The 67,753-nt window shown below is 48.7% G+C and overlaps 3 protein-coding genes and 1 pseudogene across 4 annotated transcripts; 2 read left to right on the top strand and 2 right to left on the bottom strand.

The window, feature by feature from the left end:
• Positions 1-4,490: 4,490 nt before the first annotated feature.
• Positions 4,491-9,987, bottom strand: LOC140422131 (uncharacterized). The gene is made up of 2 exons (XM_072507130.1): positions 9,934-9,987; positions 4,491-9,396 (listed from the first exon to the last, which is right to left on the bottom strand). The coding sequence occupies exon 2, from the start codon at positions 9,050-9,052 to the stop codon at positions 8,042-8,044; it is 1,011 nt and encodes a 336-aa protein (XP_072363231.1). The 5' UTR covers positions 9,053-9,396; positions 9,934-9,987; the 3' UTR covers positions 4,491-8,041.
• Positions 9,988-20,409: 10,422 nt separating this feature from the next.
• LOC140420114 (uncharacterized) lies at positions 20,410-34,503 on the top strand. 2 transcript variants are annotated; one of them, XR_011946192.1, is made up of 3 exons: positions 20,410-20,501; positions 22,914-24,853; positions 32,701-34,503. XR_011946192.1 is itself a non-coding variant. In XM_072504130.1 (2 exons), exon 2 carries the CDS (start codon positions 23,260-23,262, stop codon positions 24,184-24,186), a length of 927 nt encoding a protein of 308 aa, XP_072360231.1. In that variant the 5' UTR covers positions 20,410-20,501; positions 22,914-23,259; the 3' UTR covers positions 24,187-26,801. The 2 variants fall into 2 exon arrangements, 1 of the variants encoding a protein (XP_072360231.1); XM_072504130.1 differs by lacking the exon at positions 32,701-34,503 and having other exon boundaries at positions 22,914-26,801.
• A 2,396-nt stretch (positions 34,504-36,899) lies between these two features.
• On the bottom strand, positions 36,900-43,374 carry LOC140420113 (josephin-2 pseudogene; annotated as a pseudogene).
• Positions 43,375-43,553: 179 nt separating this feature from the next.
• Positions 43,554-58,719, top strand: LOC140420112 (uncharacterized). Its single transcript, XM_072504129.1, has 2 exons — positions 43,554-43,810; positions 56,143-58,719. Exon 2 carries the CDS (start codon positions 56,474-56,476, stop codon positions 57,701-57,703), a length of 1,230 nt encoding a protein of 409 aa, XP_072360230.1. The 5' UTR covers positions 43,554-43,810; positions 56,143-56,473; the 3' UTR covers positions 57,704-58,719.
• Positions 58,720-67,753: the final 9,034 nt, after the last annotated feature.

Genomic DNA, 67,753 nt, shown 5'->3' with positions numbered 1-67,753 from the left:
CGCATTATTTCTGGCATCCCCTCCGCTGGATCCGCCACATATAGTAGCAGATCATCCGCATATAAAGATACCCGGTGTTCTTCTCCTCCCCTAAGTATTCCCCTCCATCCCTTGGAACCTCTCAGCGCTATCGCCAGGGGCTCAATCGCCAGTGCAAACAGTAATGGGGACAGAGGACATCCCTGCCTTGTCCCTCTGTGGAGCCGAAAATATGCCGATCCCCGTCCATTCGTGACCACACTCGCCACTGGGGCCCTATACAACAGCTGCACCCATCTAACATACCCCTCTCCGAACCCAAATCTCCTCAACACCTCCCACAGATAATCCCACTCCACTCTATCAAATGCTTTCTCGGCATCCATCGCCACTACTATCTCCGTTTCACCCTCTGGTGGGGCCATCATCATTACGCCTAACAACCTCCGTATGTTCGTGTTCAGCTGTCTCCCCTTCACAAACCCAGTTTGGTCTTCATGAACCACCCCCGGGACACATTCCTCTATTCTCATTGCCATTACCTTGGCCAAGACCTTGGCATCTACATTGAGGAGGGAGATTGGTCTGTAGGACCCGCATTGTAGCGGATCCTTTTCCTTCTTTAAAAGAAGCGATATCGTTGCTTCTGACATAGTCGGGGGCAGTTGTCCCCTTTCCTTTGCCTCGTTGAAGGTCCTCGTCAGTAGCGGGGCGAGCAAGTCCAAATATTTTCTGTAAAATTCAACTGGGAATCCGTCCGGTCCCGGGGCCTTTCCCGTCTGCATGTTCCTAATTCCTTTCACCACTTCTTCTACCGTGATCTGTGCTCCCAATCCCATCCTTTCCTGCTCTTCCACCTTGGGAATTTCCAGCCGATCCAAAAACTCCATCATTCTCTCCCTCCCATCCGGGGGTTGAGCTTCATACAATTTTTTATAAAATGTCTTGAACACTTCATTCACTCTCTCCGCTCCCCGCTCCGTCTCTCCATCTTCGTCTCTCACCCCCCCTATTTCCCTCGCTGCTCCCCTTTTCCTCAATTGGTGTGCCAGCAATCTGCTCGCCTTCTCTCCATATTCATACTGTACACCCTGCGCCTTCCTCCATTGTGCCTCTGCAGTGCCTGTGGTCAGCAAGTCAAATTCCACATGCAGCCTTTGCCTTTCCCTATACAGTCCCTCCTCCGGTGCTTCCGCATACTGTCTGTCCACCCTCAAAAGTTCTTGCAACAACCGCTCCCGTTCCTTACTCTCCTGCTTCCCTTTATGTGTCCTTATTGATATCAGCTCCCCCCTAACCACCGCCTTCAACGCCTCCCAGACCACTCCCACCTGAACCTCCCCATTGTCATTGAGTTCCAAGTACTTTTCAATGCATCCCCTCACCCTTAAGCACACCCCCTCATCCGCCATTAGTCCCATATCCATTCTCCAGGGTGGACGCCCTCTTGTTTCCTCCCCTATCTCCAAGTCTACCCAGTGTGGGGCATGATCCGAAATGGCTATAGCCGTATATTCCGTTCCCCTCACCCTCGGGATCAATGCCCTACCCAACACAAAAAAGTCTATGCGTGAATAGACTTTATGGACATAGGAGAAAAACGAGAACTCCTTACTCCTAGGTCTACTGAATCTCCACGGGTCCACCCCTCCCATCTGCTCCATAAAATCCTTAAGCACCTTGGCTGCTGCCGGCCTCCTACCAGTCCTGGACTTCGACCTATCCAGCCTTGGTTCCAACACCGTGTTAAAGTCTCCCCCCATTATCAGCTTTCCGGTCTCTAGGTCTGGGATGCGTCCTAGCATTCGCCTCATAAAATTGGCATCGTCCCAATTCGGGGCATACACGTTTACCAACACCACCATCTCTCCCTGTAATTTGCCACTCACCATCACGTATCTGCCCCCGTTATCCGCCACTATAGTCTTTGCCTCGAACATTACCCGCTTCCCCACTAATATAGCCACCCCCCTGTTTTTCGCATCCAGCCCCGAATGGAACACCTGCCCTACCCATCCTTTGCGCAACCTAACCTGATCTATCAGTTTCAGGTGCGTTTCCTGTAACATGACCACATCTGCTTTAAGTTTCTTAAGGTGTGCGAGTACTCGTGCCCTCTTTATCGGCCCGTTAAGCCCCCTCACGTTCCACGTGATCAGCCGAGTTGGGGGGCTTCCCCCCCCCCCCCCCCCCCCCTTGCCGGTTAGCCATCATCTTTTTCCAGCTTCTCGCCCAGTTCCCACGCGGCTGTATTTCTCCCAGACGGTGCCCCCCCGCCCATCCTTTCCCGCACCCACTCCCCCCTTTCCCCAGCAGCAGCAACCCAGTAATTCCCCCCTCCCCCCCCCCCCCCGCTAGACCCCCCGCTAGCGTAATTACTCCCCCCATGTTGCTCCCAGAAGTCAGCAAACTCTGGCTGACCTCGGCTTCCCCCCGTGATCACGGCTCGCCCCGTGCGGTGCCCCCTCCTTCCTGCTTCTCTATTCCCGCCATAATTATCATAGCGCGGGAACCAAGCCCGCGCCTCTCCCTCGGCCCCGCCTCCCATGGCCAACGCCCCATCTCCTCTCCCTCCCCACCTCCCCCCATCACCACCTGTGGGAGAAAGAAAAGTTACCATACCGCAGGATTAATCATACAATACAATCCCTCTTCGCCCCCCCCCCCCCACTCGTCCCACCACTTTGTCCAAACGTTCATTTTCGTAGTCCAATCATTCCAATTTTTCTTCTACAATAAAAGTCTACGCTTCATCCGCCGTCTCAAAGTAGTGGTGCCTCCCTTGATATGTGACCCACAGTCTTGCCGGTTGCAGCATTCCAAACTTTATCTTTTTTTTGTGAAGTACCGCTTTGGCCCGATTAAAGCTCGCCCTCCTTCTCGCCACCTCCGCACTCCAATCTTGATAGACGCGGATCACCGCGTTCTCCCATTTACTACACCGAGTTTTCTTCGCCCATCTAAGGACCATTTCTCTATCCTTAAAACGGAGAAATCTCACCACTATGGCTCTGGGAGCTTCTCCTGCTCTCGGTCCTCGCACCATAACTCGGTATGCTCCCTCCACCTCCAACGGACCCGTCGGGGCCTCCACTCCCATTAACGAGTGCAGCATCGTGCTCACATATGCCCCGACGTCCGCCCCCTCCACACCTTCAGGAAGGCCAAGAATCCTCAAGTTGTTCCTCCTTGCGTTATTTTCCAGTGCCTCCAACCTCTCCACAGATCGTTTCTGGTGTGCCTCCTGTATCTCCGACTTCACCACCAGGCCCTGTATATCGTTTTCATTCTCAGCTGCTTTCGCCTTCACGACCCGAAGCTCCTGCTCCTGGGTCTTTTGTTCCTCTTTCAGCCCTTCAATCGCCTGTAATATCGGGGCCAACAACTCTTTCTTCATTTCCTTTTTTATCTCCTCCACGCAGCGTTTCAAAAACTCTTGTTGTTCAGGGCCCCATATGAAACTGCCACCTTCCGACGCCATCTTGGTTTCTGCTTGCCTTCCTTGCCGTTGTTCCAAAGGATCCGCTGCAATCCGGCCACTTTCCTCTCCTTTTTCCATCCGTGTCCAGGGGGAACACCCTTCTGGTTTACCGCACGGTGTTTTCAGCCGTTAAAATTGCCGTTGGGGCTCCTATCAAGAGCCCAAAAGTCCGTTTCACAGGGAGCTGCCGAAACGTGCGACTCAGCTGGTCATCGCCGCACCCGGAAGTCAATTTGATAGATTCTTGATTGACGAGGGAGTGAAAGGGTGGAGGAAGGAAAGTGGAGTTAAGACCACAATCAGATCAGCCCTGATCTTATTGAATGGTGGAGTGGGCTCGAGGGGCCGAATGGCCTGCTCCTGCCCCGATGTCTGAGCAGTAATATCAAAGTGCAGCAGCATTACCATTACACTCTGGGTAGAAGCACCATCTCCAGGTAAATGCTCCCTGTTCTGCCCCAGATGCCATGGTCCCAGTCAGTGGAATATGTAAAACCTCAACAAATCTCTGTGCTCGGGGAATCCCTTCTTATACTTTATTACATCACAAAGTCTATGGAGACTGATTTAACCCAATCATTGCCGAGCTAACATTTGAACGGACCAATTACAAAACCTGTCATTGAACCATCTGTACCCGCCCAAGCCACGCCAAACTCTCAATTGTCTTCCCCACGCTCCGTCCCCGGTACAGGGAGTCAGCATTCCCATGCCAAGCAGTGAAAACATGGTGGCCTTGACACCCAGGTGTTGTCTAGGATTCCAGGCACTCTTGTTTTCTCTGTCCTCTGGGAGCTGTTTATCTCCCTGTTCCCACACAGCAAGTCGACTTTTCTCAGCTCTGCTCGATTTCTGCTGGAGTTTGGTCCCTTTTACACCTTTCGGATCAATAAAACATTTGGTCAGTGAAGACCCAAACCACAATTTCCCATCCTGTCATCTGTCGACCATCCTTACCCAGAGCGTAATCACAACAGGAATAAAAACAGAAGAAGTGTTCCAATCAAATTCAAAATAAATCCACAGCCAGTCATAGAATTTAATTTAATGTTCACTAATTAACAAGAAAACCCAAAGCACGGAGTCCCCCAGGATTCTTACAGTCCACACCTAGAGGGGGAGGAGAACTCTCTCTCCGACCCCTCACTCAATTTCACTCCGTTGTCTTCCAGTTCTGTTCTAGCCCCGCCTGGGGTAACGTCTACTCGACCTTTTCTCCTGAAGGAACGCCGTGAGTTCTAAGTTGCTGGTACATAAGGACAGATGCTTTAAGCAACAGATCAAACATGGATGTAAAATATTCTCCAGCTCCCTCTTTACCCCCGTCCAACTTGTAGACAGTTCTTACTCAGTATTATTTCTCCCAAGTTCATTGTTGGCCCAATCGAATTTTTAAATAAAACAATACATATAGTTACGGGATGTGGGCTTTGCTGGCTCGACCCAGCATTTATTGACCATCCCTAGTTGCCTTAGAGAAGGTTGTGGTGAGCTGCCTTCTTGAACCACTGCAGTCCATGTGGTATTGGTACATCCACTATGCTATTAGCGACTGAAGGAACAGTGATACATTTACAAATCAGGATGGTGTGTGGAGAGGAACATCCAGGTGGTGGTGTTCCTGTCTGTCTGCTGTCCAAGATGTTGATAGTGGGGTATTTAGCAATGGTAATGCCATTGAATGTCAAGGGGAGGTGGTTAGATTCTCTCATGAGGGAGGTGGTCATTGCCTGGCATTTGTGCGGCTCAAAGATACTTGCAGGACTGCAGAGCTCAGATCTGATCCATTGGTTGTTGGATCGTTTAGCTCTGTCTATTGATTGCTGCTTTTGATGTTTGGCACACAAATAGTCTGGTTTCATTCAAATATCACTCCTGCCTCGCAGTGCCAGCAACCCGGATTCAATTCCAGCCTTGGGTGACTATCTGTGTGGAGTTTGCACATTCTCCCCGTGTTTGCATGAGTTTCCTCCATCGCTCTAGAGTCCTCCCACAGTCCAAAGATATACTTGTTAAGTGGGTTTATGGGGATATGGCGGGGGAATAGACTGAGGTAGCTGCTCTTGGTACGGTTGGTGCAGCCTCAATGGGCCGAATGGTCCCCTTCTGCACTGTAGAATTCCATTCTATGGAATAAACATCCTTGCAGATTCTTACAGCTTTGTGCTGGGCCATTTAAGAGTCAACCACATTGCTGTGGATCTGGAGTCACTTGTAGACCAGACCAGGTAAGGAGGCAGATTTCCTTCCCGAAAGGGAATTTGTAAACCAGATGGGTTTTTTCTACCAACAATGGACAAGATCATTAGACTTTTAGTTCGCGTTTTTAATATATGTATTTTATTCCAAACACAATCAATTATACAAATAAACAACAATCAAATACCATTGGCTTTCAAACGATTTATAATTTTCCCTCTTTTCTTCCCTAAACTACCCCAACATCCCTTTCCCAACTGACCACCCCCCCTTCCCCGGGCAACAAACAGATCCTCAAATACAGACAGAAAGACCCTCCGTCTTACGTAGAACCCTCTTCACCCTCGGAGAACGTACTTCGTCTTCTCCAACTGTAGAAATTCCATCAAATCCCCCAACCATGCCGATACTTTCGGTGGGGTGACTGACCTCCATCCCAGTGAGATTCGCCGCAGGGCAATCAGAGTGGTGAAGACCCCCTTACCCTCCTTCAGCTCTGGCAGATCCGAAACACCAGAAAGCCCCACCAAAGATCACGGCGCCATCGTCACCTCCACAATTCCGGCAGGGTCTCGGAAATCAATGGCCAGAATCCCCCAACTTTGGGCACACCCAAAACATGTGAACATGATTGACAGGCCCACTCCTGTATCTCTCACATCTGTCCTCAACCTCAGGGAAGAACCCATCCATACGAGCCCGAGTCATAACATGCAAAAAACATAATATTTACAAAACTTGTATATACACGTCGAGACAGAACAGATCCCACCATTAGTCCTCCTCCAACCCAAGCTCCTTGACATAGTCATCCGCTTCTTCTGACATCGTAAAATAGTGTCCTTTGCCCTTGTGAAAGTCACCCAGAGTTTGTCCAGGGACAACACCCATTGGCCGAAAGAGCGCCGCCTGGGCCCTGTTAAAACCCACCTTCCATTTGGCCAGGTCGGCCCCAATGTCCTGGTAGATCCGGATCAGATTCCCGTCCTAGTTACAGTCTCACGTCATCTTCACCCACCTCAGAATCCTCTCCTTCTCCTGGAACTTGTGCATCCGGCCGATCACTGCCCACGGTGGCTCACCAGCTCTCGGCCTCCATTGTAATGATTGGGGGGACCGATCCACCTCCGGGGCCTTATCGAAGACCCCCTCCTCAACCAGCTTCGTGAACATTTTCAATACATAGCCCGTGGCACTTGTTCCCTCCACCTCTTTCTCAGGCCTACAATTCACAGATTCTGTCGCCTGGACTGATTCTCCTGGCCGTCCACCTTCGCCCTCAGCACCTTGCAGGCCTCTCCCAGCATCACCATCTCTGCCTCCAGCAACACGATCTAACACTGCGATCCAACACCGTCCTTTCCACCTCTCGGATCATCGCACCTTGTGACTCCAGGCGATCCTCCACCCGCTCCAAAGCCCCACGAAGAGGGGCTACTGCTTCCTCAATCACCCTGGACCAGTCCTTTTGCATTTCTTTCCGATGCTGCCGAAACACCCTCCAACTCCGTCATACTCTCAGTTGCTGCACCACACAGATCCTCCATCTCAAGCCAAGGCTTTACTCGACCTTTGCCGGGTGTTGTAACCTGCTGATATTCCACTTTGGAGGAGAAACCAACTCCCTCCACTTATTCTGCACTTTTTACAAACAAGTCCCCATTAACCGGGCAGAAAGGGCCAGAAACCCAAGCTTCCAAGCAGGAGCCACCTTGTGTGCGGCCGATAAACTCATGGCCTCCACTGGAAGTCATTTCAGAACATTTTTGTCATTTAATCTCACCAATCCCTGACTTTCCCTTTTGTTCTGTCTGACCCTCCCCCTTTCTCACCAGCATCAAACCCATCACATTTCTCCCCCTCTGTTTAGTTCTGAGGTAGAGTTACAAAGAACAAAGAAATGTACAGCACAGGAACAGGCCCTTCGGCCCTCCAAGCCCGTGCCGACCATGCTGCCCGACTAAACTACAATCTTCTACACTTCTTGGGTCCGTATCCCTCTATTCCCATCCTATTCATGTATTTTACACCTCTCGGATCATTGCACCTTGTGGCACATTGGACGTGAAACATTAACTCTGTTTCTCTCTCACAGATGCTGCCAGACCTGCTGCGTTTTTCCAGTTCTTTCTGTATTTATTTTAGATCGACCTGTAATGGGGGGAAAAAAATGTCCTTCATCAGCTTTTGTGGATCACTTCAGTGGAAATGTGCTCTCCCAAGCTCAAAGCGTATCAGCCCACTGGAGGCAAAGTCGTGAGACCGGCCAGTCCAGCAGAAAGAAACTCTCCGACCCTCCCACTTCACCAAGTGTCAGAATGAACATGGTTCAGTCCTGGATGTGATGAACAGCAGCAATAACAGCAGAATCCAACCCCTTCATCACTCGTGAACTTGTTGGTGTCTCAGCAGAAGTGTTGACCGCGTGAATCCCTTCCTACACACGGTGCAGATGAATGGCCTCTCCCCAGTGTGAAGACGCTGGTGTGCCTGCAACGTGGCTAAAAGAGTGAATCCCTTCCCACATTCAGAGCAGGTGAATGGCCTCTCCCCAGTGTGAACTCGCTGGTGTGCTTGCAGATTGGGTAACTGAGTGAATCCCTTCCCACAGTCAGAGCAGGTGAACGGCCTCTCCCCAGTGTGAATTCGCTGGTGTGCCTGCAGGTGGGATAACCGGGTGAATCCTGTCCCACAGTCAGAGCAGGTGAATGGCCTCTCCCCAGTGTGAATTCGCTGGTGTGTCTGTAGGTGGGATAACCGAGTGAATCCCTTCCCACAATCAGAGCAGGTGAACGGCCTCTTCCCAGTGTGAATTCGCTCGTGTCTCCGCAGGTTGCTTATTTGAGTGAATCCCTTTCCACACTGACAGCAGGTGAATGGCCTCTCTCCGGTGTGCAGGATCTGGTGTGTCAGCAGATGGGATGAGTTTTGAAACCTCTTTGTGCAGTGAGAACAGCTGAACAGTCTCTGCCTGGTGTGAATGCACTGATGGTTCATCAGTTTGTGAGACCTTTTGAAGCTGCTCCCACAGTCAGAGCATTTAAAGGGTCTCTCATTGCTGTGAGTGACAGTGTGGCCCAGCAGATTTGATACCTGAGTAAATCCCTTCCCACACTCACTGTGGGTGAATGGTCCCTCCCCAGTGTGAACCTGTTGGTGTGTACGCAGTTCAGATGAAGTACTGAACCCCTCCCCACATGTGGAGCAGGTGAATGGCTTCGCCCCGACATGGACTGGCTGGTGTGTCTTCAGGTGGGATAACTTAGTGAATTCCTTCCCACACTGAGAGCAGGTGAACGGCCTCTCCCCAGTGTGACTGCGTCGATGGGTTTCCAGTACAGATGGGAATCTGAATCCCTTCCCACAGTCCCCACATTTCCATGGTTTCTCCATGGTGCTGGTGTCCTTGTGTCTCTCCAGGTTGGACAATCAGTTGAAGGCTCACACAGAACTCGTGTACGGTCTCTCCCTGCTGTTTATTTTCAGTTTGTGTAACTGGTTAAAGCTCTTTCCAGTCAGTGCTCTGGAACACTCTCACTCAGGTGTGTGTGTCTCGGCGATTTTCCAGTCACACTGATGGTTAAAACGATCTGAAGGAGGCAGAATAGACAAACCTTTTTCCTTCTCGATTCAAAGGCCGATGATATTCAGGTCCCAGTGAATTGAGTGAATCTGTCAAATCGAGACGTGAGGTTTGGTTTGAGATTTCTGTCTGTAATTCTTCCTCTTCTGATATCCTGTGAAAGGAGTTTACAAAAACCATCATTATCAGTACAGGATCGGAATTCAGAATAGACATTTCTAGTTTCTATGGAACATTCTGTCCTCTCTTATTTCCCAAAAGCTGTAAATCTCCGTCCCACACACTCTCCCTCCATTCTCACTCTGCTGTATCTAATATTCACCCTCCCAATTCTCCTGAAGGTGCTGATTGACAGATCCAAGCTCACTGCTTACAATCGTGGACAGAGAGCCCTGGAAATCTTCATGCAGACTGCCAGCCTAACGGAAATATGTAACAGGACTAAAATTGTGTTTAATGTAAAGGATTGTATCAGTTGGTTAAGATACAGGAGGTAGTGATTGATCATGATCTGGAACTTTCTGCCTATGAAGGTTCTCAAGCAGAGATGATCAATAATTTCTAACTGAATTGGATGGACGCTGCAGGGTTACTTTTGTCAATATTAAAGATTATTATTGTCCTCCTGTAACCAAAGACTATCCTCCTCACTATTTACCACCACCAATTTTCGCACAATCCGTGCACTCACCGAGAGACCTGGGCCAACCTTTCCAGAGTCTGCACCCTCCTTGGAGTCACTTCCTTTCCCTTCAGAACGAGAGTCCTTCCGGTCCTACAAATGCTCCCATTGGTCAACACCTCAGCAGAAAGGTCAGGGGGTTGGTTCTCCCTGCACATGCGCAGCTGTCCATCGCCCCCCCCAGGGACATGCGCAGTCCGGGCAACCCGCCCGGTGAATAGAGTGGTTTCTTTACGCGGGGGATTGTGGGTGCTGGGGCCGCCATTATTCATCCGGACTCCAGTCTCCAAACCCCTTGTACTGGGATGAAATGGGGGGGGGGGGGGGGCGCGGGGCGGAGGGACAGGAGAGAAGAGCGGGGGGGAAGAGAGAGAGAGAGAGAGAAGAAGAAGAAGAAGTCCCACTCTGAGACAGTACATATGGGTAGTCAGTGGATTTTAATGTGCCACCCCCTTCGCAAAACAGTTTGTTAAGGTGTGAAGATTTAGACACCTGGGTGAAATATTGGGGAGGGCAATAGATTAGTGTGAAACAGAACTCGAGAGTCAGCGCCTTCAGGGGATGAGATTTTGGAGAAAAGCAGGATAGTGGGATGAATTAGTGTTGCAATGAATGGGAAGGAGAGAATATGTGGGGGAATGAGATGTAGAATTTCTGAGAGAGCAGTATTTTGTGTCACATCCCGATCTTCGTCAACCTTCCTGAAACTTTGTTTTACAATGTTCCTGGAAAATCCTTGGCATTTCTTATTAAGTCAAATGTGCTAACCAATAGGGCGGCACGGTAGCACAGTGGTTAACCCTGCTGCCTATGGCACTGAGGACCTTGGTTCGATCCCAGCCCCGGTTGACTGTTTGTGTGTAGTTTGCATATTCTCCCTGTGTCTGCGTGGGTTTCACCCCCACAATCCAAAGATGTGCCGGTTAGGTGAATTGGCCACATTAAATTGCCCCTTAATTGGAAAAAAATAATTAGGTACTCTAATTTTTTATTTAAATATGCTGTCCAAATGAAAATTAATGCTTTATTGAAGATGGCCACTTGAACTGCTCGACAACTCCCAAATACCAAGTACCTGTTCATGAACAATCTGATTATCTATCTAATTTATACAGACGTATTATACAGACGCAAGAAGTATTACGGGTAAGGCAGATGAACTTAGAGCTTGGATTAGTACTTGGAACTATGATGTTGTTGCCATTACAGAGACATGGTTGAGGGAAGGGCAGGATTGGCAGCTAAATGTTCCAGGATTTAGATGTTTCAGGCGGGATAGAGGGGGATGTAAAAGGGGAGGCGGAGTTGCGCTACTGGTTCGGGAGAATATCACAGCTGTACTGCGGGAGGACACCTCAGAGGGCAGTGAGGCTATATGGGTAGAGATCAGGAATAAGAAAGGGTGCAGTCACAATGTTGGGGGTTTACTACAGGCTTCCCACCAGCCAGCGGGAGATAGAGGAGCAGATAGGTAGACAGATTTTGGAAAAGAGTAAAAACAACAGGGTTGTGGTGATGGGAGACTTCAACTTCCCCAATATTGACTGGGACTCACTTAGTGCCAGGGGCTTAGACGGGGCGGAGTTTGTAAGGAGCATCCAGGAGGGCTTCTTAAAATAATATGTAGACAGTCCAACTAGGGAAGGGGCGGTACTGGACCTGGTATTGGGGAATGAGCCCGGCCAGGTGGTAGATGTTTCAGTAGGGGAGCATTTCGGTAACAGTGACCACAATTCAGTAAGTTTTAAAGTACTGGTGGACAAGGATAAGAGTGGTCCTAGGATGAATGTGCTAAATTGGGGGAAGGCTAATTATAACAATATTAGGCGGGAACTGAAGAACATAGATTGGGGGCGGATGTTTGAGGGCAAATCAACATCTGACATGTGGGAGGCTTTCAAGTGGCAGTTGAAAGGAATTCAGGACCGGCATGTTCCTGTGAGGAAGAAGGATAAATACGGCAATTTTCGGGAACCTTGGATGACGAGAGATATTGTAGGCCTCGTCAAAAAGAAAAAGGAGGCATTTGTCAGGGCTAAAAGGCTGGGAACAGACGAAGCCTGCGTGGAATATAAGGAAAGTAGGAAGGAACTTAAGCAAGGAGTCAGGAGGGCTAGAAGGGGTCACGAAAAGTCATTGGCAAATAGGGTTAAGGAAAATCCCAAGGCTTTTTACACGTACATAAAAAGCAAGAGGGTAGCCAGGGAAAGTGTTGGCCCACTGAAGGATAGGCAAGGGAATCTATGTGTGGAACCAGAGGAAATGGGCGAGGTACTAAATTAATACTTTGCATCAGTATTCACCAAAGAGAAGAAATTGGTAGATGTTGAGTCTGGAGAAGGGTGTGTAGATAACCTGGGTCACATTGAGATCCAAAAAGACGAGGTGTTGGGTGTCTTAAAAAAATATTAAGGTAAATAAGTCCCCAGGGCCTGATGGGATCTACCCCAGAATACTGAAGGAGGCTGGAGAGGAAATTGCTGAGGCCTTGACAGAAATCTTTGGATCCTCGCTGTCTTCAGGGGATGTCCCGGAGGACTGGAGAATAGCCAATGTTGTTCCTCTGTTTAAGAAGGGTAGCAAGGATAATCCCGGGAACTACAGGCCGGTGAGCCTTACTTCAGTGGTAGGGAAATTACTGGAGAGAATTCTTCGAGACAGGATCTACTCCCATTTGGAAGCAAATGGACGTATTAGTGAGAGGCAGCACGGTTTTGTGAAGGGAAGGTCGTGTCTCACTAACTTGATAGAGTTTTTCGAGGAGGTCACTAAGGTGATTGATGCAGGTAGGGCAGTGGATGTTGTCTATATGGACTTCAGTAAGGCCTTTGACAAGGTCCCTCATGGTAGACTAGTACAAAAGGTGAAGTCACACGGGATCAGGGGTGAGCTGGCAAGGTGGATACAGAACTGGCTAGGCCATAGAAGGCAGAGAGTAGCAATGGAAGGATGCTTTTCTAATTGGAGGGCTGTGACCAGTGGTGTTCCACAGGGATCAGTGCTGGGACCTTTGCTCTTTGTAGTATATATAAATGATTTGGAGGAAAATGTAACTGGTCTGATTAGTAAGTTTGCAGACGACACAAAGGTTGGTGGAATTGCGGATAGCGATGAGGACTGTCGGAGGATACAGCAGGATTTAGATTGTTTGGAGACTTGGGCGGAGAGATGGCAGATGGAGTTTAATCCGGACAAATGTGAGGCAATGCATTTTGGAAGGTCTAATGCAGGTAGGGAATATACAGTGAATGGTAGAACCCTCAAGTGTATTGAAAGTCAAAGAGATCTAGGAGTACAGGTCCACAGGTCATTGAAAGGGGCAACACAGGTGGAGAAGGTAGTCAAGAAGGCATACGGCATGCTTGCCTTCATTGGCCGGGGCATTGAGTATAAGAATTGGCAAGTCATGTTGCAGCTGTATAGAACCTTAGTTAGGCCACACTTGGAGTATAGTGTTCAATTCTGGTTGCCACACTACCAGAAGGATGTGGAGGCTTTAGAGAGGGTGCAGAAGAGATTTACCAGAATGTTGCCTGGTATGGAGGGCATTAGCTATGAGGAGCGGTTGAATAAACTCGGTTTGTTCTCACTGGAACGAAGGAGGTTGAGGGGAGACCTGATAGAGGTATACAAAATTATGAGCGGCATAGACAGAGTGGATAGTCAGAGGCTTTTCCCCAGGGTAGAGGGGTCAATTACTAGGTTTAAGGTGAGAGGGGCAAGGTTTAGAGTAGATGTACGAGGCAAGTTTTTTTACGCAGTGGGTAGTGGGTGCCTGGAACTCGCTACCGGAGGAGGTGGTGGAAGCAGGGACGATAGTGACATTTAAGGGGCATCTTGACAAATACATGAATAGGATGGGAATAGAGGGATACGGACCCAGGAAGTGTAGAAGATTGTAGTTTAGTCGGGCAGCATGGTCGGCACGGGCGTGGAGGGCCGAAGGGCCTGTTCCTGTGCTGTACATTTCTTTGTTCTTTGTTTGTTCTAGACCAGCCCACCCATTCTCAGTGAATCATCTATTCTCAATGTTCACAATGAATAGGCTTGGTCACTTTTCTCTTTTCAAAATACAGGGTCGAGGGGCTAATTGAGGTCATTAAAATTATCAAAGGTTTTGATAAACAGAGGGTGTTTCCCACTTGTAGGGATAAGAGCAAAACTGAATTCAGGAGAAACCTCTATCCAGAGAGTAGTGAGAATGTGGAACTCACTACCACAGTGAGTGGTGGAGGTGAATAACATCGATACATTGAAGAGGAAGCTGGATGAACACATGAGGGAGAAATAAACAGACGGATACACTGATAGAGTCAGATGAGAAAGCATGGGAGGAGGATGAAGTGAAGTAGAAATACTAGCAGAGATTGGTTGGGCTGAATGGCCTGTTTCTGTGCTTTATATTCAATGTAATTTAGCCTTTAACTCTGACATAGTCCATTCCGGGTTAAAGAGAGAAGTTTCGCTCACAGAAGATTTCAGATCATTGTTTCCACTATTGTCCAGTCAATGCCTTTGTCAGTTTGGTGTCTGAGTGAGCTGCTGAGGAAATAAATTCAACTACAAACACCAAATGGGATTTCTTCTGATATATCTTTGAAGAGCAGATCTTTTTTCAAGTGGACTGAATTGGTTATGTTTTCTCGGTCACAGTCCTTTCGGCAACAATTATTATTTATCGGTCAGTCTTATTTAAATTATGGAATCTGTTTTATACAGTAAAAAGTTTCACAACACCAGGTTAAAGTCCAACAGGTTTATTTGAAATCAAAGGTTTTCGGAGCACTGCTCCTTCATCAGGTGAAGTGAGACAAGTTGGACTTTATCCTGGTGTTGTGAGACTTCTTACTACACCCACCCCAGTCCAATGCCGGCATCTTCACATCATGTTTTATACAGGACAATGCATCTGCTTGTTCAGTACCCCATCCACCACCCGAAACAGTGACTCTCCAGAGCACAATGGTGGCAGTGAGTGTACCATCTACAAGATATTTCACGGTAGCACAGTGATAGGGCAGGATGTTAGCACAGTGACAGGGCAACTCGGTAGCACAGTGGGAGGAGCAGCACGGTAGCACAGTGGTTAGCACAGTTGTTTCACAGCTCCAGGGTCCCAGGTTCGATTCCCGGCTTGGGTCATTGTTTGTGCGGAGTCTGCACGTTCTCCCCGTGTCTGCGTGGGTTACCTCTGGGTGCTCTGGTTTCCTCCCACAGTCCAAAAATGTGCAGGTTAGGTAGATTGGCCAAAGTAAATTGTCCTTAGTGTTCAAAAACGTTAGGTGGGGTTACGGGGATAGGGTGGAGGCGTGGGCTTAAGTGGGGTGTTCTTTCCAAGGACCGGTGCAGACTCGCTGGGCTGAATGGGCTCCTTCTGCACTGTAAATTCTATGATCTATGAGCTCACCAGGGCTCAAAGAACAAACAAAGAACAAAGAAAAGTACAGCACAGGAACAGGCCGTTCGGCCCTCCAAGCCCATGCCGACCAAGCTGCCCGACTAAACTACAATCTGCTACACTTCCTGGGTCTGTATCTCTCTATTCCCATCCTATTCATGTATTTGTAAAGATGCCCCTTAAATGTCACTATCATCCCTGCTTCCACCACCTCCTCTGGCAGCGAGTTCCAGGCACCCACTACCCTCTGTGTAAAAAACGCCTTGTACATCTACACTAAACCTTGCCCCTCGCACCTTAAACCCAAGCCCCCTAGTAATTGACCCCTCTACCCTGGGGAAAAGCCTCTGACTATCTACTCTGTCTATGCCCCTCATAATTTTGTAGACCTCTATCAGGTCACCCCTCAACCTCCGTCGTTCCAGTGAGAACAAACCGAGTTTATTCAACCGCTCCTCATAGCTAATGCCCTCCATACCATGCAGCATCCTGGTAAATCTCTTCTGCACCCTCTCTAAAGCCTCCACATCCTTCTGGTAGTGTGGCGACCAGAATTGAACACTATACTCCAAGTGTGGCCTAACTAAGGTTCTATACAGCTGCAACATGACTTGCCAGTTCTTATACTCAATGCCCCGACCAATGAAGGCAAGCATGCCGTATGCCTTCTTGACTACCTTCTCCACCTGTGTTGCACCTTTCAGTGACCTGTGGCTCCTTCGACATCACCTTCTAAACCCATAGCCTTGACTGTCATGAAGGACAAGGGCAGCAAACACATGGGAACAGCACCACCTGAAATTCCCTCAGGGCGATTTGGAATTATCTGCTTCAGGGGTCTGTGAATATAAAAGTCCTTCAGATCAATATCTGTGTGCACAAACCTCTTTAGCTCAGAGTCTGTCCAGACCCTGGTCCCTTTCAGCTCAGTATCAGCTTGCTCAGCCTATTCTGCTGCATTCTGGGCAAGTTTTTCCTGATCTTTGGCTATTTCCTGATCTTTAGCCCCTATGCTCTGATCCTCGCTATTTGTACATTTATAAGTGTGGTGCTGTTTCAACATTAAGATCCCCACCCTAAACTTGAGCATGTTTTCTCTGTTAAAACACTGCATCTCAAACAAAGTTTTGAACACATCAAATGCTAAAATGTTTTTTTAATAAGTATTTAATTGGCTGAAGAGGTGGGAATCTTGTGTGAATCAAGTTCTTCACTCACAATGTACAGCACCCGAACCAGGCTATTCAGTCCCTGTCATTTATACTGTACACGAGACTCCTCCCACTTTACTTCATCAAGCTCCAGCTTTCTCCCTCATGTGTTTACCCAGCTCCCCCTGACATACATCTGTACTGTTCATCTCAACCACTCTGTGTTGCAGCGAACGCCACATTCTCACCACTCTTCTCCTTCATCTGTTCATCCAGTCTCCTCTGATATACATCAATATTATCCACGTCATCCACTACCCGTGGTAGTGAGTTCCACAATTGCACTTCGCTGGGTAAGAGGATTATTTTTGTAACCTTTGTCTTTTCCCTTTTAGTTACTGCCCAGTTTCTCAGCTCTATTTGCTGTTCCTGGAGTGGGGACAGGGAAAGGATGAGACTGAGACTTCACATCACTTTCCCGAACACCATGGCTCAGTCAGTCTCACACTCTCACCTCTGAGGCTGAAGGTCGTGGGTTCAAGTCCCCGCTCCGGAGACTCGACTCCCCCATAATCCAGGACTGACTCTCTTTCAGTCTTCAGCTGCCAGGTTCCTAACTCTGGAATTCCCTCCCTTGACCCCTCCACTTCTCTCTCCTCCTTCAACACTCGGCTTAAAACCTACTTTTTCATTTCGTTGACTTCAAGGACTTGAAACATTCACGGGAGATAATTTATTTGAAATTCATCCAGAATATTAAATTCCCAACCCAGTTACAGGGATTATTAACAACAACTGAAAATACCTCAACTGTCAGAATGAACATGGTTCAGTCCTGGATGTGAACAACAGCAGCAATAGCAGCAGGATCCAACCCCTACATTCAAACAGAAACTCACTGGTGTGTCAGGGAGTGAGTGACTCCCTTCCCACTGTTATGGGCCAGGGCTTCCGAAACTCCAAAGTGCATTATGGAGTTCACCTGATCTACAACCTTTATGTTGACTTTGGCTAGGATGAGCACAAAAGCTTTCGCCTCAGGTGTGATTCAACAGACTCCCTAGACACCTTAATCAAAACAAGGTTTATTCTAAGAATACAGTTAACACACACACACGCATACATATATATATATATACACACAGCAATAATGATCAAACATAAAGACACCACACAGCTACAGTGATCTATGTATAACACTTAATGAATTCCACCTTTAACTGTTCCAATTCAATAACAAAATCCAATAAACCAAAGAGCCCTACTCAAGGGCGTGGCACAGCACACTGCATTCTCACTTGAATGGGACTGGTCTTTTTCCTGAAATTTTGAGCCAGTTTCAACTAGCAGATTTAAACTCCTTCTGGAAATTATACTATATATTTTAAGTTACCAAAGCAGGTACCAACAACCAATGTTTTTTTTTACTGGAACAGATATTTAAAATGAAAATAGAGAGAGATAGGCAAAAACACACTTATTTCCTCCTCTGCACTCCAAAATGAAACTGAGACCAAACACCTGGCAGCGACAGCCCAGCTCCATACACAAAATGACATCACTGAAGCCATGTGATAAGACAAAAACCTTTCTTCAAGGGACACTCGCATGGCACCACGCACACAACATTTAAACAGCCTCTCCCTGGAATGAACTCACCAGGGCATCAACAGATTGGAAAACTGGGTGAATCTCTTCACACACAGGGAACCCTTAAATGCACCTATGATAAAAGCTAATTACTGCAGATGCTCAATCAGAAACAAAACAGAAAATGCTGGACACCCTCGCCGGTCTGCCAGCATCGGTGGAGAGAGAATGGAGCTACCGTGCCGAACCTGGATGTCTCTTTGTCAAAGCTGGAGGGAACTGGAAATAAGATGAGATTTCTCCTGTTGTGAGGGGTGGTGGCGTGGAGCAGTGGGGCTGGTTAGAGGGCCAGTGACAGGTGGGGATTGACAAAGACGTAGTGGACAAAAAGACAAAGGTGGTGATAATGACTAAGAAAGGTCCAACGCCAGCACCTCCACATCAAGAAGGGTGTTGACAGTGGCACATTAAGAGATCAGAATGTGCCTTTGTTCTTCCATTAGCACATTCTGATCTCTTAATGTGTCAATATCAGCACCCTTCATAGTAACTTATATGAACAACGTCTGATGCATTTACTTATAAGAAACAATAATGAAATTTGAGACAGATGATTCACACATGATTGTAAGTAATAGCTTCATAGAATGTGAAGGCGACTAAAAGAGGTGTCTTTAATGTGGATGGTGAAAGTCAGTCTTAGTTTATATAAAATTGGTCTCTTCCTTCATACATCGGAATAAAGCTTTAAAACCTGATTCTGAGTATCTCCTGGTGGGGGGCTGGGTTGTCCCACAACGGTCGCCATCATCATTCTCAGACTCAGAAGTTTATGTTTCATGAGTTACTCAAAAACACGATTATTTCGCTGACGACAACTCATTACATAATGATACTGAGAATCAATGATGAAAACACTGATTAATCATCCCCAGTGCATTTCCCGGGTTCAAACACCTCCGGTTACCATCCAAGACCCATATTTTGTTTCAACAAAATGCAATCGGCATGAAAAATGCCTCCACAATCGAGCAACTTAACTGAGAAAACAGACCCTGGGATTTCATGATGAAACCCTTTCATCTCTTACATGACTTATCAAAGTCCGTAATATATTTCTCCATGGATGACAACCTATTTCCTGAAATCTATCAAAGGTTAACAATGCTTCATATGCTTCCAACAACTCATCTTTTTTATACGACTTATCCAAAACGGTAATGGAATATCCAATCAGTTTTCAGCATCTAAATCATCCTCAACGAATTCCGAAAAAACTTTCCTCATAACCTTGTATTTTGCTGTTAATGATGAAGCCAAAGCCTATCCAGCCTCTTTCAGGGGAAGGAAGTGACCCGTGTCCACATCTCAGATTCACTGTTCCATTCCTGATATTGTTCTCCCTCCGAGAAAATCCGTGGATAATTAAAGCCTGTCCTTCTGCCATTCTGTAACTAAAATGTCAGCAGCAATGTACTTCTTCTCAGAGAGAGAGAATAAAACTTTTTACACACGAACAAAGCACCAAAGTTTAGTGTTGATCCTCTGCTACCACGTTATTCAAAATAGTAAGAAGTCTTACAACACCAATTTAAAGTCCAACAGGTTTGTTTCGAATCATTTCATCAGGTGTCTCGCCTGATGAAGGAGCTGCGCTCCGAAAGCTAGTGATTTGAAACAAACCTGTTGGACTTTAACCTGGTGTTGCAAGACTTCTTACTGTGCTCACCCCAGTCCAACAGCGGCATCTCCACATCATTCAAAATAGTGTCTGCAGAGGAAGAATCGGTCTAAAGCTGAGTTGTACCTTGAACAGGTTTATTTCCAAAACAACAAAGGAAACGCAGATACTCTCCCAGTTCCTCACCCCCACCCTTATTCCATTCCACCCTATCCCCTCCAACGCCCAGTTCTCCTCCCCTGAAGATGCTGACTCCCGGGTTAAGGTTCACCCTCACCTAATGTCACCCAGGTGTCTTTCCACCTGAAGCTAACAAACTGTTTTGTCAAGGAACGGCACAAACCAATCCAGTGACTATCCGCACGTACTTTGTGTCAGTTGGGTCACCGCGCCCTGCCCCCTTTTCATCCCAGTTCCAGGAGTTTGGAGACTGGGCTCTGGAGGAAGAATGGCGGCCGCAGCTCCCACAATCCCCCGCGCTGGGGAAATCGCTTTATCCGCCGCGCGGGCAGGCGGCCCAGGACTGCGCATGTCCAAGGGAGAGGAGAAACTGCGCATGTACATTGGAGTGCCCACCTCCTGACCGTCATACTCAGATTTGGACCAATGCGAGGAGGTTACACCGGAAGGACTCTGCACCTCTAGCCAATCAGAATGCGGGTTTTGTGTGAATGAAGAGTGAGAACAAAGACAGAAACGTCCTCCTGTCTCCAACCGAGAACATAACATAGAACCGACAGTGCAGAAGGAGGCCTCTGTGAGTAACACTTTCTTTTCTCCTTCTTTCCATTTATTTTCTCATTCTGACCTTGAACTGGTCACTTGCAGCAACTGAAGTGAATCCAGGGAGGATGCAGACTCTGGAAAGGTTGGCCCAGGTCTCTCTCTCTTTTAAAAAAAAATCATTTTCTGAAGGCATTTATGATTATATAACAGTAATTACAAATATAAACATAACTCAGTAAATACCCCCCCCCCCCACCCCACAACTGTACCCAGCCAACAGACACAGTTCCCCAGCTCACCCTCCTCCTTCACTCACTGATCTTGCCGAAACTAAACTACCTCCCTCTACCCCCTTCCCCCCCTTATTATATCTGCGAACAGTTTAATTTTCCTCAAAGAAGTCGATAAACGGCTGCTACCTCTGGATGAACCCCAACGTTGATCCTCTTTGGGCGAACTTGACTTTCTCAAGCCTGAGCCTATGTCACTAACCCATACCCCCGATTTCGGGGACTCCGAGTCCCTCCGTGCCAGTAAGATCCGTCTCTGGGCTACCAAGGAGACAACGGCCAAAATGTCAGCCTCTCTCGTCCCCTTGACTCCCAGGTCTTCTGACACTCCAAAAATCGCCACCTCTGCACCCGGTGCCATCCTTGTCTTTAAAACCATGGACATGACATCAGCAAATCCTCGCCAATATCCCCTAAGCTTCGGACATGCCCCAAACATGTGGACATGGTTTGCTGGCCCTCCCGCACACCGCCCACACCTGTCCACCACGCCTTCAAAAACTTGCTCATCCAGGCAACAGTCGTGTGTGCCCGGTGGACCACCTTAAATTATATCAGGCTGAGCCTGGCACATGATGAGGACGTTTTGACTCTACTCAGAGCATCCTCCCAAAGACCCGCCTGTAGTTCCTTATCCAGCTCTTCTTCTCGCTTGCGCTTTACTTCCCCTGTCTGGCGTCCCTCCCACGCTATAAGTTCTTTATAAATTTCTGAGACCATCCCCTCCCCCATCCTCGTTTTTGAAACTGCCTTATCCTGTATCCACTGGGTCGGTAGAAGCGGAAAGGAACCTGCCTCCGGTACGATGTCCTTCACCTGCAAATAATGAAACCTATTCCCTCCTGGGAGTTCAAACTCCTCCTCCAAACAAGAAAAGCTCCCACCAATAAACAGGTCCCCCCGCCTCTCAATCTGTGCTCTCTGCCACCTCTGAAACCCCCCATCCAACCTCCCCGGCACAAACCGTTGGTTCCCACAAATTGGAGCCCACATCCTCTCTCTATCTCTTAAAGACATTGACATTCTTTGCTCTCTCAGCTTGACACATTTATTTGTCTGACTAAAAGGATGGTCTCTTTCCTAATGTTCACAATTAAAGGGCTGCTTTCCCCAGGAGATGGCTGATATTTGAGGGGGCAGTAAATTAATATCGGATAGAGAAATGTCTACTGTTGTTATAGGGTACAGATTAGATATATTATTGATGGTTCAGTAATAAAATATATTTGTTATTATTTCTAGTTTTGTAATATAGTTGTGCACCTATGTCATATTTTTCCAGTCAGAGTGATTGTAGCACAGAAGGCGTCCATTCATTAATTCGAAACCATACCGAATCTGTTGAGCAAACTAGTCAGTACAATTACCCGTCTGTATCCATGTTCCCCTGCAAGTTTAGTTCCTAAATGGGCCCATGCTATTCCATTTTGAAATTAATAATCATCGCAGCTTCCACCAACCTCATAGGCAGTAAATTAGAAGTTCTGAAAAATTGCCTCTGAATAAAGTTCTTCCCGCACCCCCCATTTCTAATCAAGCAATACAGTTCAGCGGCACAGTTACACAGCTACTCACAGCACCAGAGACATAGGTTCAATTCCGGCTCCAATTTCCGGGTGCTCTAATTTCCTCCTACAGTCCAATGGTGTGCAGTTAGATGGATTGGCCATGCTAAATTGTCCCGTAGTGTCTAAAGATGTCCAGGTTAGGTAAATTGACCATGATCAATGCTCAGGGTTACGGGGATATGGCAGGGAGTGAGCCTAGGTAGAGTGCTTTTTCTAAGGGCCGGTGCAGACCCAATGGACTGAATAGTCTCCTTGTGCACTGCAAGAAACATTACCCAAATTCTGTAGTCCAGTCAAATGGACAAATATCTCTGGCAGCTGCCAAAAGATTTTGAGATTCCCTTTTCCAGGACAGGTTGCAAAGTGCATGGATCTGTTGATCAGCTGATTCAGCATCTTCAGGAGAATTGGGAGTATGGATATTAGTTACAACAGAGTGAGAATGGAGTCAGAGTGTGTGGGGTGGAGATTTACAGCTTTGAGGGAATGAGAGAGGAAAGAATGTTCCATAGAAACTGGAATTGTCTGTTCTGAATTTCTGTCCTGTACCGACACTGAGATGATCTTTGTAAACACATTTAACAGGATATTAGAAGATGAGGATTTACACACAGAAATCTCAAACCAAATATCACATCAAACCAAACATCACATCAAGATCTGACAGTCACTCAATTCATCAGGACCTGAATATCATCGGCCTTTGAATCTATAAGGAGAAATGTTTTTCTGTTCCGTCAGATTCAGATTTTAAACATCAGTGTGACTGAAAATGCACCGAGATACACACACTCAATAAGAATGTTCCAAAGCACTGACTTTTAACCAGTTACACAGCCTGAAAAAACATTGCATCATTCACAGCGGGGAGAGACCGTATCTGTGCTCTGTGTGGGGACGAGACTTTAAGAGACACAAGGACACCAGCAGCATGGAGAAGCCATGGAAATGTGGGGACTGTGGGAAGAGATTCAGATCCCAATCTGTGCTGGAAACTCACCGACGCATTCACACTGGGGAGAGGCCATTCACCTGCTCTGTGTGTGGGAAGGGATTCAGTCAGTCATCCACCCTGCAGACACACCAGCGAGTTCACACCAGGGAAAGGCCTTTCTCCTGCTCCATGTGTGGACACCGATTCACTCATTTATCCACCTTGCAGGCACACAGGCGAGTTCACACCGGTGAGAGGCCATTCATCTGCTCTATGTGTGGAAAGGGATTCACTCAGTTATCCAGCCTGCTGAGACACAATGTCACTCACACCAATGAAAGGCCCTTTAAATGCTCTGACTGCGGGAGTGGCTTCAAAAGCTCTCGGGAGCTGATGACCCACCAGGGCATTCACACTGCGGAGAGACCGTTCAGCTGCTCTTACTGCACAAAGAGGTTTCGAAAGTCATCCACACTACGGACACACCAGCAAATTCACACCGGGGAAAGACCGTTTACCTGCTCTGAGTGTGGGAAGGGATTCACTAAGTCACCCGATCTGCTGATACACCAGCAAGTTCACACAGGGGAGAAACCATTTACCTGCTCTGAGTGTGGGAAGGGATTCAGTTCTGCAACCCAACTGATAAGACACCAGCGAGTTCACACCAGGGAGAGGCCATTCATCTGCACTGGGTGTGGGAGGGGATTCGCTCATTTACCCAACCTGTTGAGACACAATGTCACCCACACCAATGAGAGACCCTTTAAATGCTCGGACTGTGGGAGCAGCTTCAAAACCTCTTCGGTACTGATGGAACATCAGCGCACTCACACCGGGGAGAGACCATTCATCTGCTCTGTTTGTGGGAAGGGATTCACTCGGTCATCCTATCTGTTGAAACACCAGCAAGTTCACAAGTGATGACAGGGGTTGGATTCTGCTGTTATTGCTGCTGTTAATCACATCCAGGACTGAACCATGTTCATTTTGACACTTGGTGAAGTGGGAGGGTCGGAGGATTTATTTCTGCTGGACTGGCCGTTCTCATGACTTTGCTTCCAGTGGGCTGATGCTCTTTGAAACTGGGAGTATTTGGAAACCAAAGGTAGTTTTAAGGGATTTATATTTGTATGGATAAACATTAGAAAAAAGTTAGTTTTCGGTAGGTGTTTTGTGCCTCGAAGGGAGCTGTAGTTAGACGTTAAAGGCGGTCTACGTGGGGATTAGCTTCAATCCTAGGATACAATTGTGTTTAGATAGCTCCGCATAAAGAAAAGATAGTTGCTGAGCAACTAGAGAGGCCCTGAAAGGTGGCGAACAGCTTTCTTTTGTTCTTTAGTTTATAGCTGAAAGCTAGCAGCAGTTGCAGGCAGTTGGAGTCAGGTCACGGAGCAGGGAACAGCTCCCAACTCTGCTCGAAGCTGGAGAGAGAAACCAACTCTCTCAGCTTTGCTATAAGAAAAGCTGGATATTGGAGTAATGTGCAGGAAAGAAGATTCAGAGGAAACTCAGGGATAGCTGGGTCTGAAAACCTGGAAAGAGAACAGGATTCTGTTCAGGGACACCAGACAAAGCTGAGAAGGAATTGGTTAGTGAAAATACAAGACAAACGTTTCATAAAAAAATCCTCACTGTTAAAATGTGTTAATATCGTCTATGAACAACTTGTAAAGTATTAGTTGGATATCAGAATTTGTGTAACAGTGAAAGTCAGTGAAAGCAGTGAAATCATAAATGGGTTGGTCCACAATCCTGGCACAGATTTCCTGCTAAAAATTGGAGTCAAAAGGGCCCTTGGAAAAGTTGGACTGGATTTTGGAATGTGGATCACTAAGTAAAGGTATTCTTATAAGGGAATATTTTTAAAAGTATTTTGGGAATGGAGTTTGGAAACTCTCATATGACAATCATCTGGGGCGATTCTAAGGAGAAATCCGGAAACACTAACTTTGTGCCAATGAGACCATTGGGGCTTCAAATGTATTTTGTCATCCACGTGAGTCTTAAAACTTGTGTGTATTGGTGAAGCGGAAGGAGGTGTAAAGGAGGATTGTATTATAATCCATTTTTATGTTTAATTTTTTTCTTATTGATAAAACTAATCAGTAGCCCCGTGACTCTGTTTCATTTAAAAAAGTTAAAGTCTTTTGAGCCAGGGTTCCATTATGGGATCTTCCTGTTCCGTTATAACGTCAACTGGGATCGGAACAGGAGTGAAATTTTCTACTGAAATGGAAACATGGAAAATAGGAGCAGGAGGAGGCCATTCGGCCCTTCAAGCATTCTCTACCATTCATTCTGATCATGGCTGATCATCCAACTCAGTAACCTGTTCCTGCTTTCCCCCCCGTGTCCTTTGATCCTTTCAACCCCAAGATTTCTATCTAACTCCTTCTTGAAAACATACAATGCTTTGGCCATAACTGCTTCCTGTGGTAGCAAATTCCACAGACGCACCGCTCTCTGGGTGAAGAACTTTCTCCTAATCTCAGTCCTCAGTGGTTTACCCTGTATCCTCCTGGACACTAAATAGTGTTTTTCCCCAACTACAGACAGATCGAAAATAAATTCAGAAAGAACTGGAAAAACGCAGCAGGTCTGGCAGCATCTGTGGGGAGAGAAACAGTTGACGTTTCACGTCCAATGTAACTTACTTCAGAACTAAAGAGAGGGAGAAATGTGCTGGGTTTGATGCTGGTGAGAAAGGGTCAGGTAGAACAAAAGGGAATGTCAGGGATTGGTTAGAGGGTGGGTGAGATTAAAAGACAAAAATGTCCTGTTACAAAAGGCAAAGGGAGAGGTACTGGTTGCAGTAAAGAAACAAAGCATTGGGGTGGAACGGTGACACAGTGGTTAGTTCAGCTGCCCACGGCGCTGAGGGCCCAGGTTTGATCCTGGCCCCGGGTCACTGTCCGTGTGGAGTTTGCACATTCGCCCCATGTCTATGTGGGTTTCAGCTCCACAACCTAAAGATATGCAGGTAGATGGATTGGCCACGCTAAATTGCCCCTTAATTGGAAAAAAATAATTGAAGACTCTAAAGAAATTTAAAAAAAGAAATAAAGCATTGGTCCAGAGTAAGCGTTAATGGCAGAATAAAGGACAGCTCTGTCTGGAAGCAAAAAACATGTAAACAAGATGCAGACTGGCACTCAGTAAAAAAACAAATCAAAATGGAGGAGAGAGTTCAGGGTGTGAAGTTGTTGAATTCAATGTTGAGTCCAGAAGGCTGTAAAGTGCCTCATGGGAAGATGAGGGGCTGTTCGTCCAGCTTGTGTTGGGCTTCTCCGGAACATTGCAGCAGGCCGAGGACAGAAATGTGAGCCTGAGAGCAAGGTGGTGAATTCTTCTGGCAGCAAGCGGAGGGTCAGGGTCATGCTTGTGGACTGAGCGGAGATGTTCCACAAAGAGGGCAGGGAACAGGCTACAGATGAATTAAAGATAAACAATTTGGGTCCAGAACATTGTGAATATCCTTTTACTCTGGTTGTCTTTGATCCTCAAGTCATTTTCTGTTTTTTTTAACCATGTTATGCTTCATTAATAAACATTTATCATAACAACATTTGATTTTTCATAATTAGATTGATGTCGTTCAGGGAAAGTGGGTGAGAGGGGTTGACAGGCTCTTTAACAGAAAGTGAGTCCCTCTGAGGTAATTGGCAAAGGAGCCAGAGGGGGGAATGAGATTTTATTTTATTTATTGACACAGTGAGTTGTTCTGACATGTCTGAAAGCAGATTCAGTTGGATCTTTCCAAATGGTAAATACTTGTAAGGGAAGAATCTGCAGGGTTCTGGGGAAAGAGCAGAGTATTTGGAGGAATGGGAGAGTCCTCTCAAAGAGATAGCGGGGACCCGGTGGGCTGAATGGTCTCCTCCCGCAAGCTGTGAATCTGAGCCTCCTGCTTTTGTGCAGGTTAAAAGGGACAGATTTCATTGCAGCCTCTTCCCTGTATATGTATTTACAGAGACAGGTTTCTCTTTAGCTCCGAGTGACCGATATAACAATTGGTTGGAGGCCCATTTCCCAGTCAGTCCTCCAGCACTTTCCTGTCTCTCTATTAGTGCGACGTCCATGGCATTTTCCCAACTGCGCACAGGCCCCGTTATTCTCAGCTAAATTCAGCCTCAGCTCTATTGCCTGGCTGTCATTGACATGAGCAATAGAGACAGAAAGGTGCCCGAGGCTCAAATGGGAAGTCAGAACTTGTGGCTCTAAACCAACACTTAAACATTTGTCAGTCAAATCCATGTTATTTATATTGGGGTGTTTATTATTAGATTTAGGCACTGGAGACAAAGGGTGGGGGGTTTTAAAGGGTAACTTTCCATTTCTAACTTTGTATTGTCTCGAGTGTCAGCCGTGGCTCAGTGGGCAGCTCTCTCACCTCTGAGTCAGAAGGTTGTGGATTCAAAACCCAGTCCAAGGACTTGAGGACAAAAATCACATCCAACATTCCTCGTCCCAGCACTGAGGGAGTGCTGCACTGTCAGAACAGCCTTCTTTCAAATAAGATGTGAAACTGAGGTCCTGTCTGCCCCTCTCAGGTGGGTGTAAAAGTTCCCACAGCCACTATTTTGAAGAAGAACAGGGGTGTTATCCCCGGTGTCCTGGTCAATATTTATCCCTCAATCAACATCACTAAAAACAGATCATCTGCTCATTATCACATTGCTGTGTGGGATCTTGTGTGTAAATTGGCTGCTACTTTTCCTACATTGTAACAGTGACTACACTTCAAAAGTACTCCATTGGCTGTAAAGCACTTTGGGACGTCCTGTGGTTGTGAAAGGTGCTATAGAAATGCAAGTTTTTAAATTGAAGATTTATTTATCATAGATTATCATAGAATTTACAGTGCAGGAGGAGGCCATTCAGCCCATCGAGTCTGCACCGGCGCTTGGAAAGAGCACCCTACCCAAGGTCAACACCTCCACCCTATCCCCATAACCCAGTAACCCCACCCAACACTAAGGGCAATTTTGGACACTAAGGGCAATTTATCATGGCCAATCCACCTAACCTGCACATCTTTGGACTGTGGGAGGAAACCGGAGCACCCGGAGGAAACCCACGCACACACGGGGAGGATGTGCAGACTCCGCACAGACAGTGACCCAAGCCGCAATCGAACCTGGGACCCTGGAGCTGTGAAGCAATTGTGCTATCCACAATGCTACTGTGCTGCACCAGTGTTTTCTGAACTTGTTATTTGGAACTTTATTGATTTCAGCCACCCCCAACTTACCATTTAATAAATTCACTTTGGTTCAGACAAGGCAATTAAGGCAAAGGCAGAATTCTCTTGATGTTAAATTTAAAAAGTTTATTCAAAGAAACTTTCAGACATTGACTTTTACAACTTCATGCGGGTGATCAGTCTGTAGAAGCGAAACCCTCTCTGGCTCCTTTGACAGTAATTTCCTTGGAACTCAGCCTCAAGAATCTTCAGTACTTGGCAGCAAGGAAGACCTTCAGAACCTCTGCTTTTATCCCCAAAGTGACCATTACTTCACGTCAGAGTTGGGCCTGTTGTAACATGAGCATGTTGTAACATGTGGGGCAGCACGGTAGCACAAGTGGATAGCACTGTGGCTTCACAGCGCCAGGGTCCCAGGTTCGATTTCCCGCTGGGTCACTGTCTGTGCGGAGTCTGCACGTTCTCCCCGTGTCTGCGTGGGTTTCCTCCGGGTGCTCCGGTTTCCTCCCACAGTCCAAAGTCGTGCAGGTTAGGTGGATTGGCCATGATAAATTGCCCTTCGTGTCCAAAAAAAAGGTTAGGAAGGGTTATTGGGTTACGGGGTTAGGGTGGAAGTGAGGACTTAAGTGGGTCGGTGCAGACTCGATGGGCCGAATGGCCTCCTTCTGCACTGTATATTCTATGTTCTATGACAATTGGTCAATTTGGTCACTGGATCAATTTATTTGGATCCTCAATTACTGACACCACCTTTCATTATCTCAGACAGGAATACAATAGAACTGTTTCATACGACCCCTTTATCTAATTCTATACATTCCCTTATTCAAACAGTTTCAAATGTTGAGGCTAATCAGAGTTTGAAGGTCTCTCTTGCCAGTACATTTATCCTCATTGCATATTCTTTACAAGCACAGCAATTAAGCTTTTACATTTTTACAGCAAATAAAACTCAGTCTCTTACTGTAACTACTGATTCATTATTGATTATTTAATTGGAACTCAATTAATGCTCATTACTTAATCAGTCATCTGTTACTGACTGGTAGCTAATTAATACAGTAATCTTTAATTAATATATTTGGTTAATACAATATTCACTAGTTGAAAATGACAGTTTTGTGAAAGACAATACCTTTCTTTCTTACTAACCGAGATTGGATTGAACATTGAGTCTTCGACTTGAGCCAGACATTGGCAATATATGATCTTCTGTAACTTTACAAAATTCTGGAACAATTTGTTACTGGAAACAATTTTGCCTCACTCAGCTTTGGTTTGGAACAGAATGAATTTTTAAAATAAAGGTCCAGTCATGTTTTAGAGTTTAACATGGTTTCCTTAATCTTGTTACTCATAACAGTGAAGATGGACGAGTGATTGATTTTTAAAACAAAATATTATCAATGAGGCATACCCAGAATTTCCGACATTATAATAATATAATCGCTTATTGTCACAATAGGCTTCAATGAAGTTGCTGTGAAAAGCCCCTAGTCGCCACATTCCGGCGCCTATTAGGGGAGGACATTACAACAGTGACTACACTTCAAAAGTACTTCAAAGGCTGTAAAAAGCTTTAGGAGATTGTGTTCATGAAAGTTGGTATAGAAATAGATACAGAATCCCTTGAGTGCAAAAGGAGGCCATTCAGCCCATTGAGTCAGCACCGACTCTTCCAAAGAGCACTCCACCCATATCCACTCACCCGTAACCCCATAACCTAACTTGCACATCTCTGGACACGGAGGGGGGGGGGCAATTTATCAGGGCCAATCACCCTAACCCATACATCTTAGGACTGGGAGGCAACCAGAGCACTCGGAGGAAACCCACACAGACACGGGGAGAATGTACAAACCACACACAGACAGTAACCAAGGCCAGAATTGAACATGGGTCCCTGGTGCTGTGAGGCAACAGTGCTAACTACTATACCACTGTGCCGCTCAAATAAATGTAATTTATTTTTAGAACAGACTTTATAATCCTGCACAGAATTCCCCAAATCCCTGTTTATCTCCTCTGTCCTCACAACCCTTTTCCCTCCCCCAAGTCGCACAGAGGGAATTGTTCCAATGTCGGCCTTTTTCTTTGTCAAACAGGTCAAGTATTTGTTCGGTTTATTCCAAAACTCGTACAATGTCTGCCTCGCAAACCTTTCTCGACCTGCTGCATCAATAGGGAGTCCAAAGCCACTCTTGCCGCATTAACCTCCTTCAGCAATAGCTTATTCAAAATCTCCTTATAATTCTGCTCGGCCTTCGTGAAACAAACCCCCAGACATTGCTGGTTCTTCAGCATCCGAGCATAAAATTTACATGTCTCCCATAAAATGGAGGGGGGAATACCAGGGGTCGTGTTAATCCAAAGGAAAAACTCAAACTCGTTTTTACAATGCTTAGTAAATTAAGTATCTCTTATCAGAGAGGCAACAAACCTCCACATTCTCGACCTGGGGGTGAACCCTCGAGTAGAATTCCAGAGAAACAGTGGGATGGTCCACAACCGATGGTCACGACGGTGCAAGAGGACACCAGGTGTAGGATCGTCCTTGATATTAAAATGTTGTTGATTCTAGTATGACATTGATGTGGAGCTGGAAAGAAGGTAAAATCTCCTCCCCTCGGGTGCAAAGTTCTCCAAACATCCACATAACCCACCTCCTCACAAGTAAAGGCCAATGCCCTGGCTTGCGGGGTGGGGGGGGGGGGGGGGGGGGTGGAAGGGGGTTGGGGGGTCCTGGTAACCAGGAGCTTATCTACCAGCGGATTTAAGGGACAGTTGAAATCACCAACCACAAAAGAGTTAGTTGAAGTTAACTGCAAAATCCACAAAGGCCTTAGTAATGAACTCCGGGAGCAATTCGGGGAGCCATAAACATCCATTATTGAAACAACATCTCCATGCACCAAACCTCTAATGATCACATATCGACCTCCTTTGTCCTTGGTGCAGGTTTCAACCTTAAAATGGATATTTTTATTAATAAGGATTGCCACATCCCTGCTACTTGATGAAAAGGAGATGAAAAAACCTGCCCCACCCAATCCCGCCTCAATTTAAAGTGCTCATCATCCAGATGAGTTTCCTGTAATAAAGCTATGCCGACTTTCTCCTTAAGGAGAGGATAACCATAGATTATCATAGAATTTACAGTGCAGAAGGAGGCCATTCGGCCCATCGAGTCTGCACCGGCTCTTGGGAAGAGCACCCTACCCAAGGTCCACACCTCCACCCTATCCCCATAACCCAGTAACCCCACCCAACCCTAAGGGCAATTTTGGACACTAAGGGCAATTTATCATGGACAATCCACCTAACCTGCACATCTTTGGACTGTGGGAGGAAACCGGAGCACCCGGAGGAAACCCACGCACACACTGGGAGGATGTGCAGACTCCGCACAGACAGTGACCCAAGCCGGAATCGAACCTGGGACCCTGGAGCTGTGAAGCAATTGTGCTATCCACAATGCTACCGTGCTGCCCCATTTGAGCCAGGGAAGTGGGATTGGAAATTTTCGGAGATGGGATTGAAAAGGAATTAGGACACTAAAAGACGTATTTCTTGGGGGTCGTTTTGCGGGATTGAAGGAGCTGGGAGCGAAGTATGGGCTGGAGCAAGGGGAAATATTTAGATATATGCAGGTTCGAGACTTTGCCAGAAAGGAGATAGAGCTTCCCAGTAGAGCCGGGGCGACAGGGGAACTGGGGAAGGGGTAGTATTGGTGGTTTACGGGGCTATTTTGGAGGAGGAGAAGGCGCCTTGTGTATTGATGTTTGCCCTATGTATTGTTCTCATGTATGGAATGATCTGTCTGAACTGTACGCAGAACAATACTTTTCACTGTATCCCGGTACACGTGACAATTAACAAATCCAATCCTCACCATTGAGGTGATAGTATTTCTAATCAGTAAGGCTACTCCACCCCCTCTGCCATATTCTCTGTCCCTCCTGTAAACTTTATAACCGGTATATTTGACCAGTCCAGACCATCCTGCTACTTGTTTTTGGAACTGTATTGAGTTCCCTTGAGGCCTTTTTTGTACTCACAGCTCCGAAACTCCATCCCTCCGAGTCCACTCCCTGGAGACTAGGTCTGGGGAATAGGTATTGGAGATGAGGTATTGGGGAATGAGAGGAAGGAATGTTCCATAGAAACTAGAATTCTCTGTTCTGAATTTCTATCCTGTACTGAGTGTTGACTTTTGTAAACTCCTTTTACAGATATTACAAGAGGAGGAATTACAGACAGAAATCTCAATTGTCACGTCTCGGTCTTACAGAGTCAGTCGATACCTTGGGATCTGAGTATCATCGGCCTTTGAATCTAGAAGGAGAAATGTTTGCCCGATCTGTTGGCTTCAAAAGATTTTAAACATCAATGTGAATGGAAAAGCACCGAGACACACACACCCGAGTGAGAGTGTTCCAGAACACTGACTGTGGAAAGAGCTTTAACCTGTTACACTGCCTGAAAAATACATCACACCATTCACAGCGGGGAGAGACCATACACGTGTTAATAATAATCTTTTATTGTCACAAGTATGAAGTTACTGTGAAAAGCCCCTCGTCGCCACATTCTGGCGCCTGATCGGGTAAGCTGGTACGGGAATTGAACCCGCGCTGCTGGCCTTGTTCTGCATCACAAACCAGCTGTCTAGCTACTGAGCTAAACCAGCCCTTCACCAGTTTGTGTGTGGTCAAGGCTTCAACTAATTGTCTGTCTGACCTGTGGAGACACGAGGAGACCCAAAACATGGAGAAACCATGGAAATGTGGGGATTGTGGGAATGGATACACAATCCCATCTCAGCTGGAGATTCATCGACGCAGCCACACTGGGGAGAGGCCGTTCACCTGCTCTCAGTGTGAGAAGGGATTCGCTCAGTTCTCCAGCCTGAAGAAACACCAGTGAGTTCACTCTGGGGAGAGGCCGTTCACCTGCTCTCAATGTGGAAAGAGATTCACTCAGTTATCTAACCTGCAGTCACATCAGCGGGTTCACACCAGGGAGAGGCCATTCCCCTGCTCCCAGTGTGGGAAGGGATTCACTGAGTTATCCAGCCTGAAGAAACATCAGCGAGTTCACACTGGAGAGAGGCCATTCACCTGCTCTCAGTGTGGGAAGGGATTCACTGAGTTATCCAGCCTGAAGAAACATCAGCGGGTTCACACTGGAGAGAGGCCGTTCACCTGCTCTCAATGTGGGAAGGGATTCACTCAGTATTCCAGCCTGCGGAGACACCAGCGAGTCCACACTGGAGGGAGGCCATTCATATGCATGGTGTGTGAGAAGGGATTCAGTGATTCATCTACCTTGCGGACACATCAGCGAGTGCACACCAGGGAGAAACCGTTAACCTGCTCCCAGTGTGGGAAGGGATTCAGAGATTCATCCCACCTGCGGATACACCAGCGAGTTCACACTGGGGAGAAACCTTTCACCTGCTCTCAATGTAGGAAGGCATTCACTCAGTTATCCAGCCTGAAGTCACACCAGCGAGTTCACACTGGAGAGAGGCCGTTCACCTGCTCTCAGTGTGGGAAGGGAACCCATGATTCATCGCACCTGCTGAGACACCAACAAGTTCACAAGTGATTACAGGAATTGGATTGTGCTGTTATTGTTTCTGCTTCAATTACATCCAGGACTGAATTTTGAGAGTAACGAGGCCGCTGAATTGCGGGAAATGCCAAAAACGAGATCCGCGCCAGGCGCCAAACAGTTTGCGATGCAACCGGCCCGTTACCCTTGGTGAAATCAGGATCTCGCCGTAGCGAGGTGAGAAACCAATTATCACCTCTTCAGCCCCATTTCCATACAATTAACAAGAGCTACCCCAGATCCAATGGCCTTCCGTCATTCAGCGGCCTCCCCAGCAAGCGCTCACACTGGCGGCGATTAGTATTTCTTTTGTAAAGCTTGAACCAGTCAGAAGAACTCCTGAGGTGAGCCGAGGAGGTGAGTAGCCATCTTTGCTCACAGGCAAAGAGCCCGGGGGCACTGGGCATGCTGCCCCAGTACTCGGGGGGGGGGGGGGGGGGGGGACCTTCCGCAGGGGTGGGTTGCCATGGGGTGGGGGGGGGGGGGGGGACCTTCCGCAGGGGTGGGTTGCCATGGGGTGGGGTGGGGGGGGGGGGGGACCTTCCGCAGGGGTGGGTTGCCATGGGGTGGGGTGGGGGGAGGCCTTGGGGGTGGCAACCACTCGGGCACCACCATGCCAACCCCTGGATCATGTGTTCCAGTTCCGGGGGCAACCCTTGTCCCTGCCCATCTGCCCCAACAGCCACCCGTAAACCCCACCGACTGCTGAGGCCTCTGGCTGTGTGGCTGAAGGCTGTTGCTGATAGGGAATTGGCAATCGTAAGCCCTTAAAGTGAGCCCTTCACAGATGCCAAGAGGATTCCTGTGGGTGGGCAGGCCTTGTAGCATGTGGGAGTCATTGCCTAGCATTGCAATTAAACTTTGATGCCTGAACACTGCGGGGGACAAGAGCCTACACGCAGCATCCGCACACCCAGGGGATGGGACAGAGCCTCAGGGACATGTCCACGGCCAGAGGGTGGGTGGGTGCCACGTCAGGTAGTGGGGGGGGGGGGGGGGGGGGTGCCTGGAGAGATGGGCAAAGGGACCAGGGGTCAGCCCGCATTGCAGAAGAAAGAGACAGAGGCATCATAATGTTTGTGCAAAGAGGTATTTATTGTGCTGTACGTTATCTCACTCCTGGTGGCGTGGTGCCCCCCCCCCCCCACCCCTGCGCCCAGTACCCTCGGTGATCCTCGACATGCCTGGCCCTCCTAGCTCTAACACTATGTCTGGCTGTGACCAACATTGACAAAGCTGCACAGGCGTGACTGACACTCATTCAAGTGTCTATCTGAAACCGCGCACCAGGGAATGAACGCAGGCGGACCATTTTGGTTGAAGCCACGCTAACGTGACTGACGGATTCGAAGCCGCGGAGATGGGCCAACGCTCACTCGAGCATCTGGTTGAAGCTGCACAGGTTGTTGAAGCCATGCAAGTGGGCCAATGCTCACTCGAGTGTCTAGTTGAAGCCGCATAGTTCACTGCATTTTCTTTCCCTTTGTCTATTTGTTAGATTTCTTTCTCCATCGCATCAGAAAATAAATAAATAAATATTGCCGAATACAAAAAGAAAGAGAATGTCCCGGGTTCTGATTGAGGAGCCGTGAGCTCCATCACAGGGTTCACAGCGGAACATCAATCTCAGTTAATGCAGAAAGATGGTTGGGACCCACACCTTACGGCTGGGGGACAGGAAAGCTGGCGGATGGGTCAGAAGGATAGAGAACAAAAGGGGTAATAATTCTGAGCAGCCTATATTTAGTGAATAATTAGACAAAGGAATGAGACAATCCAGTCCAGCCGGTGGCTGCAGTTTGCAGCAACACAGTTGGGCAGATAGGGTGGGGCCGCCCCAGTGGATAAAACACAATCACCAATCGCCCTTGGGCCGAGGATACTGAGCCTCATCTCCCTGTGGCCAGAACCAATAGATACTGAGAATTGAAGGAAAAGGAGACATTTAGTAAACCCACAGGGTAAGACTAATCCTGAAGGAACACAAATTTGCTGAGGAATAGCAATGGTGTCACTTTACCTGCCTGAAGACACAGGAAACTGAGCGACAAAATGAAACAATTCAGCTGGACAGCTGGAAATGAAATACAGGCTTGTGTCTCAAAGGAAAACTCCGTCTGTGAAAAAGCATTTTTGCAAACTTTAAACCAAGGCCTTTCAGAGCAAGTAGATAAGGACAAGTACAGCTCCTCCTGCGATTACCAAGGGGGAGGCTGCCCTAAACATTACAGTCATATATTCTCCCCTCCCTTGTCCTGGCGAGTTAGCAACAGTTATAGTTAAAAATGTAACAAATGAATTTACTGTTCCATTTGAGATGCTAATAAGAGGTTTTTTATTGTGTTTAGTTCTAAAAAAAATGTTTACAATTAGTTTGGATAGGAAACTAAACTTCATCTTATGTGAAACTCTGATTTAAATAAAATTCCAACCGCTCGGATTTAAGAGATAGGTTTGAAAGTAAGTAACCCATGTTTAGGTCAGTCTGTTCCAAAACAAAGATAAGACGAGTTTGGCAGCAATCCAATTTTAACTCCCCAGTACATTTGGGTGATAAAAAATGTTGAGAGTGAGTTTAAAACATTTTTTTTTTATTCTCCTCTTTTCTCACATTTTCTCCCAAATTTACACCCAACAATAATCAGTAACAAATATGTCAATCCCCATATCAATAACAACGATCCCATCCTCCCACCAAACCCCAAACATTAGCTCGCATGTTCACATAAACAAATGACAAAAAGGAATCAGGAATCACCCATAGTCGCCATTAACACACACAGCCCCCCTCCCCCTCCCCTCCCACCCACCCGCCCCAACTAATGTTCGATGTTATCCAGTTCTTGAAAGTGCATAATGAATAATGCTCATGAATTGTAGAACCCCTCCATCCTTTCCCTCAGTTCAAACTTAATCTTCTCAAGAGTCAAGAATTCCAACTGGTCCCCCCGCCACGCCAGGGCACAGGGTGGAGAGGCTGCTCTTCAACCCATCAGGATCCGTCTTCGGGCGATCAACGAGGCGAAGGCTACAACATCTGCCTCCGCACCCGTTTCCAACCCTGGCTGGTCGGACACCCGAATATGGTTGGAGTTCTATAAACATCTTCCATGACCAAAAGGGGGGGGGGGGGGGGAAGTGTTGGAGGGCATTGTGTGATACTGGACTATGATATAAATTATAGGTGGCCCTGTAACTACATCTGTGCTCCCATATTACTTTTGAATAGTTCTGATGAAACAAAAGGTACTCATTGGCTTAGATGCCTGTTTAGAAGAGGCAATTTGTAGAAATAGATAGTGTATACACAATGCTGTTAACATCAGAAAAGACACAAAATGGCTGAACAAGCCTGTAAGCTGTCTCATGAGACCCAAGCGTGGGTATGTATAGAGAGTGTCCCAACAGCCGCTGATAACAGCTTCACAGAACAAGACTTGCAATGTATCCTTGATAAGCTCAAGGTCTAAGGCTGTAGACAGGGCACATTAGTTAGTTTTGAATGACTTCTGTATGAAGTTAGCGGCGGGTAAGACAACACCCACTTTAACCATATATGTGATAATTGGGTATGCCAGGAAAATTGATTTATTGCATGTAAAAAGTGTGACGTGAATATAGTTGATTGATTGTATGTAAATGAGAAAACAACTAATTCCGCCCCTTGAATCTGTATGTTAACCCATGTGAGCTTTAGCTCAAGTGAGAGAAGGTGCTGTCACAGGCTGTGGAGTCTGAGACCTTCCCTCCCAGAATTCTGACATCATAAACTGCTTTTTTTTACTGATACTCAGGTCATCATGTGAATATTTTCACCCCTAACATTGTCATTCTTTTATTTAATTATGTGATATTCCCAATGAGAGTGACCTCGAGGAATTGAGCTGAGTTCTAACTGTACCATCAAGCAACATTGCATAATATTATGTATTAAAACCCCATTCCTGTTTGTTTCAGTCTGGTCAATGAACTTAAACTATGACGATGGAGCAATATAGGAAATGATAGAGGCAATGATTCAATAACAGTCCTGCTGATATTGTCTCTTTAAACATTTCAAGTTCTTTTTTAAATACATTTAGAGTTTCCAATTATTTTTTCCACCTCCCCAGCGCGCTGGCTTCATCTGTCACAGCTGGAGCTCCGAGTCAGCCCGCCATCGGCGGCGAGACCTTCCCCCCCCCTCACCGCTCCAGCTGCCCGATCTCCCGTGTCTCGCGTTCAGGGAGCGAGCAGCCAGCTTCCGTCCTCCTCCACCTCCCTCGGCACCACCAGCAGCAGCTCACAGGGATCCTGGGCGATCTGGTCCTGCAGGAACTTCCTCAGTTCCTCCTCATTCCCGATTGGAACCGGGGCCTTTAGTTTGGAGTCCAGGTTGTAGTAGGCCCGTTGATTTGCCTGACTGCCACCCAGTGCTTGCGCTGGATGGGGAGCGAGACAAAGCCCAGCGTCATGTTGGAGGGAATGTTGAGGATGAAGCCATGGACCCGGCTCAGCACCGAGCTGCTGAGCGACTTGCGTTTATCCCACCAAATCGCAGCCAGACTTTGAGTTAGCAAGGCGGCCATGAGGACGTTGACATCATAGTTCCCGGTTCCTAACAAACTGCGATGTGGATTCACCAGAGAGTCGGGAGCCAGCCGGCCGCTCAGCCCGTCCAGCTGCTGCTGGGTGAAGAGCGGCTGCTGCAGGAGGTTGTTGAGGGCGTGGAGGGCGCAGAGCTCCAGGCGCTGCCGCTCGTGGTACAGCGGAGGGGGGGGCTCCGACATCCCCACACCCGGGGGGGGCTCCGACATCCCCACACCCAGAGAGAGAGGGCAGGCCACTGGGTGAGTCACCGCCAACCCCGAGGATGCGGCATTCCCGCCCAGGCCCGGACACCGGACAGAGAGCCCTTTTTGCATCTTTTAACGACTTATTATTTTTGTTTTTCTTTCTTCAATCTAAAAACAAAAAATTTCTTCCAAAAAAAGTTTTTTTGAATATTCCTCAAAACGTCCCCCGGGACCGGACTTCCGACTTCTTAAAAAAAACACACTCTAGGCGGGAGCCACCCGGTGTGGAACATCTCCACTACATTGCGCCCTGGCTTCGGGCCTGCCGCCTCATCCTCAGTTTGGCTCCGCCCCCGTTGCTCCAAATGCGTGCGTCCCGGGCCCGACACCTCAGCTCCGGCCGCCAGACACTCGCGTGGGGTTCCTCGCCGGTTCTGAAACCGGCCCGGCTGGACGCCCGGGACAGCCCCAAAGGCCGCCGAAAATCGGGGGGGGGGGGAGCAAAAATCGCGGAAACCCACAAAAGCGGCATAGACAGTGGCCACCGGCGGGAGCTCCTCGAGGACAGAGACTTGAACTCTTTCCACAGTCAGTCCCCTGGAACACACTCACTCGGGTGTGTGTGTCTCGGTGCTTTTCCAGTCACACTGATGGTTAAAATCTTTTGATGCCGACAGATCCGGCAAACATTTCTCCTTCTAGATTCAAAGGCCGATGATACTCAGATCCCAAGGAGTGACTCTGTAAGACCGAGACGTGACAATTGAGATTTCTGTCTGCAATTCCTCCTCTTGTAATATCTGTAAAAGGAGTTTACAAAAGTCAACACTCAGTACAGGATAGAAATTCAGATCAGAGAATTCTAGTTTCTATGGAACATTCCTTCCTCTCATTCCCCAATACCTCGTCTCCAATACCTATTCCCCATACCTAGTCTCCAGGGAGCGGACTCGGAGGGACGGAGTTTCGGAGCTGTGAGGACAAAAACCTTATCTCGGGGATTCGCAGCCGAGTATCCAGGGAGTGGACTCGGAGGGGCAGGGTATCGGAGCAGTGACTGTAGGAAGGATGAGCTAGCTGACCACTGCACCCTGGTACAGGAGGCCATTCAAGTGGGGGGAGGAAGTGGTAGTTGTCGGGGATTCTATAATTAAGGGAACTGATAACATCCTTTGGAAGCAGGACCGAGAGTCCCACATGGTATGTTGCCTGCCCGGTGCCAGGGTGAGGGGCATCTCTAACCGGCTTGAAAGGATATTGGAGAGGGAGGGGGAGGATCCAGTTGTTGTGATCCACGTTGGGACAAACAACATCGGCAAGACTCGGAAAGAGGACCTGTTTGGGGAAAATCAGGAACGAGGAACAAAATTAAAGAACAGGTCCTCAAAGGATATAATCTCTGGATTATTACACGAGCCACGTGCAAATTTGACACAGGGATGAGAAAGTTACAGAAGTAAGCACGTGGCTAAAGGAGTGGTACGGGAAAGAGGGGTTCCATTTCACGGGGCACTGGCATCAGTATTGGGATAGGAAGAATCTGTACCGATCTGGGACCAGTGTCCTTGTGGAAAGGATAAATAGGGAGGTAAGAAGGACTTTAAACTAATAAATGGAGGGGATGGGGAAGGCCTCAGGGGAACTCAATACAGTTCCAAAAACAAGTAGCAGCATGGTCTGGACTGGACAAATATACCGGTTATAAAGTTTACAGGAGGCACAGAGAATATGGCAGAGGGGGTGGAGTAGCCTTACTGATTGGAAATACTATCACCTCAATGGTGAGGATTGGATTTGTTAATTGTCACGTGTATCGAGATACAGTGAAAAGTATTGTTCTGTGTACAGTTCAGACAGATCATTCCATACATGAGAACAATACATAGGGCAAACATAAATACACAGGGCGCCTTCTCCTCCTCCAAAATAGCCCCGTAAACCACCAATACTACCCCTTCCCCAGTCCCCCTGTCGTCAGCACCTCCTCCAGCAATGTGGAAGCTGGCTCTACTGGGAAACTCTGTATCTCCTTTCTGGCAAACTCTCGAACCTGCATATATCTAAATATTTTCCCTTGCCCCAGCCCATACTTCGTTCCCAGCTCCTTCAATCCCGCAAAACGACCCCCAAGAAATAAATCTTTTAGTGTCCAAATTCCTTTCCAATCTCATCTCCGAAAATTTCCAATCCCACTTCCCTGGCTCAAATCTATGGTTATCCTCTCCTTTAAGGAGAAAGTCGACATAGCTTTATTACAGGAAACTCATCTGGATGATAAGGAACACTTTAAATTGAGGCGGGATTGGGTGGGGCAGGTTTTTTCATCTCCTTTTCATCAAGTAGCAGGGGTGTGGCAATCCTTATTAATAAAAATATCCCTCTTAAGGTTGAAACCTGCACCAAGGACAAAGGAGATAGATATGCGATCATTAGAGGTTCGGTGCATGGAGATGTTGCTTCAATAATGAATGTTTATGGACATTCCCCGAATTACTCCCCAGAGTTCTTTGTGGATTTTGCAGAGCTAGCTTCAACTAACTCTTGTGTGTTTGGCGACTTCAACTGCCACTTAAATCGTCTGGTAGATAAGCTCCCGGTTACCAGGAACACCCCCACCCCCCGACCCCCACCCCGCAAGCTAGGGCGTCGGCCTTTACTTGTGAGGAGGTGGGTTATGTGGATGTTTGGAGAACTTTGCACCAGAGGGGCGGAGATTTTACCTTCTTTCCAGCCCGAATCAATGTCATACTGGAATCAACAAAATTTTTATGTCAAGGACGATCCTACACCTGGTGTCCTCTTGCACCGTAGTGAACATCGATTGTGGACCATCCCGTTTCTCTGGAATTCTACTCGAGGGTTCACCCCCAGGCCGAGAATGTGGAGGTTTGCTGCCTCTCTGATAAGAGATACTTAATTTACTAAGCATTGTAAGAACGAGTTGGAGTTCTCCTTTGGGTTAACCCAACCCCTGGTATTCCCCCCCTCCAATTTATGGGAGACATGTAAAGTTTATGCTCGGATGCTGAAGAACCAGCAATGTCTGGGGGTTTGTTTCACGAAGGCCGAGCAGAATTATAAGGAGATCTCTAATAAGCTATTGCTGAAGGAGCTTAATGAGACAAGAGTGGTTTTGGATTCCCTATTGATGCAGCAGGTCGAGAAAGGTTTGCGAGGCAGACGGTGTACGAGTTTGGGAATAAGCCGAGCAAATACATGACCTGTTTGACAAAGAAAAAGGCTGACATTGGAACAGTTCCATCTGTGCAGCTTGGGGGAGGGAAAAGGGTTGTGAGGACAGAGGAGATAAACAGGGATTCGGGGAATTCTATGCAGGATTATAAAGTCTGTGAAGTCTGGTGAAGGGTTGCTGGATATGGAGCATTTATTCTCTTCCCTGAAGCTTACGGAGGCCTCAGAAAGCCAGTGTGAGCCTCTTAATGCTCCCCTTTCTAGGGAAGAGGTCTCAAAGGCCATGAAGGAGCTCAGCTGGGTAAAGCACCAGGAGCGGATGGCTGTGGGTGTGAGTTTTATAGGGGGCTTGAGGGAGGATTTGTTGTTGGACCCATTGATGGCGAGAAGGCTGGAGGACATCCTTCCAACAATCGTGGTGGGGGGGTTCCAACAATCGTGTGGGGGGGGGGGGGGGGGGCGTGGCGGGTGGTAACCAGACTGGGTTTATAAGGGTTTTCCAGTAACAATGTTGGACGGTTGCTGAATGTGACTCAGGCTTTTCAGAAATACACAGTGGATGGGCTGGTGATCTCCTTCGATGCAGAGAAAGCTTTCGCTCAAGTCGAATTATCTGGTGCATACCGTTCGAGGCTTCGGAATCGGTGAGGATTATGTCGAGTGGATTAAATTGTTAGATTATAGGTAAAGTCGCCAAGGTCCCAGATGACCATAGGCTGCTTTCCCCATTGAGAGGTAGAGCTGACTGGTGGTGATTCAACCTGAGGATCAACATACCTCAGGCAAGACACAAGGTTGAGACAAGGTTGAATAACCTCAGCCAGGAATTGAACCCTCGCTCTGCATCACAAACCAGCTGTCCGAACAACTGAGGTTAACCGGCCCCTGTTATATTACAGGCTGGTCAGGGGCAGGGCTCATGGATGGTTTATAATTGTCGTATTTGAGCTTCAGAGAGAGTCTCGACAAATAAATGTGTCAAGCTGAGGGAGCAAAGGATGTCAATGTCTTTAAGAGAGAGAGAGAGACCTGGGCCAAGCTTTGCAGAGTCTGCACCCTCCCTGGATTCACTTCCTTTCCCTTCAGTTGCTGCAAGTGACCAATTGAAGGTGGGAATGAGAAAAGAAATGGAAAGGGGGAGAAAAGAAAGTGTTTTACTCACAGATGTTGGAGACATGAAGAAGTTTTCAGTCTGTGTGATGTTCAAGCTCCATTCACACAAAGCCCGCGCTGATTGCCTGGAGGACCAGAGTCCTTCCGGTCATCCAACCCTTCCCATTGGTCAACGCCTCAGCAGAAAGGTCAGTGGTGAGCTTTCCCTCGCACATGCGCAATCTCTCATCTCCCTCAGACATGCGCAATCTCTCATCTCCCTCAGACATGCGCAATCTCTCATCTCCCTCAGACATGCGCAATCTCTCATCTCCCTCAGGCATGCGCAATCTCTCATCTCCCTCAGACATGCGCAATCTCGCCTCTCCCTCAGACATGCGCAGTCCCGGGCCGGGGGGGAGAGAAAATCACCGAGAGGCTTCTCGCTCTGGCCGGAGCCGTCAGTCGGTTGCCTGGAAACCTTGTCTCGAGGAGGGGGGACAATGAATGGGGCGGTGGAAGGTTGTTGACCAATGGGAAGAGTTGGTGAACCGGAAGGACTCTCTTCCACCATCCAATCAGCTCCCCCGTTCGAACGTGGAAGCTGGACAATGAGGAAACCTGGGGCCTCGCACGGACTGAAAACTTCTTCATGTCTCCAACATATGTGAGTAAAACACTTTTCCTCTCCTTTCCATTTATTTTCTCATTCCCACCTTCAATTGGTCACTTGCAGCAACTGAAGGGAAAGGAAGTGAATCCAGGGAGGGTGCAGACTCTGCAAAGCTTGGCCCAGGTCTCTCTCTCTCTTTTTTTTTTTTATAAATGTTTTATTGAAAATTTTTTCCCAAACAACAATTTTTCCCCTCTTACAAAGCAAACGCAACAATAACAATACAGAAATTTTAAACAATACACAAGTAACAAAACCCCTTTATCTTTGACCTAAACTAAACCCCCCCTCCCCCTGGGTTGCTGCTGCTGGTCATCTGTCTTCCCTCTAACGTTCCCCTAGGTAGTCGAGAAATGGCTGCCACCGCCTGGTGAACCCTTGAGCCGATCCTCTCAGGGCAAACTTTATCTGCTCCAGTTTAATGAACCCCGCCATATCATTTACCCAGGCCTCCAGTCCGGGGGGTTTCGCCTCCTTCCACATGAGTAGGATCCTGCGCCGGGCTACTAGGGACGCAAAGGCCACAACGTCGGCCTCTTTCGCCTCCTGCACTCCCGGCTCTTCCGCAACTCCAAATAGAGCTAACCCCCAGCCTGGTTTGACCCGGGCCTTCACCACCCGCGAAATCACTCCCGTCACTCCCTTCCAATACCCTTCCAGTGCCGGGCATGCCCAAAACATATGTGCGTGGTTTGCCGGGCTCCCGCCACACCTCCCACATTTGTCCTCCACTCCAAAGAACCTGCTCAATCTTGCTCCCGTTATGTGTGCTCTATGTAGCACCTTAAATTGAATCAGGCTAAGCCTGGCGCATGAGGAAGAGGAATTTACCCTGCTTAGGGCATCAGCCCACATACCCTCCTCTATCTCCTCCCCTAGTTCTTCTTCCCACTTTCCTTTTAGTTCGCCCACCGACTCCTCCCCCTCTTCCCTCATCTCTCGGTAAATCTCTGACACCTTGCCCTCTCCGACCCACACCCCTGAAAGCACCCTGTCCTGTATCCCCTGTGTCGGGAGCAATGGAAATTCCCTCACCTGTTGTCTAGTAAATGCCCTCACCTGCATATATCTCAAGAAATTTCCCCGGGGCAACTTATACTTTTCCTCCAATGCTCCCAAGCTCGCAAAAGTCCCATCTATAAATAAATCTCCCACCCTCCTAATTCCCAACTGGAACCAGCTCTGAAATCCTCCATCCATTCTTCCTGGGGCGAACCTATGGTTGTTCCTGATTGGGGACCCCACCAGGGCTCCCCGCACCCCTCTCTGTCGCCTCCACTGTCCCCAGATATTTAATGTTGCCGCCACCACCGGGTTCGTGGTAAACTTTTTAGGTGAGATCGGTAGCGGCGCCGTCACCAGCGCCTCTAAACTCGTCCCTTTACAGGACTTTCTCTCCAGTCTTTCCCACGCCGCTCCCTCACCCTCCATCATCCATTTACGTATCATTGCCACATTGGCGGCCCAATAGTAATCGCCCAAGTTCGGTAGTGCCAATCCTCCTCTGTCCCTACTACGCTGAAGGAACCCCCTCCTTACTCTCGGAACTTTCCCTGCCCACACGAAGCTCGTGATGCTCCTGTCTATTTTATTAAAAAAGGTCTTAGTGATTAGGATAGGGAGACATTGAAATACAAATAAGAACCTCGGGAGGACCATCATCTTAATTGCTTGCACCCTGCCCGCCAGCGATAGAGGCTGCATGTCCCACCTCTTGAAGTCCTCCTCCATTTGTTCTACCAACCGTGTCAGATTAAGTCTGTGCAAGGTTCCCCAGCTCCTAGCGATCTGAATCCCCAGGTATCGGAAGTTTCTTTCCACTTTCCTTAGAGGCAAGCCTTCTATCTCTCTACTCTGGTCCCCTGGATGTATCACAAATAATTCACTCTTCCCCATGTTTAGCCTATACCCCGAGAAATCCCCGAACCCCCTCAAAATTCGCATAACCTCTATCATTCCCCCCGCTGGGTCCGACACGTATAACAATAGGTCATCCGCATATAACGAGACTCGGTGTTCTTCTCCCCCTCTAATCACCCCTCTCCATTTCCTGGAGTCTCTCAACGCCATGGCCAGAGGTTCAATTGCCAACGCGAACAACAATGGAGACAGCGGGCATCCCTGTCTTGTTCCCCTGTATAGTCGGAAATACTCCGATCTATGTCGACCTGTAACTACGCTTGCCGTTGGAGCCCCATAAAGAAGTCTAACCCAGCTAATAAACCCGTTCCCAAACCCAAACCTCCTTAACACTTCCCATAAATACTCCCACTCCACCCTATCAAATGCCTTCTCTGCGTCCATTGCCGCCACTATCTCTGCCTCCCCCTCCACTGGGGGCATCATTATCACCCCTAATAGTCGTCGCACGTTAACATTCAGTTGTCTCCCTTTTACGAACCCTGTCTGGTCTTCGTGCACCACCCCCGGGACACAGTCCTCTATCCTCGATGCCAGTACCTTTGCCAACAATTTGGCGTCCACGTTCAACAATGAAATGGGTCTATAGGACCCGCACTGCAACGGATCTTTATCCCTCTTCAAAATTAACGATATCGTCGCCTCCGACATCGTCGGGGGTAGAGTCCCCCCTTTCCTGGCCTCATTGAACGTCCTCACCATCAACGGGGCCAACAAGTCCACATATTTTCTGTAATACTCCACCGGGAACCCGTCTGGTCCTGGGGCCTTCCCTGTTTGCATGCTTCCCAGTCCCTTAATAACCTCGTCCACCCCAATCGGTGCCCCCAGGCCTACCACCCCCCGCTCCTCCACTTTCGGGAACCTCAATTGGTCCAGGAACTGCCGCATCCCCTCCTCTCCCTCTGGGGGTTGAGACCTATACAGTTCCTCATAGAAGGTCTTGAACACCTCATTTATCTTTCCTGCCCTTCGCACCGTGTCTCCCCTTTCGTCTCTAATTCCTCCTATTTCCCTCGCTGCTGCCCTCTTTCGCAATTGATGAGCCAACAGGCGACTCGCCTTTTCCCCATATTCATACCTCCTCCCCTGTGCCTTCCTCCACAGTACCTCCGCCTTTCTGGTGGTCAGAAGGTCAAATTCCGTCTGGAGTCGTCTCCTCTCCCTGTACAATTCCTCCTCCGGGGTCTCTGCAAATTCCCTATCCACCCTTAAAATCTCCCCCAGTAATCTTTCCCTTTCCTTGGCCTCTGTTTTCCTTTTGTGGGCCCCAATGGAGATCAGCTCTCCTCTGACCACCGCTTTTAGTGCTTCCCATACCACTCCCACCGGGACCTCGCCGTCGTCATTGACCTCCAGGTATCTCTCAATACACCCCCGCACTCTTGCACACACTCCCTCATCCGCCATCAGTCCCACATCTAATCGCCAGAGTGTTCTCTGCTCCCTTTCCTCTCCTAATTCCAGGTCCACCCAATGTGGGGCATGATCCGAAACCGCTATGGCTGAGTACTCAGCTTCTTCCACCCTAGAGATCAACGACCTTCCCAAAACAAAAAAATCTATCCGGGAGTACACTTTATGGACATGGGAGAAGAAGGAATACTCCCTAGCCCTAGGTCTAAGAAATCGCCATGGATCCACTCCCCCCATTTGGTCCATAAACCCCTTAAGTACCTTGGCCGCTGCCGGCCTTCTTCCGGTCCTTGAGCTGGATCTATCTAGCCCCGGGTCCAGCACCGTATTAAAGTCCCCTCCTAAAATCAAGTTTCCTACCTCCAGGTCCGGTATACGCCCCAGCATCCGTCTCATAAATCCCGCATCGTCCCAGTTTGGGGCATACACGTTAACCAACACGACCTCCATTCCCTCCAGCCTGCCACTCACCATTACATATCTACCTCCGCTATCTGCTACGATGTTCTTTGCTTCAAATGCGACCTGTTTCCCCACCAAAATGGCCACCCCTCTATTCTTTGCGTCCAGTCCTGAGTGGAACACCTGTCCCACCCATCCTTTCCTTAGCCTAACTTGGTCCGCCACCTTTAGGTGCGTCTCTTGGAGCATAACCACGTCTGCCCTTAGTCCTTTCAAATGCGCGAGCACTCGGGCCCTTTTTATCGGTCCGTTCAGGCCTCTCACGTTCCACGTGATCAGCCTCACTAGGGGGCTACCTGCCCCCCTCCCGTGTCGACTAGCCATTACCTTCTCTAGGCCAGTCCCATATCCCGCCTCCGCGCTCCCGCTCGCTCCCCCAGCGTCGCACACCATCCCCGCCCACCCACTCTTTAGCCATTTCCTTTTGGATTTCCGCAGCAGCAACCCAGTTGTCCCCCCCCCCCCCTTCTCCCTCCCTCCTCCCCTCCCCGCTAGATCTCTTTCTAGCTTGATTGCTCCCCCCATATTACTTCCGTAAGTCAGCTAACTTCAACTGACCCCGGCTACTCCTGCTCACTCCTCGACCCCCCCCATGTGGGGAACTCCCATCCGCCTTGCGCCTGTCTTCCCGCCTTATTCTTTCTGGTGCGGGAACATCCCTTTACCTGACCCGCCTCTTATGGCGCAGCTCCCTCTCCCCTCCCCCTCCCCTTCCCCATTCTCCAACTATGTCCCGTCTTTCCCCCCTCACCGGCGCCCACATTTCCCCAATGTCTCCCCCCGTCCCTGTTTACTTCTCAATTAACTTCCACCGTAACATTAACAATAACATTTCCTGCAGCATCAGTCCCTCAGTTCCGATCCAATTTCTCTTCTTTGATGAAGGTCCATGCTTCCTCCGCCGTCTCGAAATAATGGTGTCTCTCCTGATACGTGACCCATAGTCTTGCCGGCTGCAGCATCCCGAACTTCACCTTCCTTTTATGCAACACCTCTTTGGCTCGGTTGAAGCTCGCCCTCCTTCTCGCCACCTCCGCACTCCAATCCTGGTATACCCGTACCACTGCATTCTCCCATCTGCTACTCCGCACCTTTTTAGCCCATCTCAGGACCTCTTCTCTATCCTTAAGGCGGTAAAATCGCACGATTATCGCCCTGGGTGGTTCCCCCGCTTTTGGTCTTCTCGCCGGAATCCGATTTGCCCACTCCACCTCCAAGGGGCCCGTAGGGGCCTCAGCACCCATCAGTGAGCTCAGCATCGTACTTGCGTACGCTCCACAGTCCACTCCTTCCACACCCTCAGGGAGACCCAGTATCCGAAGGTTCTTCCTTCGCGCTCCATTTTCTATGGCTTCGATCCTTTCAGTACACTTTTTATGAAGTGCCTCGTGCGTCTGTGTCTTAACCGCCAGGCCCAGGATCTCGTCCTCAATATCTGTCACCTTCTGCTCCACCACACGGAGCTCTGTCTCCTGGGTCTTTAATGTCTCCTTGAGCCCCTCAATTGCCTGTAGCAACGGGGTCAGCACCTCCCTCTTCAGCAGCTCCACGCACCGTCTCACAATTTCATGCTCAGGCCCCCATGTCGCCTGCGCTTTCTCCGCCGCCATCTTGTACTTCTCTCTTTCTGACCCTTTGGTCGACGATTCCTCGCGCTGCAGCCGCCGCCGCCGGTTTTTTCCTCCTTCGTTTGGGGGGGACTCCCTTCTCACACGCCCCACACCGGGTTGCGTCGTCGAAAAATTCCCCGTTGGGGCTCTTAAAAGAGCCCGAAGGTCCGTCGGAGCTGGAGCCGCCGAAGCGTGCGGCTAGCTAGGCATCACCGCAACCGGAAGTCCCTTCAGTGGCCTTGATGAGGTCTTTTCACAGTTGTTCCCTCTGCTGCTAGAATTCACCTTTGATACAGGCCCTCAGGTCAGCTTGCAGCTTTAAGCTTGCCCTTCCCCCGCCTGCATGCTGGAAGAGGCCCTGTTTATCCTGTAGTTGCAGCCAAATCTTTCACTGTTTCTGCGTGTGTCTGGCAACCAAGAGACATACCCTTCCTGGGGGACACTGTCGGGGGAATATTGCCGCCTTCTTCCCACACCGGGAAATGTCAAACAAATGCCGTGGGGGCCCTGTAAAAGAGCCCAAAAGTCCGTTCCAAGCAGGAGCTGCCGAATGTGCGACCTAGCTCTGCATAGCCGCACCCGGAAGTGGTCTCTCTCTCTCTTAAGGACATTGACATCCTTTGCTCCCTCAGCTTGACACATTTATTTGTCTGGCTAAAAGGATGGTCTCTTTCCGAATGTTCACAATTAAATGGCTGGTTTCTCCAGGCGATGGCTGACATTTAAGGGGACAGTAAATTAATACCAGAGACATGTCTCGTGCTGTTATATGGTACAGATTAGATATATTATTTATGGTTCTGTAATAAAGTACAATCCAGTAATCTCTTCCCTTGGAGGGTTATTAGTCTCTGGATTTCTCTTCCCAGGGACCAGTGGTGTGTGGGGGTCATTGAATATATTCACGGATGAGTTGGACTGATTTTTAATAAATTGTTTTGTTTTAAATCATTTTTAATCAATGAATGCAACAGAGTAACAGAAAAAATCGTGGCAAATGGGCACAGAGCGGAACAAGAGATATTGCCAACATCAATCCAAGCAACACATTGCAGAATTAATTTGGAACAGGATATTTGAGGGACCAGAGCCTCGAGATGAAATGCCAGATCAATTGAAGAACCAGTTAACAGGTTAAAGTAGTGAGTGGGGAAAGAGGGTAAGGGTATATAACAGTTCAGTTTGTAAACCCAAAAATATCACAAACGGGACGGGCTAACAGCATAATGAAATTAAAATGAATTACACAACATAGATGACATAGAACTCCTGTAGTGCTGAAGGGTATTCGCCCCTTCACATCTGCACTGAGCCTCAGAAAGAGCATTTCACACAGGCCCACTCCCCATCCAATCCTCGTAAGCCTGTCCATTGATCATGGTCAACCCACCTAACCTACACATCTTGGACACTAAGGGGCAAAATAGTGTGACTAATCCACTTTCGCTGCACTTCTTTGGATAGTGGGAGGAAACCGGAGCACCCGGAGAAAACACTCAAAGCCACAAGGTGAATACACAAACTCCACACAGACAGCCACCCAAGGCTGGAATTGAACCTGGGTCCCTGACGCTGAGGGAGCAGTACTAACCACTGTGCCCTAAGTTAAATTGAATTCACTCATGGAAAGTCCAGGAGGAGCAAGTCAGTGAATTTGGAGCCTATCTATTTGAGATAGGAGTCCCATACTTTACCCAATGCATCAGACTCCGAATGAATTACAGACATAAAAATTGCATGGAGATGCTTTCCATAATCAGCCTATGCTGGTTTTGGATCGAGGGAGAACTGACTGGCCTGCTTCTGTATTGAGCCAGATGAATGTTGGCTCCATCCTAACCCAATCCCTTATGAACCTAAGACGAGAGGCCAATTGATGAAGCCTGATTTTTCAGGAGACCATACCCTCCCTTAGCTCCTGGTGATTGGAGCTTAACAAACTTGAGGCAAGGTTTATTTGTGTTCCAGGTAGAGTCATAGATATTTACAGCTTGGAAACAGGCCCTTCGGCCCAGCTTGTCCATGCCGCCCAGCTTCTATCACTAAGCTAGTCCCACTTGCCAGCATTTGGCCCATTTCCCTCTATACCCACCCTGCCCATGTAACTTCTAACTGCTTGTTAAAGGACAAAATTGTACCCGCCTCTACCACTGCCTCCGGCAGCCATTCCAGATGCTCACCACCCTCTACCAGCCTCCCCGAACAGGCGCCGTAATGTGGCGACTAGGGGCTTTTCACAGTAACTTCATTTGAAGCCTACTTGTGACAATAAGCAATTTTCTTTTCATTTCATTTCTATGTAAAGAAACTTCTCCTCTGGTCTTTTTGTATCTCTCTTCTCTCACCTTAAACCTATGCCCTCTAGTTCTAGACTCCTCTACCTGAGGGAAAATATGTTGACTATATACCTTTTCTATGTTCCTCATTATTTTGTAGACTTCTATAAGGTCACACCTAAGCCTCCTACGCTCCAGGGAAAAAAAGTCCCAGCCTATCCATCTGCGGTCTTACCAATGTCTTGTCCAACTTCAATAAGACATCCCAACTCCTGTGTTCAATATTCTAACCAATAAAACTGAGCATACTGAATGCCTTCTTCACCACCCTGTCCACCTGCGACTCCACCTACAAGGAGCTGTGAACCTGTACTCCTAGATCTCTTTGTTCTGTAACTGTCCCCAACTCCCTACCATTAACTGAGTAGGTCCTGCCCTGATTTGATTAATTCCCCTAACAACTCTGGTTGACAGCAGTATAGGCAGCATCTGCAGAGGGTACAACAGTCTGGGCAACACATTCACTTTAATGAAGGCAATCCTCGCCATGAAATCGGAAGAGCCGACCACCGGGCAAGGTCCCACCTAATAGTCACCATCAGCTGTGAAAAGTTGGCCCCATACAGCTGCCTGAAAGAGGGGCCATTGACATTCACCGGTTTTTAAATGGCATGGTGGGGGTGGGGGGGCATCTGAAGGGGAAGTTAGCAAGAGGAGGAGGCTTACACCTCAACCCCTCCCCACCGGCATGGCCTTGGACTCAGTAAAATTGATCTCGTAACCGGAGAAGGCACTGAATCTACCCACTACTCCAATAATGACCAGGACTGAAACACTGGGGATCGACATCATCAGCAGCCCGTCATCTGCACACAGAGTGATCGTGTGCTGCCTCATGCCACTCCCCAGTCCCGATATCAGAGGATCTGATCTGATATCCTCCAGCAAGGGCTCAATGGCCAATGCAAACAGCAAGGGGGACAGAGGGCAGTCCAGTCTTGTCCCTCTCTGAAGCTCAAGGTTTGATGCCCTTAAACCATTGGTGAGCACCGCTGCTGCCGGTTTGTGATGTATCAATTGAATCCACTCAATATAAACCTCACCCAACCCGAAGCCTCGCAGCGGATACACCAGATAATTCCACTCAACTCGAGCAAAAGCTTTCTCTGCATCGAAGGAGATCAGCAGCCCATCCAGTGCATATTTCTGAAAAGCCTGAATCACATTCAGCAACCTTCCAACATTGTTACTGGAAAACCTTCTCCGTATAAACCCAGTCTGGTCCTCCCGCACGATTGTCAGAAGGATGTCCGCCAGCCTTATCGCCAAAACATAAGATCGCAGTTTCAAGTCAACATTCAAAAGAGAGATTGGGCGATAAGAGGCCCACTCCTTGGGTCCTTGCCCACCTTCAGGATCAAAGAGATATTAACCTCACCAAGAGTCGGTGGCAGCATCCCTGAGTCAAAAGAGTGACAATACATATCTATCAACGGGTCCAACAACAAATCTTCAATCCCCCGATAAAACTCACCCACAGCCATCCGGTCCCGGGCTTTACCCGGCTGCAGTTCCTTCATGGCCTTTAATACTCTTCCCTCGAAAGGGGAGCGTTAAGAGCCTCACAATGGCTTTCTGAGGCCTCCAGAAGCTTCAGGGAAGAGAAAACATGTTCCACACTCACCAACACATCAGAATATTGCTCAGACTTGTATAATCCTGCATTGAATTCCTGAAATACTAGTTTGTCTTCATGACCCTTTTCCCTCTCCGAAGCCGAACAGAGGGAATTGCTCTAAAGTCGACCTTTTCTTTGTCAAACAGGCTACGTATTTGCTCAGCTTATTCCCCAAACTCGTACAACTTCTGCCTCGCAAACGTCCAACTTTTCTGTTGGGACAATAGGGAGCCCAAAGCTGCTCCGCCGTGTTAACCCAAAGCACTCTTGCCGTGTTAACCCAAAGCCGCTCTTGCCGTGTGAACCCAAAGCACTCTTGCCGTGTTATCCTCCTTCAACAGTAGCCGACTCGGGCCCTCCATATGATTCTCCTCCACCTTCACCAAACAAACCTCCAGATGCCACTGGTTCTCCAACATCCTGCACCTTTTATTAGCAGTGTAAGACATGATCAGCCCCGAGCATAAACTTTACACGTCTCCCACAAAATGGAGGGGGAAATACCAGGAGTCGAGTTAACCGAAAGGAAGAACTCAAACTATTCCGTAAAGTGTGCCGTAAATGAAGTGTCTCTTATCAGGGAGGCATCAAACTTCTACGTTCTCGACCTGGGGGTGAGCCCTCGAGCAGAAACTCCAGACAAACGGGGGAAGGTCTGTGATTACGATGCTCCCTGTGGTGCAAGTGGACACCAGGTGTAGGATCGTCCTCGGCACAAACAAATTGCTGATTCGAGTATGACAATGATGTGGGGCTGGAAAGAAGGTAAAATCTCTGCTCCTCGGGTACAAAGTTCTCTCAACATCCACATAACCCACCTCCTCACAAGCCGAGGCCAACACCCTAGCTTGCAGCGTGAGTGGGGGGGTGGGGGGGTTCCTGGTAACCGGGAGCTTATCTACCAGAGGATTTAAGTGGCAATTGAAGTCACCAACCACAAAGAGTTAGTCGAAGCTAACTGTACAAAATTCACAAAAACCTTCGTAATGAACTCCGGGAGTAATCGGGGATCCATAAAGATTCATTATTGAAACAACATCTCCATTCACCAAACCTCTAATGATCACATATCTCCCTCCTTTGTCCTTGGTGCAGGTTTCAACCTTAAAAGGGATATTTTTATTCATAAGGATTGCCACACCCCTCCTATTTGAGGAAAAGGAGGTGAAAAAACCTGCCCCACCCAATCCTGCCTCAATTTAAAGTGTTCCTCATCATCCAGATGGGCTTCCAGTAATAAAGCTATGTCGACTTTCTCCTTACGAAAGGAGAGGATCTTTTTCCTTCTGATAGGGTGATGGATGCCCCGTACATTCCCTGAGAAAATTTGCAGATTAACTGCTGCCATTAGTTAGGCGACAGAGAGACAGGAACAGATTTTCACACCACAATCGGGCGTGCGCCATTACCCCCTCCTCCAACTCTCTTTACACCAGAGGCACCAACGTTTCCACAAACTGCTCCTTTCACGGATAAAAGCCCCGTCTGTACCAGAGTAGGATAAAGTCAACAACACATAAACCCTCCCAGAATAACAAAAATACAAAAGAATCACCAACACAATAGATCCAAGGGGACATTCCTCAATAAGACTGAGGACCCGGAGGATTAACCCCACGGCCAGACTGTCGTTACCCTCAGGGTACCTTCTCCAAAATGAGAAGAAAAGAAGGGCCAACAAGGGAATGGGGAATGAATGCCCCTCCCGCATTTTAGACTCACCCGTGAAGACCTACATCCACCACCACCCACCCTTCGGCAATGGCTCCACTCGATTCTGCCATGATTAACGCTCGGATAATAGAAGACAACGGATAATAAGCACACGGCACATCTGCCATAACTGAGATAAGATAATCCGAGTCCCTGGAACACTCGAGGAGAAGAAGAAGACATTCAATTGGCGCTCACAGAATAACAACTCCCTTCAACAGGATAAAAGACAACAATTTCAGACAAAAACACCAAGATAGGGAAAGAGTTTAGATTAGAGCCTGAGTTAGTCTGAGCTGCAAATCATCGCTCCAATCGTAGCCCTTCGAGGATTTAGCGAAGACCAAGGCAGTAGTCAGATTATTGAAAGACTTGACGGAGTTGTCAATATAATTTTCAGGGTCACAGGATAAAGTGACATAATTTACTGTAAGGTGAGGTGGGAGCCAGGTCTCACCTCACCTTGCCCGTCTCCAGGACCCTCTGGTGATCTTTCAAGTTGTGGAAGGGAATGATTACAGGCCTGGGATGAAAACTATCCCTTGGCCTCAAAGACAGGATCCGATGCCCTTTCTAATTTCTAATTCTAATACCCAGGCTTCAGATCCAGCTTGAGAAAACGTGGCAGCCGGTCCTCGAAGAACCTAACGCGAGCCTTCCCCTCCACACCTTCTGGCAGGCCGACGACTCAGATGTTCTTTCTCTGACCTTTGGTTCTCCAAGTTCTCCAGGAGTCCACCACACCACTCGGCCAGTTTTCCAAGGATTAAATTTGTGCCTCCGCCGAGGACGCATCTTGCTCAACGTTCAGGATTCTCTCCTCCGGATCATCGAGCCTCTTAATGGTGTTTTACAGCTCGAACTCATGAGCTCACAGATATTGAGTCAGCACACTCTGGTCAATAACACTGAGAATGTCGCTGACATAGATCGGCCAATGATCCCACAGAATAGACGAGCAGGCTCAATGGGCCAAATGGCCATCTGCAGCTCGTATTTGTTATGATCTCTGTGCCTAGGACAGGAAGCAGTGAGCATGCATCTGTCAATCAACCTGAATCAACACCTTCAGGAGAATTGGGAGGGTGAATATTAGATACAGCAGTGAGAATGGAGGGAGAGTGTGTGGGATGGAGATTTGCAGCTTTTGGGGAATGAGCGAGGAAAGAATGTTCTCTAGGAACGAGAATTGTCTGTTCTGAATTTCTGTCCTGTACTGACAGTGATGTCTTTTGTAAATTGTTTTTACAGGATATTAGAAGAGGAGGAATTACAGACTGAAATCTCAAACTTCACGTCTCAATCTGACTGAGTCTCTCAATTCCTTGGAACTGAATATCACCCGACTTCGTATCTAGAAGGAGAAATGTTTGTCTTTTCTGTCAGCCTCAAAAGATTTTAACCATCAGTGTGACTGGAAAAGCACCGAGACGCACACACCCGAGTGAGAGTGTTCCAGAGCACTGACTGCGGAAAGAGCTTTAACCTGTTACACAGCCTGAAAAAACATCACACCATTCACAGTGGGGAGAGACTGTACATGTGTTCTGTGTGTGGATGAGGCTTAAACTGATTGTCCAACATGGAGAGACACGAGGACACCCAAAACATAGGGAAACCGTGGAAATGTGGCGACTGTGGGAAGGGATTCAGGGTCCCATCTCAGCTGGAAGTTCATCGACGCAGCCACACTGGGGAGAGGCCGTTCACCTGCTCTGTGTGTAGGAAGGGATTCACTGAGTTATCCAACCTGCAGAGACACCAGCGAGTTCACACTGGGGAGAGGCCATTCACCTGCTCTCAGTGTGAGAAGGGATTCACTCACTTATCCAGCCTGCAGACACACCAGCGAGTTCACACTGGGGAGAGGCCATTCATCTGCTCTGTGTGTGAGAAGGGATTCACTCACTTATCCAGCCTGCAGACACACCAGCGAGTTCACACTGGGGAGAGGCCGTTCACCTGCTCTCAATGTGGGAAGGGATTCATTCGGTTATCCAACCTGCAGAGACACCAGCGAGTTCACACTGGGGAGAGGCCATTCACCTGCTCTCAGTGTGAGAAGGGATTCACTCACTTATCCAGCCTGCAGACACACCAGCGAGTTCACACTGGGGAGAGGCCATTCATCTGCTCTCAGTGTGAGAAGGGATTCACTCACTTATCCAGCCTGCAGACACACCAGCGAGTTCACACTGGGGAGTGGCCGTTCACCTGCTCTCAGTGTGAGAAGGGATTCACTACTTCAACGAGCCTGCGGAAACACCAGCGAGTTCACACTGGGGAGAGGCCGTTCACCTGCTCTCAGTGTGAGAAGGGATTCACTACTTCATCGAGCCTGCTGACACACCAGCGAGTTCACACTGGGGAGAGGCCGTTCACCTGTTCTCAGTGTGAGAAGGGATTCACTCAATCATCCGCCCTGCGGAAACACCAGCGAGTTCACACTGGGGAGAGGCCGTTCACCTGCTCTCAGTGTGAGAAGGGATTCACTACTTCATCGAGCCTGCTGATACACCAGCGAGTTCACACTGGGGAGAGGCCGTTCACCTGTTCTCAGTGTGAGAAGGGATTCACTCAATCATCCGTCCTGCGGAAACACCAGCGAGTTCACACCGGGGAGAGGCCGTTCACCTGCTCTCAGTGTGATAAGGGATTCACTACTTCATCGAGCCTGCAGAGACACCAGCGAGTTCACACCGGGGAGAAGCCGTTCACCTGCTCTCAGTGTGATAAGGGATTCACTCAGTCATTCCACCTGCAGAGACACCAGCGAGTTCACACCGGGGAGAAGCCATTAACCTGCTTTTAGTGCGAGAAGTGTGAGCAAGCGGGTGACTTTTGAGGCGGAGTATTGTGGCGGATAAAGGGGGCCGATCTGTGATGGTGAGTGGTAGGCTGCAGGGGGCCCGGGTGGTGCTGGTGAATGTATATGCCCCGAATTGGGACGATAGAGGGTCCATGAAGTGCATGCTGAGCCGGCTCCCGGATCTGGAGGTGGGGGGGGACTTTAATCCGGTACTGGACCCGGCACTGGATCGATCCAGGTCGAGGTCGGGCAAGAGGCCAGCTGCAGCCAAGGTTCTGAGGGGGTTTATGGATCAGATGGGGGCAGTGGACCCGTGGAGGTTTGCCAGGCCAGCGGCTAGAGAGTTCTCCTTTTCCCATGTGCACAAGGCCTATTCACGGATAGACTTCTTCGTGGTGCGTAGGGAGTTGATCCCAAGAGTGGAGGGGACGGAGTACTCGGCAATAGCGATTTTGGACACTGCCCCGCACTGGGTGGAGCTGGAGTTGGGGGAGGAGAGGGGCCAGCGCCCGCTGTGGCGCATGAATGTGCCACTGCTGGCAGATGAGGTCTGTGGGCGGGGCCGAGGGTGCATTCAAAGGTACACGGAGGCCAATAATAATGGGGAGGTATTGGTGAGTGTGGTCTTGGAGGCGGTGGTCAGGGGAGAGCTAATCTCAATCAGGGCTCACAGGGATAAGAGGGAGAGATTGGTGGGGGAGTTACTGAGGGTGGATAGGAGATACGCGGAATCCCCTGAAGAGGGGCTGCTGAAGGAGCGCCGGAGCCTCCAAACGGAGTTTGATTGCTGACTATGGGGAAAGCTGAAGCCCAGTGGAGGAGGGTACAGGGTGCAGCGTACGAGTATGGGGAGAAGGCCAGTCGGATGCTGGCGCATCAGCTACGTAGGAAGGAGGCGGCAAGGGAGATTGGAGGAATCAGGGACAGAGGGGGGAACACGGTGAGGAGTCCGGCCAAAATAAATGAGGTCTTTAGAGATTTCTACGGGAACCTGTACAAGTCAGATCCCCCAGCGGGGGGGGGGGGGGGGGGGGGTGATGTGGCGGTTCCTGGACCAATTGAAGTTTCCAATGGTGGAGGAGGGGCAGGTAGAAGGTTTGGGGGCACCGATCGGGATGGAGGAGCTGGTTAAGGGGTTGGGGAGTATGCAGGCGGGCAAGGCCCCGGGGCAGATGGGTTCCCGGTTGAGTTCTACAGGAAGTTTGTGGAACTGCTGGGCCCGTTGCTGGTGAGAACCTTCATCGAGGCGAAGGAAGAAGGGATTCTTCCCCCAACGATGTCGCGGGCTCTGATCTTGCTTATCCTCAAGCAGGACAAGGACCCGCTGCAGTGTGGCTCGTATAGGCTGATTTCGCTCCTCAATGTGGATGCCAAGTTGTTGGCGAAGGTCCTGGCGACTAGGATTGAGGATTGTGTCCCGGGAGTGATACACGAGGACCAGACGGGGTTTGTGAAGGGCAGGCAATTGAATGCAAATGTGCGGAGGCTCCTGAATGTGATCATGATGCCCTCGGAGGATGGGGGAGGCGGAAGTGGTGGCGGCAATGGAAGTGGAGAAGGCCTTTGATCGGGTGGAGTGGGAGTACCCGTGAGAAGTGCTGGGCAGGTTTGGGTTCGGTGAGGGGTTGATAGGGTGGGTCAAATTGTTGTACCAGGCCCCGGTGACGAGCGTATCGACAAATCGGCTGAGGTCAGAGTACTTTAGACTGTACTGCGGGACAAGACCGGGGTGCCCCCCTGTCCCCCCTGATGTTTGTCCTGGCAAATGAGCCGCTGGCCATGGTGCTGAGGGAGTCTATAAACTGGAGGGGGTTGGTCCGGGGAGGGGAGGAGCATCGGATCTCATTATATGCAGATGACCTGCTTTTGTATATCGCAGTTCCAGTGGAGGGGATTGCAGAGGTCATGTAGACCCTTAGGGAGTTTGGAGACTTCTCAGGATACAAGCTCAACGTTGGGAAGAACAAGCTCTTTGTGGTGCATGCGAGGGGCCAGGAGAAGAGGTTGGAGGAGCTGCCGCTCAAGAGGGTGGAGAGGAGTTTCCAGTATTTGGGTATCCAGGTGGCCAAGAGTTGGGGGTCCTGCATAAGCTCAACTTGGTGTGGTTGGTGGTCCAGATGGAGGAGGACTTTAAGAGATGGGACGTGTTGCCACTCTCCCTGGCGGGCAGGGTGCAGTTCATTAAGATGACGGCCCTCCCTAGGTTCTTGTTCGTGTTCCAGTGCCTATTCTCATCCCTAAGGCCTTTTTCAAGCGAGTGAGCAAGAGCATTATGAGGTATGTGTGGGCAAGTAAGACACCGAGGGTTAAGAGACTGTTCCTGGAGCCCAGTCGGGAGGGGGGTGGGCTGGCACTGCCGAATCTGTGTAGTTACTACTGGGCAGCTAATGTGGCAATGATTCGGTAATGGAGGGGGAGGGGCGGAGTGGAAAAGACTAGAGGCGGCGTCATGTGTAGGTACTAGCCTGGAGGCACTGGCGATGGCACCGTTGCCGCTACCGCCGACGCGGTACACCACGAGCCCGGTGGTGGCGGCGACATTGAGGATCTGGGGGCCGTGGAGATGGTACAGGGGGGAGGTGGGGGCCTCAATCTGGTTCCCGATACGGAACAACCATAGGTTTGCACCGGGCAGGATGGATGGCAGATTCCTAAGTTGGCATCGGGCGGGAATCAAAAGGATGGGGGACCTATTCATTGATGGGACTTTTGCCAGTCTGAGGACGCTGGAAGAGAAATTTGGGTTACCCCTGGGAAATGCCTTCAGGTATGTGCAGGTTGGGGTCTGTGAGGAGGCAGGTAGGGGAATTCCCGCTGCTGCCTGCCCGGAGGATACACGACAGGGTGATTTCGGGCGTGTGGGTCAGAGAGGGTAAGGTCTGGGCAATATACCAGGAGCTGCAGGAGGCGGAGGGAGCCTCGGTGGAGGGGCTGAAGGGCAAGTGGGAGGAGGAGCATGGCGAGGAGCTCGATGAGGGCCTGTGGGCTGACGCCCTGGGCAGGGTTAATTCCTCCTTGTGTTGCGCCAGACTCAGCCTGATCTCGTTTAAAGTGTTACGCAGGGCGCATATGATAGGGGCCGAGGATGTGTAAGTTTTTTTGGGTAGAGGACAGGTGTGTGAGGTGCTCGGGGAGCCCAGCAAACCACGCCCATATGTTCTGGGCGTGCCCGGCGCTGGCGGGGTTTTGGAGGGGCTTCACAAAGGCTATGTCCAAGGTCTTGGACACTCGGGTAAAACTGAGCTGGGGATAGCAATATTTGGGGTGTCAGACGAGCCGGGAGTACAGGAGCCGAAAGAGGCCGGAGTTCTGGCCTTTGCCTCTTTGGTAGCCCGGAGAAGGATCTTACTAATGTGGAGGGACGCGAAGCCCCCAAGCTTGGAGGCTTGAATCAATGACATGGCGGGATTTCTCAGGTTGGAAAGATAAAGTTTGCCTTGCGAGGGTCTGTGCAAGATTCTCCAGACGGTGGCAACCGTTCCTAGACTTTCTCACGGAACGTTAGGTGGAGGTCAATAGCAGCAGCAACACTGGGTGGGGGGGGGGGGTGTTCTTGTTTTGGTTTATGTAAGGGGCATTTGTCCCATTTTTATTCTTAATTTGTTAAATCGTTTAAGGGTTAGAGGATTAAGATGCTTTGTTTGTTGGCGTATTGCCCTGTTTATTTCTCTATTGTATATTTTCTTTCCTTTTTGTAGTGTTTTGTAAAAATTATTGAAAAACATTGAATAATCATAATTTTAAAAAATAAATAAATAACAGATTAATTTGCATTTATACAGCACATTTAATGTAATTAAATTTCCCAAGGTGTTCCACAAGGACATTGTAAATCCAGGTTTCACAAATGATTTGATAAAATTGTCCAAGCTCATGATCATGACAGAAAATACTGCTTCTCCCTGTCTCTGCCTCCACTCCTCCCTATTGATTGTAACACTAATTCATCCCATTTATCCTCCTCCTGCTTTTCCCCCAATTCGCCTCCCCTGAAGATGCTGACTCTCGGGTTCAGTTTCACACTCCCCAATATGTCTAAATCGTTACAGCTGAAGTTAACAAAAAATTGTGCTAAGGGGAGTCACAAAATCCAGTGACTACCCACATGTACTCTGTGTCTGGAATGGGGGCACTGCTCGCCACTCCCTCTTTTCATCCCAGTCCCAGACGTTCGTAGACTGGGCTCCGGATGGGTAATGGCGGCTTAATCTCCCATAGTCCCCAGCGCCGGGGAAACCGCTCCATCCACCGCGGGGGGCGGGGCCATAACGAGAGGAAAAGAGGCGCATACGCGGTGGTGATTATTCCCTCGGGTCAAAGGAGCATCGATGACCACGTGACACCCGTTGCCCATTGTCTTCAGGCAGGCGGCCAGCAACCAATGGAAAGATTGGAGGACCGGAAGGACTCTAGTCCTCCAGCTATTGAGAGCGGGGGATTTGTCTGGATGACATGTGAGCTTCACAAAGACTGAAGCTCCGTCCTGTGCCCAACATCTGTGCGTATAACACTTTATTTTCTCCACTTTTCCATTTCTTTTCTCATTCTGGCCTTCAATTGGTCCCTTGCAGCAACGTTATATTCCAGAAGAGAAAATGCTGGAAAATCTCAGCAGGTGTGGCAGCAACTGAAAGGAGAGAAAAGAGCTGACATTTAGAGTCTAGATGACTCTTTGTCAAAGCTAAAAGGCGTTGATATTTATACTGTAGTGTGAGGGAATGAAAGATGAGTCATAGCCGCAGAAACAAAGCAAAAAGAGTGCTAATAGCTACAGAAACCAAGGGGAAAGAGTGCTAATGATAGTCCCCAGAGAGAATAAAAGATGTGAAAGGTCAAACAGCCGAGAAACTAAAATCAGAGGGTAAGGTGTGACAGATACAGATGTGGGGAGAAGGGGGACATGGGTGGGAGAGAGGTAAAATGAGAGAAAGGGGGAAGCAAAGGGGAGAAAAGGTAAGGAAAGAGAATAAGATTGGGGGGAAAATATATATGAAGAAAGAAATAAAAGGTAAAAGACAGTTAAAATGAGATGGAATGAAAACGAAAAGGGTCGAGGTGGGTAGAGCTAATCATCTGAAGTTGTTGAATTTGATGTTCAGACCGGAAGGCATGTCTAACCGGAAGATGAGATGCTGCTCCTCCAATATGCGTTGAGCTTCTCTGGAACATCGTAGCAGGCCAAGGACAGACATGTGGGCATGGGAGCAGGGTCTTGTGCTAAAATGGTGAGCAATGGGAAGGTCAGGGTCCTGAATGCACACAGACCGAAGGTGCTCAGCAAAGCGATCACCCACTCTACGTTTGGTCTCTCCGACATAGAGGAGACGACATTGGGAGCAGTGAATGCAATCAACCAAATTGAAAGGGGTGCAAGTGAAACACTGCTTAACTTGGAATGAGTGTTTTGGGCCTGGGATGTTAAGCATGGAAGAGGTAAAGGGGCAGATGTTACACCTGTGATTGCATGAGAAGGAGCCATGGGTGATGGGAGAGGTGTTAGATATGATGGAGGAGTGGACTAGACTATCCTGAAGGGAACGGTCTCTGCGGAATGCTGACAGCGGGCGGAAGGAAAGATGTGTTTGGTGGTGGCATCACGCTGGAGTTGGCGAAAATAGTGGAGGATTGTGCTTTGCATATGGAGGCTGGTGGGATGAAATGTGAGAACGAGGGTGACTCTATCCTTGTTCTGGGAGGGAGGGGGCGAGGGTAGTGGCGCGGGAGATGGACCGCATGTTGTTGAGGGCCCTGTCCACAACTGTAGGTGGGAAATCACAGTTGAGGAAGAAGGAACACATTTTCGAAGCACCATCGTAACAAATGCGATGGCGAAGGAGCTGCGAGAAAGGGATGGAGCCCTTACAGAATTTAGGGTGCGAAGAGCTGTAGTCCAGATAGCTGTGGGAGTCAGTGGGCTTGTAATGGACATTAGTGGATAGACTATTGCCGGAAATGGAGACAGAAAGGTCAAGGAAGGGAAGGGAAGTGTCTGAGATGGAACAGGTGAAAATGACGGAGGGGTGGAAACTAGAAGTGAAGTTGATGAATTTTTCAAGTCCGGACGGGAGCTTGAAATGGCACCAAAATAGTCATCAATGTATTGGTAAAGGAGTTGTGGGAGGGGACCTGGGTTGGCCTGGAACAAGGAATGTTCCACATACCCCATAAAAAGGCAAGCGTAGCTAGGATCCATGCAGCTACTCATTGCTTCACCTTTGATTTAGAGAAAGCGGGATGAGTTGAAGGAGAAGTTGTTGAGAGATAGACCGAGTTCAACCAGGCGGAGTAGAGTAGATGGGAATTGTTAAGGCCTCTTTTCAAGAAAGAAGCGCAGAGCTCTCTACACCATCACCCCACACCAGGATGGCCTTTGGGAATCACTCTAAAGTCGGCCTTTTTCTTTGTCAAACAGGCCAAGTATTTGCTCGGCTTATTCCCAAACTCGTACAACTTCTCCCTCACAAACTCTCAACTTTTCTCGACCTGCTGAGTAGAGAGGAGTCCAAAGCCACTCTTGCTGCGTTAACCTCCTTCAGCAATAGCTTACTCGGGCCCTCCATATGATTCTCCGCCACCATCGCCAACAAACCTCCAGACGCCGCTGGTTCTCCAGCATCCAGCACCTTTTATTAGCAGTGTGAGAAATGATTAGCCCCGAGCATAAACTTTGCACGTCTCCCACAAAATGGAGCGGGGAATTCAGGGGTCGAGTTAACCAAAAGGAAGACCTTGTATCTCGTTTTTGTGGCTGCCGAAAAATCCTGGAAGAACTAAATCCTCAGTCCCTCATGGAGCCAGGTCCCAAATGACCTTACCCGTCTCCAGGACCCTCTGGTGATCTTTCAAGTTGTGGAAGTGAATGATTACAGGCCTGGGATGAAAACTATCCCTTGGCCTCAAAGACAGGATCCGATGCCCTTTCTAATTTGAAACACCCAGGCTTCACATCTATCTTGAGAAAATGTGGCAGCCGGTCCTCGGAGAACCTAACAGGAACCTTACCCTCCACACCTTCTGGCAGGCCGACGACTCGGATGTTCTTTCTCTCACCCTCAGTTCTCCAAGTCCTCCAGGAGTCCACCACACCACTCAGCCGGTTTTCCAAGGATTGAATTCTTGCCTCTGCCGAGGAGGCATCTTGCTCAACATTCTGGATTCTCTCCTCGGGATCGTCAATCCTTTCCTTGATATTTTGCAGCTCGGCCTCATGAGCTCACAGATATTGAGTCAGCTCACTCAGCCTCTGGTCAATAACATGGAGAATGTCGGCAGTCATCATTTTCACCGCCTCCGAGAGAGTCCCGGAGAGCGCGGGGTCGAGAGACCTCCTGAGGGTCAGGCCGCCATGTTCAAAAGGCGGCTCCACCCCCACTGAATCCACCTGCACTCTTTTATCGATAGATTTATTTTTTAAAATAAAATTTAGAGTACCCAATTATCTTTTTATTCCAATTAAGGGGCTATTTCGCATGGCCAATCCACCTACCCTACACATCTTTGGGTTGTGGGGGTGAAACCCACACAGACATGGGGAGAATGTGCAAACTCCACACGGACAGTGACCCAGGGTCAGGATTCGGACCCGGGTTCTCAGCGCTGCAGTCCCAGTGCTAACCACTGCGCCACATGCCGCCCAATCAATAGATTTCTTGACATATTTCGGCATAATATCACCAAAACCAATCCTGAAGTCTTCCAGGGACATGAGCACAACTATTAATTCTGGCATTAATTCGATGAATGCCGGGAAATCAGGATAAATTACGGATTATAGGCGAGTGACACCAGAACCTGCGGAAAAGCCGCTTCACGTGGTCCCCCCCCCCCGACAGATTTCTGATTGGCGAGGGAGTCAAGGGTCATGGGAAACCAGCAGGAAAATGGAGAGAAAGCTGAGATGAGGAGGGATTTCCTCACTCGAGGGTGTAACACAAGTGCAAGGCAATGACCATCTCCTGCAAGATGAGAATAATAATCTTTATTGTCACAAGTAGGATTACATTAACACTGCCATGAAGTTACTGTGAAAAGCCCCGAGTCCCCACATTCCGGCGCCTGTTCGGGTCACAGGGGGAGAATTCAGAATGTCCAAATTACCTGACAACACGTCTTTCGGGATTTGTGGGAGGAAACCGGAGCACCCGGAGGGAACCCACACAGACACGGAGAACGTGCAGACTCCACGCAGACGGTGGCCCTAGCCTGGAATCAAACCTAGGACCCTGGAGCTGAGAAGCAACAGTGCTAACCACTGTGCTACCCTTACATCTAACCACCGCTCCTTGACATGCAATGGCATTACCATCGCTGAATCCCCCACAAACAACATCCTGTGGGTTACTATTGATCAGAATCTGAAGTGGACTAGCCATATTAGTACTGTGGCTACCAGGGCAGGTTAAAGGCTGGGAATTATTTTTCTTCCTAAATATTTTTATTCTCCTTTTTCACATTTTCATCCAAATTTACACCCACCGACAAACAATCAACAGTAACAAATATAATGTCAATCCCCTGGCCAACAATTCCTCCCTCCCACCAACCCTCAAACAACCCTCAACATTTTAAATACAAACATCAAAGAAAAGGATTCAGGAATTCACCATACAACCCCATACATAGTCACCAACAACATACACAGTCCAACCCCACCCCAACCCCCCCACTCCACTCTTTTGTTCAATGTCATCCAATTTTTGAAAGTGCATAATAAACACATGAATTGTACAATCCTTCTACCCTTCCCCTCAACTCAAACTTCACTTTTTTGAGTGTTAAAAACTCCAACAGATCCCCCCGCCACGCCAGGGCACAGGGTGGAGAAACTGACCTCCACCCCAACAGGATCCGCCTTTGGGCGATGAGCGAGGCGAAGGGTAAAACATCTGCCTCCGCACCCGCTTCCAACCCTGGCCCATCCAATACCCCGAATATGGCCTCCAGAGGACCCGGCTCATGCCTCACATGTACCACCTTCAAAATTACCTTGAACACCTCCCACCAATACCCCTCCAGCTTTGGACAGGATCAAAACATATGAACGTGGTTTGCGGGTCCCCCCACCCCAACGTTCACAAACATCCTCTACCTCCTCAAAGAGTCGGCTCATCTTCACCTTTGTGAGGTGCGCCCGATACACCATGTACAGCTCTATCAGCCCCAACCTCGCGCACAAAGTTGAGGCATTTACCCTCCAGAGCACCTCACACTACAACCCCTCCTCCATGCTCTCTCCCAGCTCTTCCTCCCACTTTGCCTTAATCCCCTCCAGTGGGCCTTCTGTTCTCCTCAAATCGCCCCATAAATTGCCAACACCACCCCCTTCTCCATTCCCGGAAAGCTCTGTATCTCCTTCTTAGCGAAATAAAGGCTGGGAATCCTACAGCGAGTAACTCACAACCTGACCTCCCAGAGCTTGTCCAAACATCTCCAAGGCACAAGTCAGGAGTATAATGGAATACTCTCCACTTGCCTGGATGAGTGCTGCTCCAACAACACTCGAGCAGCTCGACACCATCCAGGACAAAGCAGCCAGGTTGATTGCTCCTCTGTCCACAAACATTCAAACCCTCCACCACTGACAAACAGTGGCAGCCGTGTGTACCATTTACAAGATACAGTAAGTCAAGAAGTAAGTCGCCAAGGTTCCTCAGACAGCACCTTCCAAAACCACGACCACTACTATCTAGAAGGACAAGAGCAGCAGATACCTGGGAACCTCACCCCCTGGAGGTTCCCCTCCAAGTCACTCACCAGACCGACTTGGAAATATATCGCCGTTCCTTCAGTGTCGCTGGGGCAAAATCCTGGAACTCCTCCCTACCAGCACAGTGGGTGTACCTACACCTCCGGGACTGCAGAAGTTCAAGAAGGCAGCTCACCACCACCTTCTGAAGGGCAACTAGGGATGACAAAAAATACTGGCCTAACCAGCGGCCCCCAAATCCCGTCAATGAATTGATTAATTTTTTTAAATACCAAATTTTTTTTCCAATTCAGGGGAAATTTAGCATGGCCAATCCACCCACCCTGCACATGGGTTGTGGGGGTGAG

This window comes from Scyliorhinus torazame, chromosome 5 (genome assembly GCF_047496885.1).
Source record: "Scyliorhinus torazame isolate Kashiwa2021f chromosome 5, sScyTor2.1, whole genome shotgun sequence".
Lineage (NCBI taxonomy): Eukaryota > Metazoa > Chordata > Chondrichthyes > Carcharhiniformes > Scyliorhinidae > Scyliorhinus > Scyliorhinus torazame.
Note: the sequence above shows the minus strand (reverse complement) of the source record. Positions and strands in the feature narration are given on the sequence as shown.

Coding starts and splice junctions, on each gene's coding strand:
- LOC140420114 (XM_072504130.1), top strand. CDS start 23,260: ATGGAGAAGCCATGGAAATGTGGGGACTGTGGGAAGAGATTCAGATCC.
- LOC140420112 (XM_072504129.1), top strand. CDS start 56,474: ATGGAGAGACACGAGGACACCCAAAACATAGGGAAACCGTGGAAATGT.
- LOC140422131 (XM_072507130.1), bottom strand. CDS start 9,052: ATGGAGAAACCATGGAAATGTGGGGACTGTGGGAAGGGATTCAGATTC.